Raw genomic sequence first — 72,089 nt, 5'->3', positions numbered from 1 at the left:
ACGGGCATTTTAGAAAAAGAGGCCTTGAATGCTCTTGTGCATTCTGATTCTCTGTTGGGGCTAAATAGCTTATGCATTTTATAGCCAATCTACATGCATCCCTCTGTTATCTCTTGCCTCTCATGCCATGTCTCACAGAGTCTTTTTGGTTCTAACACCTACAAATTGTCTAACAGCAACGTGATTAGCACTCAGTGCTGTGGCCAGATTTACCTTCAGGCGTGCACTGGGTTTCTTGTCCTCTAATCAGTCAGAAAACACCTCCTGGGGTGCGTGAGATGGGAGGAAGGACGTGTCTGGCTTTTCCCGAGACCTCACTAAGGAATGCCAGGTTATGGGAATAAAACTTCATTGCAGTAATGTAGCTGTAGCGTCAGTCACTGGTTCCTCTGGGCTCTTCAAGGAGGCGCTCAATTTTAGGGATTAAAGTAGAACTACCCTTGTCTTAGATTAAGCATGTGCTGAAGAGTGCTGTTGGTGCACAGAGTATTCAGTGCTCTGTAGCACTGAGACTGAAAACAGCAAGATATTTTAATGTATAAATCCAAAGGACTTCAAGGGACCCATTCATATGATTAAAGGTAGGTGCATGCTGAAGTGCTTTGCTGAATGAGAGCATTTTGAAATATCTTTTCATATCTCTTGCACTTGAAAAATCATAAGCATAACTGAGAAGGCCAAGAAATTAAAAAGAAAAAACCCAAAAGAAATATGTAGGGATATCTGGGATCTAGACATAAAATATCTGCAGCACCTATTTTATGCAGCCATGCCATTTCGTGTGTGTATAAACCAGGATTTTTTTATTGTATTTTATGAATTGATTGTAGGCTATGTAATAGAAGCAGAACATAAAAGAATAATCAAAAGAACAAGACACGACTTAGTAAGTCTTCTGAAAGTTTTTTATGGCCTTTGTCAGGAGAACAAACCCCCATCCCTTACTTTCTAACTGTCATTACCCTCACATAAAGATGCAACATTAGAACAAAATCTGTTCAGAAAATTCTTTCACTCCATCCACACAACAACAAAAGCATTAGAATCAGGCATGAAATGAATGCAACGACATTGGTTACAAGCAGCACAAACTGGCTATTGATTTTGATAACTAAAACGGGAAGCTGAAAGGGTGAAAAAATAATTCTTTTCCATGTCCGGAATAAATTTCTGCACCTTGTTTGTATTTACTAGTATTTTACTTGAATAATCCTATAATGATGCAAAGATAAATGGTTAGAGGATGCTGGCAGGTGGATATGCAAAGAGCTAATGTTGAGATGTGGACAGCTTGGGGAGAGTTTTGCTCTAATGCCAATTACCTTGTGTGCATTTGTGGATAAGTCCATTCGGTAGGAAAGAAACCCATCTTCACCACAAAGCCATTTTAGCTTTGCCGGATACAGGAGCAGTTGAATGATTTGTATGATATAGTCAGAATACCCTATGATAAAAATGAGGTATTGATTGAAGGAGATTTTAATTTAGATTAGTTCACTTAAAATGAGTAATAAATTGAAATGAACTCTACAGAGCTTACGTTTAGAATGAATTATCTTGCCACCTCATTGAAACCTTAGGCAAGGAATAATTCTAGTTATGGCCCTAACCCAAATCACCAATTTTAAATAAGAACTGTACAAATAATTTGGACAAGAGAATGATGGATGTGATATCTGATTTGTAAATGAATTCTAGGGAAAGGAAAGGAAAAAGAAGAAAAAATTGTTTTCCTAAAATAAATCAGATGGAAAAATGTAAGTAATTTCAGCACTATGCTTTAATATTAACAGCTCCTCATGTGTCAAATGCTGCATTAATATTTGATAAAATCTTGCATATTGCTACTAGTATTTCTTTCCAAGAATACTTTTTTTCCCTCTTTCCCTCCACCATCTTTCTGGATAGGATTTTTAATGAGTTATTCCTGTACTGAAGCCTTTTACAATAGCTGACAGTTCTGGCTGCTGAGATGTCTTGTGCTGATTTAACCTATTTTGCTTTACATATTGTTTATCCATGCATGTTTACAATTGGCACGCTCACCACCCACACTCCAACTGTTGATGTATATAAGCATACATTCACACACTCCAATATATGATTTCCTCTTGACTCATTTTTAAAGCCTCTGGTTCCTTGGCCATTCTTTTTACTATAGTTCTTTATTTTCTTCATTCATTTCCCTGTATATTGCTGAATTTATTTTTTACATCTGTTAAATTGGGAATACAAGTTCTCAAATAGATAACAGAATTGAACAAAAATGGGGTATACTTTGTTTCTACTTTTTCTGTAATAACAGATTGCTGTTTAATTTCCACCTTATTTATTTTATGCAATATTGTTCCTTGTTGGCATTTTCAATAATACGTTTTCATCTTAGAATTGATGGTCTTTGTTCAAGGCTTATTTTGCTAGACATTCTGAGGATCCTGTTAGGCATCTAAACTCACTCTTACATTTTTTCTAAGTGAATATGGAGTGTCCAGAGAGGATGTCTTGCTTACAATAAGTAGATATTTTGGATTTATCACACAGTAAAGTGTCCATTGAATGGCAACATTCATATTCAAAATTTCAAACAAAGGCATGCAGACGTTTTGCTTTTAAGTGCTACAGAATATCCCGCGTAACAGGTAGGATCTTTGATATCCAAGCTATCACCTACATCAAAACATAGCATTTTTATTTAGATATGCGGAGCTAAGGCCAATATATATATTCCACTGTCCATAGCTCAGCTATTTCAGTCTTTTGCTGCCTGTGCGTGGTCACCCTCAGCTCATGGCTCATCTCCCCTCACGGAGTTGCTCTGCTCTGCTCCCTGAAAATGGGACTGCAAAGTGATTTACTTTAAAACAATACTGATTTCACTCATGCTTTCTCACACTCCCACAGACAAGCACCAGGGTGTATATACAAAGGCAGTCTGTCCCGAATCAAAGATTCATGAATTCAGGTCATCTATCCAGGGTTCCTAGTGGAGGACGGGACACAGTCTGTTGAGTCCTCATCTTGTTTCCTGGTTTGGGAACCACGTGCTGATTTCTGAAAGTGCCTTGCTGTACCCTTTTTGGGCCTGATGGTCTCTCCACCCTGTCCGACTTCTGTGAGGTGTCAGGATTTACTCATTGTCCTTTGTCTCTGACCTGGATGTCCTGAGAAGCTGAGAGGGAATGACCATATTCTCTCTCAGCCTCTCTTTTGCTAAGCTAAACAAGTCAATCTATCTTAGTCTGCCATAAAAAACTAAATGCTAAAATCCCTGAACATAGAATCATAGAATGGTTTGGGTTGGAAGGGACCTTAAAGATCATCTAGTTCCAACCCCCCTGCCATGGGCAGGGACACCTCCCACCAGACCAGGCTGCTCAAAGCCCCATCCAGCCTGGCCTTGAACACTTCCAGGGATGGGGCATCCACAGCTTCTCTGGGCAACCTGTTCCAGCGTCTCACTGCCCTCAGACTAAATAATTTCTTCCTAATATCTAATCTAAATCTTCCCTCTTTCATTTTAAAATCATTGCTCCTTGTCCTATCACTACACTGCCTGATAAAGAGTCCCTCCCCATCTCTCCTGTAGACCCCCTTGAAGTACCAGAAGGCTGCTATAAGGTCTCCCCAGAGACCCCAATCTCTAGGTGTCTTCAAAATATGGTCAGACGTTTCCTTTCATTTCCATTCACACCAGTTGCAACATTTCTGTTACTTTTCTCTGCACGTTCTGCACAGGTTTTTTAGGCACGGAACACTTCCAGTGATAGTCAGATCTAAAAATGTATCTGGTGCCCCTTCTCTTTCCAGAGGAATAAATCAAACGGTACTAGCAAATTTTAGACACTTTAATTTAAGAAGAGATACACTTCCAGAAGCAGAGATAAAAGGGAAATTAATAAATTTTCTCCATGTCATAAAATAAATTCTGGTCTAGACTTAGAATTTATTGTATTTGGCAACAGAAAAATACCTGTCTTACTGTCTGATTCAAAGGCTATTGGGCAGAAAGCAGCAAAAATTATGGATGGGAAAAAAGCCACTAGCTCTTTGGTAGCAGTTTCTGTGCTGCAAATGTAATTATTGGTGTAAAACATCAGCGTAACAAAGAAAGGCACTGGGAAAAAATGTGTGTTCAATTTCAACAAGTTTTAGAATTGAGATCCAGTACAGTTTGGTCCTTTCTATCACCCTAATGTGTCCGTTTGTAGCTTCTGCAACAAATGAGGAGATCCTAAAATTGCTTATTGCTATCAGCCAAATTTAGTTTGTATTATCTCTAGAGAGACACGTGTTTCCCTGAGGAGTTTGTGACCCTACAGGTAAGCTAAATGCGTCCAGGACTGTTCTCCAGCACTGAGGCAAACTGGTGTGCCATAGCCTACATCCGTCAGTCCCAAAATAGGTTAGCCGTGTGCAAGACAGCCCATGGCATGACTGCTTGGCCATGCCAACTTTTGAACCTTGCCTGGGAAATATTTCGGAGGGAAATAACTGGCTTGGGGCAAAATCATGCCAGAGTGTGTTATACGAGTTTAGCACCGTAAATGAATGAGTTGTCATTCCCAGGACCTTTGGCACAGTTTAGTTTTGCGGTATAGACCGAGCCAGCGTGGACTAAGTTCTTTGAAAAAATACAACACATCTCAGCATTCAGAGGCAGAGAAGGGGAAAGACACACACTGCACTGTGTCCAGAGGTATTGTGCCTCAATGGTTTTTCTTTTTTTTTTCTTCTCCATCTCTGCTTCAGTTATATTATCTCCAGAGTGGATATAACAGTATTTAGTCTTCCTTTTAATTTCCTTCCAGGAGATTATGTAGCTATTATTTAGATAATAATTAGATTTTCTCTAATATTAGATCTGATCCAATGTTAGTAGATATAACTTTGATTCTAATAAGAAAATATTTCTATTTCATAGATAGAACCAGCTAATTAGTAGAGAGGATCATAAAGTCAATACATTTGAGTCCCTTCCTCAGATTTGATTAAATGCTAATTGCAGGACTGCCATTTGCTCATGATAGTTAATAGGATATTTAACCTTGCATGTTTCCTAAAACATTAAGCTTTTCTTATTTTGTTGATGATTATTTTCCTTCCAGCCTGATTTTTAGCTACAGGCAGTTACTTTCCATCCTACTGCCTCCATCATTTAACAGGGAAACAAGTGGATCTGAGATTTTTTCAGACCTGTATTTGGCAAATAATTCATTGTCCCAGTGATAGCCTGAAAAGTGTTTCGAGAGTGATGTGGAAACAGGGGCGATGCTTTGCCTGGGGCTGGGGAAAGAACATCTGTTTTCTTTCTGTTTAATTCCTTTTGTCCATTTGCTCTTTTTAAACTTCTGCTCCTCCTAAATCACAAATTGGGGACATTACTGGACTTACTCATCCTCCCATCTCCCAGTGCCTCGAACAGTTCATGGATGCACTTCTTAACAGAACAAATCCTTGTTTCGTGGTAGTTTTCCTCCAAAATTCACAACACCAGCAACAAGGAACGTATAAAGTCCTTGCAATTGCTAGGTTCCCATCGGTGATGGGAGCCACAGGCTCTACGTGTGTAAATGAGATTGGTTATAGAAAAGATCTGTTCACTCTCTTCAAGCAGTGTGAGCTTCCAGATATAAAATAACTAGCGCAGTTGCCAAGTTACCAGGACCAGGTCATGATTCAGCAGACAGCCATATTAGGAAATACCTTTAAAAATAACTACAATTTGAAGGAAGGATATTTTTATCTCTGCTTAATAACAAAACAACTGGTCTGCTTGTTAGTTACCCTGAATGATTTGCTAAAAGACTTCAGCTTCTTGTCAGAATAAAGCAGAACGAGTTACAAAATTACATATGGAGTCAGTCCACAACAGCCATCTGTGAATGAAAGACTGACATCCTATAAAAAGACTCAGGTGTCTGGATAAATCTGGTGGAATCCAGCACCTATTGATTCCCCTGCATCTGCTAAGATTTTTTTGCATGCACATGGATAGACAGCATCATAGATGTTGTGTCTGAAGACTGAGATTTGTTTGTGCAAGAGGCACGAGAGAAAAATAGCAAGCCATTCTGATCATCCTAAAATAAAAGCTAAATATCATTGGCCAAGGATTTATAAATAATACGCCAGTTGAGTGATCACGTACTGGGGAGCAGATCCGCAGCTGCGGCAAAGTTCTGCTCAGCAGCTTCTTGTGCTAGCTGTGCATTGACTCGCTGGAACGCCTGCTGTGCTCAGCTCAGGGATTAATGGCCTTTCGGGATGCCTTCTTGCGTTGGTTTACTGCAGGATCGATGGCGGGTATGGCGACTCCCCTGCAGGCAATGCAGCGGAAGGGCTTGTGGTGCACTTGTATTTTGAGTTACTTGAATTAGTAACTGCCCAGGCTTTGCCAAAGCAGCTCCTCCGCTGTGTGGACGCTGCCTGGTGAGAAGCTGCTGGGCACGGACAAGTACCATCACAGCTGACTGCATCATTTACAAGTGAGGCACTTGGGCAGCTGTGTTCTTCCCATGGCCAGCAGCAAGAGAGGAGCAGTGGAGGAGGCTGAGTGGTGCCCTGTCTCTTGGAACCCTGTCGTCGGAGGAGAGGAAGGAGATGCTGCTCCCCGCCTCGGGAGCCTCACGGCCTGATGGCTGCAGCGTTTGGGGGTTACTGGGGGGAAGTTTGACCACTTGCTTGGGTTGTTCTGGTACTTTCCACTTGGCACCTGATGCTCACCACTTCTGGAGACACAGTACAGGATTAGGTGGTCTGTTTCCCTCTCCCTGTTCTTAGATTTTCATTTACTTATGAATTACCTCTGGGATTTCTATCTGCGTCCGTTGATTTTACATGGCACTGACGTGACTAGCTTAGACTAGATGCCTTAGTTTTAGATAAAGTCAAATTATATGAATTCTTTCTTAAAGTATTAACATTTCCTCTTTGGGAAAAGCAAACATACAAAAGGTTTTCACTCCTTATCCTGCAAGTAAATCTGTAACATCATTGGGACTCAGTATGCGTTTGAAGGTTCATTAGTGCCTTAATAACTAAAATGACACTGAACAATTTTGGCAATTATGATAACACAACTGTGCATGAATAGAATATCTTTCACTGCAGTGTGATGTAAGCTACAATATGCTTGCAAAGTATACCTGCAAATACTTGCTGCTTAGCATTTCTTGTTTCTGAAATGTGTAATTAATTCAATCAGGGACTTCTCTGTTTACTTGAACTAGCTTTGATTTGAACACTAGTTAAGATAGCATTATGCAAATTCATGGCAGATGTGCAGAAAATGATTTCTCAGTTGTTAATAATTTTGTCCTGTCTAATAATTTTTGTCCCTGTCTTTCTAGACAATGTTTCTACAAAAGGCCTATTTCCTTTTAAATATTACGTTTCCTTTCCCAGCCCCCTAGATACATTTGAAAAGAGGGAGAGGATTTGCTTTTAGCTAGTTTTTCTCTAGCTAGAATTTCCTCTTCCCTACCCTTCGAAAAACCTGAAATGCTGGTCTCCCAGCTCCCTTTAAGAGAGTTCCCTGAGATGGAGCCCTCTTTCTCAAGATTTTACATAGAAAAGTGGAAACTCCTGCAATCTGGTTGTCAGATACCTGTGCCGCTTCTGCGGTTACAACAGGGATGTTGCATCATGACAAGAAATGTCATTTTCTATTTAGAGGTAGAACAAAAAGACTAAATCCTGAGTCAGTAATCAAAAAGAGTAGGTCAGAAACTCTTTCAAATGATTAGTTTAGGCAGGCAGTCTCCATGGATTTATACGCAGTTCATACCCATGCTACTTAGTAAAAAATTGCCGTCAATGGGAGTTAATGCTCAACTATTACTATTAATTGGATACTTTCTTTCTTTAGCTATTTTTTTAAATCAATTCCCATAAGTCTAGGTAATGAAATGTCATTCTGCCAAACAAAGCAGTTGTTATACTGCAATGCAGTGGAGGAAAAATAAAACGTGCTGGTGTAAGGAAAATTTGTCTGCCTTCCCCTTCCTCTTCACTCACAATTTTGAATAAACTGCACAACAGTTCTAACAAAATTCCAGGGTTATAATGCAGATATAGTAGCTCCAGAGGTGGTCTCATTCCAGTATTACAAGTATTAATACATGTGAAATAATTGGAAAGCCTGGAAAAAGACAAAAAATCGAACCTGGATGTGAACTTACGTTGCTTCTATTGCATCTCTCGTCTATGCAAACATGTTTGTTTTCATCAAGCTGTTTCCTTGTACACTTACAAAAAAAGCATCTGCAGGATAATCTTTTTCCCTGGCCTATTTTTTGCAAGAGTCCTGAGAAGATTCTTTCTGATGTTTCTCCTTTTTCAACAAAAATAGCTTTCTAGTACAACAGAAACTTTCTTGGAAAAAACATCTGCTTTCCCTCAAAGCCTGTTTTTTGTCAGGAAATGAAATGCACACTCAAACCCCTTTAATCCAGACATCCAAAGTTCATCTGATTTATACTGGCATATATTTACGAAACGTTCATATATGTAGGTTTAAGACTCTGCATAAGCACTCAATATTAACATGTCCCATGGAAGTACCAGCCTCATTCCTGTTTATTCATGACACATGGGAACCAGGCATCTTTCCTTCTGCAGCTTCTGTCACTGTAAACCTCGATCGCTGCTTTCTGCCATATCTTCATGTTATTTTCTTGCTGTCATCTGCAGTCAACAGTCCATCCATCACCGTTGCTTTGATGATTGCCAGAGCCCCTGCATCAAGGCCACACTGTCAGCTTGACATCCTGCGTGTGGAATAACCTTCCCTCTACAGTAGGGGTTCCTAGCAGCCCAAGTGCCAAGGGGACAAGCTGTTCTTTGGAGCTGATAAGCAAGCAGATGAAAAAAACTATTCGCTTTCCTGGTTTTACTGTTTTATTTTTTGTTGTTGTCTGTTTTGATTTGTCTTTTTGGTCATTCTGATTTGTCTCCTATGCTCATGTTGCTGCTTTGACCCAATCTCTTATCAAGGAATACATTTTGAAGGAACAGAACAGGACTTTATTTATTCTGGCAGACCACAGTTAGCAGGAACGCATTGTGCCATCTGTATTAATTCTGATTTCTCAGTAAATACCAGTGAAATGGTGCTGTGAATGTTAACTCTCCTGAATTTTCCTTAGTTTGCATCAAAGCAGTTTTTAAAAGCATGTTTTAAACTGGGAACAGCATATTTGCTTTCATCTTTTCCTGTGAGTGTAACCCCCCCCACACATACATACACCTATATGTATAAAACTATCAAGTTCTATACATGAAGCGAGATAAGGCAAGGCAGATTCAAAGTATGAACGGAGCTGAGGCAGAGGTAACCGTGCTATATCCCATGGCATGGTTTAGCTTTTGATGTGTCTGTGTGCCCTTGCATAGCTGGGAATTCCTCGGTGAAGAAACACCATGAACGTTCTCGCTCTACCACGTCTATACAGCCTGTGACATACAAGCAGGCTCAGGGGGTTTACATTTTAATCAGTCATAGTCAATTAGTACACTTATGTCTTTCATTACATTCTTTGATGAAAAAAAAAAAAAAACCACAGAGAGAATTTTTTTAAGCTAGATTTTGTTATAAAATGTGTCCTTTTTCTTCTCCCCCATGCATACTTATGCTCTTGAGAGTCTTATCTTGAACAGCTTTCTCTTGTATTCAGAGCCTTGTAGTATTAAATTGCCTAATTGGTCAGTCCCACAGCATGGGAATAAAACATCCCACAGCACAGGATCCTGCAAAAGATCTGTTTCAAGAGCATCTTCCCTTGTTGCATATTTGTTGTATTTCTGATTGATGTAGTCCAGGACTGTTAAGGCAACGAAACATTCCTGTTTTGATGTTTGGGGAATGATGTTGCCACAAAGGATTTGCATATTCCCCACTGTAGTGGAGGTTTTGCTGATTGTAGTCAGCATGATGCATGCACAATGAGGAGACTCACTGGTTTTCTTACTTCAGAGGAATCAGATAACATGTATGAAAATCAAGGAAGCTTGAACATCTGCTCAGAGATGATATAAATAAAAGTTATATTGGGATAAGGCTTTGCTTTCTACTTTCTATTATCAAAAATCATTGCATTTTTCACAAGAAATCAGGAGGCAGTCACTCCCCTCAGAGTTACAGTTAATGGGCAGCATCATCACTAGTAGATCAAATAGTGTCATGGTTTGGGCTGGACTGGCCACTAAAACGAATGACAGATGGTCTCTAACTTCTCTCCCAAGTGAGAGAAGAATGGTAGAGGGAGAGAATTATGAGTTGAAAGGAAACTAAACTAATTTAATGAAGTATTAATATTAAAATAATAACAAGAGAAAGATAATAATATTAGTAAGAAAATAATGAAATATATACAACCTGTATTGAGCTCCCAGGGTGACGATCACATCACTGTCAGGCATGGGGGAAGTCCCAGACTCAGCAACGGATGGGAGCTGGATTCCAGGTCTGGAGTCAGGAATGCGCGGATCGGGATCAAAGGCAGATGAACAGACAGTCCTTGCTGGATGCTGGGCGCTGAAGAAAGATGGCTGACCCTTTCATCCCTCAGTTTTTACACTGAGCGTGGGGCAGGTGGGATGGAATACCCTGTTGGTCAGTTTTGGGTCACCTGCCCTGTCCGCTCCTCCCCACAGGTATGACCCCTCTATGCTTTTCCATTTCCGACCCTCCAATTGGGCAAATAATGAAGTTAGCTGACCTTGGTTGTTATAGCAATACGTATAAGCTAGAGCTTCTCTGCATACCGTTCCTTGGCATGAACTATAAACATCAGGCCTTATCTCTGCTAGAAGCCAACACTGTCTGAAAAATATGCCGTTAATGTCAGAGGCTTCAGTTAGTTAAGAGAGGCTTAGCTGAAAAATAAAATTACTGAACAGAAAGTTGGTTCTGTTTTACCTCAAACCAGGACAAACAGTTACTTAGTTTATAGTTTTCCAAGTACAGCTGCAAATGGAAAGGCAAAGTTGTCCAAGTAACAGAAAGTGTTAAAGAAACTAATAAGCAGCTTCTGCACAATCTCAAAGACAGCATTTGACACAGCATAAAGAAGCAAATGTCTCCAGAATCAGAGGAAAAGTATTTTGGAAAGGAGCTTAAATCCAAATGTTGAAAGACATTGAATTATACAAAGTGCTAATGAATACAATTTGATGCAACTATCAGAAAGGAAAATTACATTTAATATCTCCATGGCAGAAAGTGCACCAGAAAATAAAAGGAAAACTGAACTTCATTACTGGAAAAATGAGCAGGCATCATTTCCTGAAGGCAATCGATTCCTGAACTGCCAGTAAGTGGTCTGCCTGTGCCCACGGTGTCCACTCATGTCAGGAATTCATCAGTTCCTCTCAGAAAGTTTATAACTAACTCTGCCATTACTTGGTCAGATGAATTCCAGCTTTGCTAAATATGTGTCATTCAAACATATGAAACTGACCAAAAAAACCCACACCAACCCAGCAGTAAGTTTAAACATGAATATCCAGAATCATAGCTTTCAGTTTTCAGTAAAGATAAATATCAGACTCTCCCAATCCTAATTTTAAGAAGGTGCATCTAATATTGGCTAAATCACCCATTGTTTCATGAGGAAGGTTCCCAAAATAGCTTAGATGCTTTTTTTAGAGACATTCAGAACACTCCCTATGCTATGAAGACAGGCTGAGAGAGTTGGGGCTGTTCAGCCTGGAGAAGAGAAGACTCTGGGGAGACCTTACAGCAGCCTTCCAGTACCTAAAGGGAGCCTACAGGAAGGATGGGGAAGGATTCTTTATCAGGGAGTGTAATAATAGGACACGGGGTAGCGGTTTCAAACTGAAAGAGGGGAGATTTAGATTGGATATTAGGAAGAAATTCTTTCGTGTGGGGGTGGTGAGACACTGGAACAGGTTGCCCAGAGAAGTTGTGGTTGCCCCATCCCTGGAAGTGTTCAAGGCCAGGCTGGATGGGGCTTTGAGCATCCTGGTCTAGTGGGAGATGTCTCTGCCATGGCAGGGGGGGTTGCAACTAGATGATCTTTAAGGTCCTTTCCAACCTGAACCATTCTATGACTCTATGATTCTATGAAAGCGTTACCCAGCCCTGGAGCAGGGATCTACACAGGTGCAAAGGGTGGGAGCAGGAATAGGAGTAATAAGAGGAAGACAACCTTCCCCACCACAGCAGAACCAGTCATTAATCCCAGCCTGGCTTCATGTGTAAGCAACGCTGTGTGACTACCAGAAGAAGGAAACTACAAGAAGAGAAGAGAAATGAAGTCAGAAGAAAAATGGGTATCTCCCATGCAATTGCCTGGACTTTCCTGATTCTTTTTAATATAATTGTTGCATTAAATGCCTCATGGGCCAAGGATAGGCTGCCAACCTGGAAGAGAAATTACCCTCAGAATAACCAAAAGGACAGAAGGGCACCACCTTTTGTCAAAGAAGACTTCAGTATTGCCTGTGCCCAAGCATTCAAAGGTCACGCTGAAGCCCCAAATAATATGAGACTGGCTTGAAACTCACAAGGTTGAGGGAAAGGTTAGGTTTATTATACTTAGTACCTGATTCCTGAGCCTGATATTAAGGAGTCATTCGTGTTACATTTTCAGATTTCCCAACGACCATTAGGGTTGGACCTTGTGGCTGTCTTTTTTTCTTTTTAAAAAAGGAGCTGAGTTCGGCACCTATTTCCAGAGATAAAGCGTAAATTATTGCAAGAATCAATGAGCTACTGACAGTTGTCAGCATCAGGTATACTAAAAAGTGACAGTAATCTGACTTCATCTTTGCAGAAATAAATAATACAAAGTGCAATTTCAGAGCAAGCAGGACTGGGGGCAAGAAGGACTTTTGTCAGATTCATGTTCTCATTTCCCTATGGCGCTCTCCCACTGCCCAGGTGGCTGCATTTCCAAATGCCTGTCTAAAACTTTTTTACTCATCACAGGATTTTTAGGGTAGCTTGAAGAAGAATATTCTCCTTTATCAGCAAGTTTTTCTTGCAGGGTGTCTTTTGCTGAGGAATTTTTGCAATCTAAAAGTTTCTCTGTGTCTTTGGAAGTTATCTTACGGAGGAGGATGTTTTGTTTAACATAAATTCTACCATCGACTAATGCGTTTAGACTTAATTTGGTGTGTAGTAATGCAATAATAATGACAACAGGCTGACGGAGTAATACTTTTTTCTGTCCCCATCATTTGCCAGATATGGGCCAAGGTCTGTTTTCAGTGATGGTGGTCTGTGCACAAAACGCTTTTGCTGAAGTGATGCACTGGTGTGAAAGGAGGCAATTCAGCTCGCTTCCCATTCATCTATTAACCTCTTATTTTTACATTTCTTTGTTTTATTCTTTTTGGATTCTTGTGGCCCTTGTGGAGTCCTGCTGATGTGCCCCAGCAGGAGTTCCACCTAGAGCAGTAACTCCGCGTGGCAGAGGCCGGCACAGCACCGAGGTCCTCCTGCCTGCTGGGAGCAGCACCAGCTGAGCTCCCCTCTGCCTGGCTGCCAAGGACGGGGTCAGTCAAAGAGCAGGGCTGAGACAAAAGGTTCATTAAAGTTTAAATGACCTGGTTATTGTGAAGATATCTTTTATTTGCTCTGACATCTCCACTATCAGCAGGAGTGACAAAGTATTCATCACTTACCTGCTTTCTCTAGGGCCAAGAGAAATGGAAATCTGGAAGGGTTTTGCTGGGGTGTCCAGTCAAGAAGAGGCACAGGGTTTGATGGTGTTATGGCAAATATTAACAAATGGTCAGGGCAAGGGTTGCCAAGAGGAAGCTTAAAGGACACCAAGACACCTTCAATACTGATGTTCCCAAGGTGCCCTTGTTAGGTGGAGGCCTCCAAACAAGAATCCATTTTGGGTCTGCCAGGAGAGAACAAGCTCTCCAAAAGGCAACCTGGTCCTTGATTCTTGCTGAAACCTATGGCTCTGAGGATCAACGCCTGAATTCCCAGCACTAGGAGAAGTTGGAAAAGACTGACTGTAACTGTGACAGTATAAAAGAACATCATTTTTTCATCTTGTTATGATTTCCAAAGTGCTTGGTTACCCCAGTGTTACCTTACTCTCATCCCATTCCTCACCAAGAAGTATTCTGAGGTGCTCCAACACATTCATCAAGCTTTCTGAGGTTGAAATATAAAACTGAGTGTCATCAGGATGCCCTTTAGGCCAAGTCTCCTGTGAACTAAATAGAGCATTTGTAAAAAAGAAATTAATCTGCCTTTCCTTTAAGGCTCAGGGGCTGAAGAATTGTCCTTCCTTGCCCTCAGGCTTTCTCTCTTCAAGGGTTTGCAAGTCAGTAACTACCACATCTCTACTGGCTCCAAAGTTTTTACTAGAACAAAGCAAGGACATCTAAGGGCTAATAGGAGTTTCCTCGTCTCTAGCAAACGATGCTTCTTGCTCTCAGTCACACAAAGCAACTGACAAAAACATGTAGCTTCAGTAGATGGCCATCCAAATGCAGATGTCAGAGAATGGGACTTGTAATGGGCTGCTTTTCTCTTGTTTCTCACTAAGTGCCAGGAGTGAAACTAGAGCTTTGAATCGATCGATATTTTGCCATCACCTTGAGGAAAGTAAAGATTTCACCTGCAGAGTCTGAGTCTTTTCTTCTCTGCTAATGTGTGCAGAGAGGGCAAGGGTAGGCTTCCCAGGGAGCCAAAGTGAAGAAAGGCTTTCCATTAAAAAAAAAAAGACCTTTGTTTTATAAAGCTAAATTTAGTCTCCTGTTTGATACCCTGTCCAAGGAAAGCACAGAGCAGCAACTACTCTCTGTTTAGTGTTGCTAGTTTAGAACTGAAATAATTTTTTTTAGAAGTAAGTGACTTTAGGCAAGGATTTTTATATTGATAACAGAGAACATACTAGTGATTTGGGATGCCTTACAATTAGATCAGACAAAGAATAATCTTGGATCTTGACTGTGGATATATGGTATTATAAGAGTTAAATACTTTAATACCTTTTTAATTCTGTTCTAATAAATAACTAATATTTTGTATTGCATCACAGTTACTGTGTGAGCATTGTAGATGACTTTATTTCTCTTCATTAAGACACTGGTCATATTTGACTGTAACTTATTGCAATCAATAAATGTTTAATGTGCTAACTTCTCAGTCTAATTTTATGTGACACCTTGCTGAGCCAGCAAAAGGAATGGAGGACAGATTGGGATGTGCAGTTATATCTGAGAGGTATTTGTGTACAACAGCCATGGATTTGTGGCACGTTTGCTAGGATTATTAAACTATTTTCACATGAGTAAGTCCTCTAACCACCTGTCCATAAAATGAAGAAAGGGTCATCTTGCAGTTCAAATGCAGAACTTGGTTTCAATAGATCAGGATTTAGTTCCTATCCATGCCATAGATTTCGTCTGTGACCTTGAGCAAATCACTTATTCTCCCTGCCTCTCACTTCTCTGTAAGCTGAAGTAGGGATAATAATTCCTTAAAGGTGAGAATGAATATGTCAGTGTTCATGTGGCACTCACTCTTATTCAGCTCAGGGCCCTACCTCTGTCTTGAGCTAAGATGGAGTTGATCTAATTGTATTTCACCGACAGTTTGTTCCAAAGTTAATTTCTTGCCCTTTTAATGTTTAGACAGAGTCATAGATGGTGACTGAGCGGAGACTGTTCACAAAGTGGTCAGCCTGTAGCCTGATAGATTTGAAGACCTTTGTTCACCTTGTCTTTATTGCAGAGTCCCTTCTGCTCTCCCAAACATTAAATCAGGTTCTGCCTTGATCTCACTCATTTCAGAAGCTGAAGGCTTTCTGGGTGCCGGCATTGCCACATAGCCAGTAGTATGACTTCATCAGTGTAACAAGGCACAGTTGGAAGGGAAGGAAGACCCTGGATAAAGAAGTTGTTGTTTTTCCTTCGATGTAAATTATACATTGATAATGATTTACATAATTCAGCCTGGTCTGCAGCATGCTAGGGGGCACGAGTGTCTGCTTATGTGCGCAGCAGTTAGCTAAGGTAACCAGCAGACACATAACTCAGTTATGTTTTGTTAACAATGAAGATTTAATCACCTTCCAGGGCACTCTGGAAGCAGAAAAATATGTTGTTGAAAAGACTATCAAAAGGCCTTTGTATGATTGTGCTGTGTTATATGTAATCACTAGGATGCACGCAGCACTGCGGTGTGGTTCTTTGCCATTTACAGCTGTTGTGGTCTCATCTGTCTCCCCATTACACAAAGTGATCTTCATGATTTTATGCATCTGGCACAGGACTTTTTTGGTGTCAGTATGTCACAGGGCCCGGAAGAGACCTAGGAAAGTTCATCGCTGTGCCGTTCCCTCCCTTTCTTTTCCCATAGTTGACAAATGGCTCATACAGATTGCTTCTTTTCCCCCCTCCTTCCCTAATGAATGTGTTCCAAGAGTTATTTGGGCAAAATCAGCAAAATTTCTCCATGGCGCCAGGGTCCTAAACCCCCACCACATGATAGCTACATGTTAGAAGCCACAGCAAAGCCCTAGATTTGCCATATGCCACTGCCTATCAGTGATGGTTAGATACAGTGATAAAGCAAATAATATTATATTAAAGAGTTCTGCATTTAAAATCCCAGAAAGCATCCAAGGCAGCAGGAAACATGCTGCTCTGATCCTGTGAACAAAATAATTGGCATCTCCTCTCCATCACAAATGCCAAACCACTCTGGTTACCCATTGGGCCAGCCCTCATGCTACCTGAGGTGCTAGCAATTAAAATCACCATGCTCTGAACTGAAGTGAATTTGCCTTTCTCTTAATGCCAGAAAAAAGAAAAAGGGGGGGAGGGAGGGAAAGAAAGAAAAAAGCAGAAGCCATACTGAATCCTCCAACCAGCCTTTGAATACAAGTACACAGAAAATTCCCAGTAGACATGGGATCAGTGTGGAGAGCACCACTGGAGTTACTGAATATAGCTGGCAAACTGTAAAAAAGAAAAATGGAACTAGTTCAGTCTGTGTTATCTCAGATGAAACCATCTTTTCTATTGCTGAAACAAACTATCTTAAAATGAAAACAAAGATAAAAAAAAGATACATTGGGCAAGAAATGGGCACCATTCTTTTGAGTTCTGTCAAGTGCAATTCATCCTGAAATGGGAACCATGATAGATAATTATTTCTTACTGGCAGCTTAAGTTTTTAAATTAGAATCAAAATCCCATTTTGTTGGGTTCATAAAGGGAAAGAGAGAGCTTAGAGATATCCTGAGGCACTGCTGTGGTCTAGAGTGCCTCACGGGAAGTCTTTAAAAGAGCCCTTAAAATTAAAGAGAAAAATATTTCCATGGAGAGCATTTTTTACATAGACGGGGACAAAGGGCATGTTGAAACTGTTGAAATTTACAGAATGCAGTGTAAAAGAAAAGGTCATGAAAACCAAATATGAAGTAACAAGCACGGTTTACCAAGGGTGAACTAGATGTTTAGTCAGCTCCAACATGTGCCAGGACCCTCGGAGAGGCAGTCCCGACATCCTTCTGTGATTCTGAAGCTGTATCACATAACAGTGACCTTGCTACTTTCATGTAAGCTCTACATTGGTGAAATTGCTAATGGTATTAGTGAGAAAAGTCAAACCAGCATCTTCTGAACAACTACCCTTCAAAATCAGCCTTTGCCTTACAAAAGCAGACACAGTATGCACGCTGCATCAGGCCCCCTCTAGTCCCTTCAGTAAATTTGCGACTGGAAAAGCCTCTGCCCTCATCTGTGAATAGGTTGCTTCAGTTAAGCTTGGAAGAATAGAGATAATGAAGCACTGCGTGCATGTTGTGTCCCCTGAGGGAGAAGGGCTGATGCACATAAGAGGATTAGAGAAACAACTTCAGTGAATTGATGTGGGTTACATTCATCTTTATATTAAACTTTATATTAAGGCCTTAATTTCAGCTTCCAATGAGAATTCATGGGTAAGGTTGGTGTTTCTCGAAAGTCTGTACTCCAAAGTGACAAATACTCATCTTAACCTGTTAAGATCTTAGTGCTAGGATGGGTATGTCCTAATATAAGATTAAAGAGCTCCTGCTGAGATTTCATTATTTTTAATGGCTGATTGCTTTGCTCAAGGTCTTGTTTGTGATTATGATTTCCGACTCCCCAGTACAAGAAAGGCATTTACAGACTGGAGCGAGTCAATGGACAGGCCACCGAGATGGTCAGGGGCTGGAGCACCTGAGGTAGGAAAGGAGGTGTAGGAAGAGTGGTTCAGTCTGGGGTAGAGATGGCTCAGGGAGATCCTTCTGCTGTCTGCAACTGCTAATGAAGACAGAGACAGGCTTTTCTGAGAGATGCACAGGGGCAGGATCAGAGGGCAACAAACCCAATATGAAATTTGGGAAATTCTTCTCTGCTGTCAGGAAAATGTTTGTCATGATGGTGATCAAATATTGGAATAAGTTGTCTGGAGGGACTGTGGAATATCCATCCTTGGAGAGATCTAAAACTCAAACAGAGTTGAGCAACTTACTCTAATTAGGCCTGCATTGAGCAGTAGGTTGGACTAGGTGACCTCCCAAAGTCCCTTCCAACCTAAATTACTCTGTGAGTTTATGAGTCAAGTCAACAAGATGGTTTTGGTTGATTCAATGGCTTGTGGTTCCCACACTTTGAGATACTGCCTTTCTGAAGTGTCAGCAGAGAGGAAATCAGAGGGGAAAGAAGCAAGCCTTGCTCCCAGCTTCTGCTACAATAGATGCCAGCATGACCTGCTTGGATCTTCATAGTCCTGAGCAATACCTGGACAGAAGGAAGGGACTGAATGACAGCACTATTGGTGATTGCTAAAATCAGAATTTGGAGCATAAAAGTTTTGTTTCTGTGCTACGCTCCTTAAGGGTTTTATTTCAAGTGAAAGGATAAGGTCTTTGGAGGTCTTGTAAAATGCTGCGTATTTCAGCTGCAGCTGCTGGTTCAGGCCTTTAGGAGGAGCAGAGAAACTGATTAAGGACGTTTGGTGCAACCATAATAAAATAAAAAATTATAAAACCTCTACTGTGACCAAGCCTACTTCTTCTGAAATCTGAGCAAAATACATCAAGTGAGGTAAATTGGAGTAGATAAGGCCTGGGAGCATTTCACCTGGGTTTTCCTTTAAGAACTAAGCACTACCCTGTTTTTCAGGTTAATCTCTGTGCTTCATCTCGTTCCACACTGGCATGCTTGCAGCAGAAGAAATATTTATATAGCAGAATAATTCACAGCACTCTTTTCCCTCCTATATGAAGTTACTTCTTATTTTGTTCCTTTTCTCCACACTCCCCTTACACATCCTCAGCCCAAATTGTGTTTGTTACATAAGCTGTCAAGTTATCTGTGTAATGTTGTGTTAGGGATTTAGCTAGAGAAACAAATTCCCTTGGTGTGCGAGTAAGATTAGAACAGCATGTGTATGTGATGGATTTGTGGACTGAAAACTCATTCAATTTTAGTTTGATTATGAAGGCAAGGTTAAATGTGAACAATATTAGCAGAAGTACAGGCCTAACTCTTCAAAACCCCATAAACTTTAAAATCTCTGCAAAACTGTGTTTGGTGCAGCAACATTGCATTAAAATTGGCATGTCCTTCCTCCCTAGTTTCTATTTTTTTCCCTTAAGCAACTAAAATTGCTAAATACTTCAGTAATCAGCTTTCCTAGCCCCACTTGTTTTTCTCGAGGTCAAATCTTCACCAGAAGAGTGCTCCCAGGTTCATGTGCACTTTTTGGAAGACAAAACTCTCACTGATGCCACGACTTGGTATACAAATACATGGTATTTCATGGTGTTTTCAGACTCAGAAGTGAGTCAGCTGGAGTGGTCTCCTAGACCTAAATTCCCCATGAGACTGCTGTTGAACTGACTAAGATTAGAGGAAATTGTGGATTTGATTTCACTGTAGAAAGAAGTGCGGAGAGGTCATTTTAAAGAGGGTCTTTCACATAACCAGCATCAATGGCTCCAGTCTGCTGGCTGTTGTACTCTGGGCCCCTCTGTACAAGAGGGACATTGAAGTGCTAGAGCGCGTCCAGAGGAGAGCTACCAGGCTGGTGAGGGGTCTGGAGACCAGGTCATATGAGGAGAGGCTGAGGGAGCTGGGCATGTTTAGCTTGGAGAAGAGAAGGCTGAGGGGAGACCTCATTGCCCTCTACAACTACCTGAAAGGCGGCTGTAGAGAGGTGGGTGTTGGCCTCTTCGCCCAGGTGAATAATGACAGAACCAGAGGAAATGGTCTGAAGCTGCGGCAGGGGAGGTTTAGGTTAGATATTAGGAAGAATGACTTTAGTGAAAGAGTGGTCAGGCACTGGAACAGCCTGCCCAGGGAGGTGGTTGAGTCACCATCCCTAGAGGTGTTTAAGAAATGTCTAGATGTGGCACTTCAGGGCATGCTCTAGTGGCAGAGATTGTAGGTTGTTTGTTGGTGGGTTTTGGGTTTTTTGGGGTTTTTTTTGGTGTGTGTCTGGTTGGACTCGATGATCTCAAAGGTCCTTTCCAACCATGAAGATTCTATGATTCTATTCTATGATTCTATTCTAGTCTATGATTCTGTAAGGTCCTTTCTGCTAGGTATTTACTTCTAAATAGCAGTATGCATTTCTCTATTCAGAGAGCAACACTGCCACTGAAATAGACTGCAAACATCTTTCACATATTCCACCACAAGAAAAGTGAGCAGATCAATGGGGGCTTATGACCTGACGGTGGCCCATTGCCTTTCCTGTGTGTGCTCTTGTTAATGATCAGCAGAATGATGGAAAAGCAATTAGCAAGCAGACGGAGTCTTGAAGTCTTCTCCCTGCAAACCTTCTCCCCTAGGTTTCTGTGGGAACTAGACACACAAACACTGCATTGAGATATTTGGCTGTTGGAATAAAAGCCAACATCATTTGCAGTTGCACTTACAACTACACCAGTCAGAGGAATCAGAGAATTTGGCAAGATCACAGTGAAAGGTTGGATCTATTATAACTGTTTTTGGCTCCTGCGCTTGTGGTGCAAGGAACTGTTTGTAAACTGGAACTGAATGTTGGCAGCCCCAAAATTTCTGCCCGGTATGCTAACTGCTTTGCCTCATTATCTGTATTCTGCGATGGCAGAGATTTCAATCTCCCCTACCAGTCAGAAAGTTCGGTTGTCTGCAGAGAGGGAAAGACATGATGCATATTTCAGTGTAGATGTACCGTTATTTCATGTCATGAAGCACTGTATTTTGAAATACCTCCTGTTGGTCCTGGAGGCTGGGGGCAGGTTCGCATGCCTTGGTACTACAGATTGTGCATAGGTAAAGCAGCTCCGTTAAACACAGTATTTTAGCAGAGAACATATAATTTGCAACTACTACAGCTGTTCTACCAAGTAGGCTAAGTGTTAAGCATCAAGGGAGCAAAGCCTGCACTGAAACAACAGCCTGTCTCATAGCATTGGTGGGTGCAAGAGATGCAAGTTCCTTCAAGTTCTGTTACACACCCGGGAGATGCTAAAAGGAAGAGAAAGCTCTGCCTGATGTCTTAGGTACGGGCAATTGCAAGACAGGCAAAACAGACCTTCCAGATCATCTCTGACTGAACACTAAAAGGTAGCTTGACTCATGGCTTGAACCTTCAGCATCATCAAAAGTGAAGCTAGAAAAACACCATTTTGAGCAACCAAAGATCTAGAACACAACCCTCCCCATCCGTATGGTTTTTCCTGGTTACTTACAAAACCCAGAGCTAGTTCCCGCTATGAACTGGTCAAAGTTTAAGAAATGTTGAAATCTCAACAGATATTCAAGGTGTTAGCATATGAATCATGACAAATTGGTCACGATGAAAAACCATGGCCAAATTGGCCATTTCGGTCTCTTCTTGTCATTCTTATATTCTACTAAGAGTATGAGAATTCAAGGACTCGTCAGCAGAGCCTTTCAACAGCACACCAGGGTTGTTGAATACCTGTGTTTTTGAGTAGTATGACAGAATTCAGAGACACAGGCTACTCTTTGTTTAAGAAATAAGAGAAATATTAGGCTGTGCTTTCTCAGTTTATCGGAGGGTTTCTAAACCCCAGAGAATTACAGGCAGAGGTGTTGCTGGAATGCAGCAGACTTTTCTCCTTTTCATTTGTTTTAATATAAGAAAACAAAGCCACAATTTAAGCTAAAACTGCAAGTAAAAAATATCTCCCCCTTATTTAACCGAAGGTGCCTCCTCTGGTACTAGTAATGTTATAATCCTGTTTATTCTCCAGCGAGTTTAGTTTGTAGGTTCTTTCAGGGAGAAAGAATTTTCTAAAGTAAAACTAAAACTGAGAGGGAAAAATCCACCTTTTTATTCCCTAAACAAAAAAGAGAAAAAGCCCAGACTTCTCCCGTTTTGCAAATCCTCTTTGAAATAACCCAACGAATTCAAAAGGTTTAATGGTTCAAACTGAGAACAAACATATACTTAGTTACTCATTTGAATGAGCATGTAAAACATAGAGCTACAGTGATAAGGAAAGGTTACTGAGGCACTTTGTACTTACAGGAGATTTAGCCTCTGTTTCTTGATGGACTCCTAACCAGCTTTGACTTTTCATTGACTTTCCTCACCTTTAATTTAAGACTGCATTGACTTTTCCTGTCACCTTAATCCATTTCTAGCATTAAATTGCTGCATAGCTAGCTATAATGCTACTCAGTATTGATTATATTCTTTCCTCTCAATAATGTTTTGTTACATAAATTGAAAAATAATCAAAGAAGCTTCCTAGTGCTTTGCTGCTTTTTAGTAGTTAATATTTCCACTGATTTTCTTTAAAAAAATGCTTTCTTCAGTGTTTCATTGCTCACTTAACCCGGGTCAGTGTTTTGGAGAAGGGAAAGCTGCAAATGAGACGTGGTGCAGTGGCTATGTAGAATGTATTTGATTCCTGGGGTTCGGCGTATACGACAGCTGCGTGAGAGGAAATCCTTTACCAGGTCCTAGTCGTGGCTTTCCAAGAAGCCGAAATCTCGTTCCATGGCTGATGCCCAAGTTGTTTCCAAGCTGCGTCACCACAGAAGGAGGGGTGACAGAGAGGAAGGAAAGCTGCCTCGGTCTCAGGACTTCCCAGCTATATAACCCACTAACAGGGAAGCACAGCGCCTCTGGGAATCTGGGGTCTGAGTGCCCTCCGCTAACGACCACCTACGGATGAGCTCCTCAGGGACACAGCGACACTAGAGAAGAGAGACCCGTCCATGTATAAGGTTTACACAGACAGCGCCTGGAAAGCCAGGACTAATTTCCTCCATGCCCTTGCCCTAAAATGGTGGCAATATTTCCTTTTCACGCATCTCTCCCTTGCAAGGAATGTGGGGTTTTATGCCAAGGTGCTCAGTAGGGCGTCACCTCCATTACAATAACCCAGGCCTGATTAAATGGCATTTCTATATTACAGGAGAATTGGAATTACAGAAGTGAAAAGATGAAACAAAATATAGTATTCTACAGGCAAATAGTGTATGGAATAAGGCTGTGTTAGCTGAGGCTTAAAATACTCTGAGGAAATTTAAAAGTTGCTTGAAGAATTACACAAGGAAAGATAAAGTCTTTTTCTCCAGCCCCGGGATTTAAGCTTGTATTTATTGTTCCATGACAGGGTGTCTCTTCTCACCATTTAGTGGATCATAAAAAGAAAACTTCATTTTTCTTGTTTCTAGTAAAAAAAAAGTTACTCGTGCTTGCACTCAGAGATGTGCCTGGCTGGGTAGGTCTTCAGTGCTTTTTTGGTAGAGAAGGGAAGGAACATATCCATGACAAATATATAATGCTTTTTATATTATTTGGATGAAGACAAGTACTACATTCTTTCCTGCCTGTCTCCTTCACTAACCGGGTTGTCACTACACAGGTTCACTCCCTTGCTTGGACATTATACGGGAGATTAACATAGGGCTCATGAAAAGCAAATCTCTTCTCCCATAAGACTGCCTTCTCTCCCAGGGCAAAAAGGCACACCTTCGCCTGTCCTCAAAGTCAGCCTGCGTAAGTGGGCACATCACTAAAAAATAAACTAGAGTGTAAAGAAAATTAAGATGATGTATATAGACTTCTAGCAGCAGCTTTAAAAGAAGGTTTTGGTTTTTTGTTTTGTTTTGGCTTGGTTTTCTCTTTGTGTCTTATGTTTGGGGTCTTTTTTTTTATTTTAGGTTTTCCTTTCTTCTTTCCATAATATTAAAGCAGTTGTTTAATGCAACCCAGTCCCTACAGGCTAAGTGCTGACAGGTATATGACTGTGTGTCTGTTCCTGGGTAGGACGTCAACGCACGCACAGAGGAAGCTGGTTTGTATCACAGCCTCCACCACGGACCTCAAATGTGACCTCAGAAAAATCAGTCTGATTTTCCCCATCGTGTTCCCTCTCCCATCCCTGGTCTGTCCAGTCCTGGTAGAGCAGAGCCTTCTGGGGGCAGAGACCATCTGTTTCCAGAGGAACCTGAGTTTTGCCTGCTACGAACTCTATGTGCTAGGAGAATACAAATTAATGACATTAAACTACTGTTGAAAAGCCTTGTTGACTCACGTCTTTTGTACAATATTGAAGCCTGTATGGTTCTTAAGCCTCTCTGTCACACTTAATACCAGCTTTCAGTCATATCTTTGCAATTGAAACTCAGCGGGGGACTAATGGATCACCAAGTATTTTCTGATAATATACAGCAGAAATGAGTGTGCCTGAACAGTTCTTGAAAACACTCACAGTGGAGAAAGTACTCAGAGAAAGTCAAAACTCTATTCTTTTTAAGAGAACATTTTTTAATGATCCCTGCTTCTGCATTTAATTCTGTAAGTGTAGTTTAAAGGGCAGAGGGAGCTGTTAAATTTCATTTCACATTCACACTCTTCTCCCATTGGCACTCCCGTGGAATTGTTACTGCTGCTCATGCATATTGAGGGAGAATGCACCCTTTTGCAGGCAGAGCCCAGCTCTGCAGCTCATTCCTGGCCATTTCCCAGATGCTTGGCACTGGGATAGCGTTGAAGCACAGAGGATTTCCCATTTATGCCCTTATCATTTTCTTCTTGCTTCCTACAAAGGATCTGCTTTTGCAAAACCCATCTCTATTGCAGAGGAGGGCTGGATGCAATGTCCTCATAAGTTGATCAGCAGTTTCTGCTGCTCCTTCAAAGTGCACCACATCCTTCAAAGCACAGCGCATCCTTCAAAGCACTTCTAACACTTGCCTGTCAGCAAATGAGAAAGCAGGGCAGGAGCCAAAAGTTAAAGATCCAGGTGAGAAGCACACCGGTACCGAGCGTTTTGACATCAGAATCACTGCCTGGACCAGGAGCTAGCCCAGTGCCTCGTGCCTCTTTGTGGATTAGCGGGTTGCACCACGATTAATGAATCCCTGCTCTTTCTCATTTAGACAGGAGCCACACAAACTGTTTCAGTCAGCTTCAGCCTCCAAGAAGAAAATTAGTACAGAATATAACTACCCAGCAGGAAAAGGAAGCCGGTGCTTCACTAAAGCCTGGATGATTGTTCTGCCCATGCCATTCAGGAGGAGTCCCCATAGCTGAGAAGCTCGTAGCTATAGCATGCAAGGAGTCACATGTCATGTGTCACAGTAGGACACGTTTCATTGCACGCCGTGGCACTTCCTATGGTGTGCAGTAAGGAGAGACAGCACGTCATGGCAGAGCATGTGGTAGTGCAGTTTTGGAGATGAAGCTACAGAGCCCTGCTGTTAGAGAAGAGTGAAAACCATGGGGTAAAATGCCTCTGATGCTACCAGGAATATTTCACAATACAACCCTTCTAACTTCTGCTCCTTCACTTCTTTTCATCCTTTTTTTTTTTTTTTAAAATCATAGAATCATAGAATGGTTTGGGTTGGAAGGACCTTAAAGACCATCTAGTTCCAACCCCCCTGCCATGGGCAGGGACACCTCCCACTAGAGCAGGCTGCTGAAAGCCCCATCCAGTCTGGCCTTGAACACTTTCAGGGATGGGGCAGCTACAACTTCCCTGGGCAACCTGTTGCAGTGTCTCACCACCCTCAGAGTTATGAATTTCTTCCTAATATCTAATCTCAATCTACCCTCCTTCAGTTTGAAACTGTTACCCCTTGTCCTATCATTACATTCCCTGATAATCAAAACTCACACCCCAATATTGTACTGAAAAGCAGACATGTTTCTCCTCAACATAACACCTGAGACGGAAAATTCTGAATGTGCACTGGTAACCATGTCAAAAAACCCTCTGTTGTTCTTCCATTCCAGCCACTGTTCTCACTGGGCTGCTCTCCAAATCTTCCTCCGCTGCTGCTCATTCGTGCTAGACGCTGACAGTCTTGACACAGAGTCCAGGCAGAGAGGAGTCAAAGGAGGCAGTTTAAGCAACTGGATGTCTCTAATTCCTTCCTTGCTTAAACTGTGTGTACTCAGGTGGTAAAGGATTTTATTTTTCTTAGCTGAAAGAGATTATCAGCAGGCTTGAGAACATGAAAGAGCACCTTAAGCTGGAGCCAGCTCAGATAGTTTTTTGGCTGTGAAAGTTCTAAATAACGTTAATACAAAGTAAATATATAGTGGTGCTTGACATGGGCCAATAGGTGATGTCTAGAAGGGTTGTTGTTCTTTGTTTTTATTAAGTCTCTGTTATTGTGCTTACAATAGTCAAACAAAAAAAAGATGGTTCGTTATACCATGTTTTCAACAAACATGGAGCAAAAGGCAGTTTCTTTCTGATTAGCTTTTATCTAACTACACAGGTTGAAAAGATACGTGATAAATATCATACTGACATTGAAATTTGAATAGGCAGCCAGTTGAGGAATTGCTGAAAAAAGACAAATGGGGGAAAACAGAAAAGCAGAGACTAGAAGGGGACAATAGTCAAAGGGGATGAAAAAGGAAGGAGAGCACATCTGCTATGGCTGAGGGGAAGGCACTGAGGAAGGGCTGTTGGAGCATGCTAGCTCTTAAAACAGAGGAGAAAACACTCAGAACCAAAATTGTGTGATATAACCTCTTGACATTGGTAAGAATGACATTGCAGACCCACAAGTCCTTGTTGCTTAGGCCACTATTTGCTGCCATGGACAGGACTGGGACATCTTGTTTGTCCTTCCTCTGAAGATGACAAATTACTGACAAGATGTCTCACACTAAGTGGGCAATATAATCCTCGATTGCATATCCAATTCTCATAATCACTTCACATTTCAGACAGGACAACACCGGGTGATGTTGATGACTATAGTTACAGTAAGGGACTATTCCATTGATGCTAATGATAGATTTGTGCCTTAACTGTTTCCAGTTTTAACAATTATAACCATGTTTGTCTTTGGTGGTCATCTCAGGATAATATTGGCACTTAGGCCCTTTTTTAGTGCTGAATGAGGAAAGTTTAGCTTTGCATTTGCCCATTTCATGGTTTCTACTGCAAAAAGTCTTGAGCTTCTACAAACTCCATATCCTCAGGCTCCACTCAATGTGCTAGATTTTGGTTGTAGAAAGTGAAAAAGAGAGTGTGCTTTTTGGGGAATGGAGGACTATATAATTTACAAGCTGCAAAATGACTACATTAAAATGTAGAGGAAGATTAATGTATTTATGTACTTGATGTGCCCAGGTGGCCAAGAAGGCCAACAGCATTCTGGCTTGTATCAGGAACAGCGTGGCCAGCAGGAGCAGGGAAGTGATCGTGCCTCTGTACTCGGCACTGGTGAGGCCTCACCTCGAGTACTGTGTTCAGTTCTGGGCCCCTCTGTACAAGAGGGACATGGAAGTGCTGGAGCGTGTCCAGAGGAGAGCTACCAGGCTGGTGAGGGGTCTGGAGACCAGGTCATATGAGGAGAGGCTGAGGGAGCTGGGCATGTTTAGCTTGGAGAAGAGAAGGCTGAGGGGAGACCTCATTGCCCTCTACAACTACCTGAAAGGAGGCTGTAGAGAGGTGGGTGTTGGCCTCTTCTCCCAGGTGAATAAGGACAGGACCAGAGGAAATGGTCTGAAGTTGCGGCAGGGGAGGTTTGGATTAGATATTCGGAAGAATTACTTTAGTGAAAGAGTGGTCAGGCACTGGAACAGCCTGCCCAGGGAGGTGGTTGAGTCACCATCCCTAGAGGTGTTTAAGAAACGTCTAGATGTGGCACTTCAGGGCATGCTCTAGTGGCAGAGATTGTAGGTTGTTCGGTTGGACTCGATGATCTTAAGGGTCCTTTCCAACCATGAAGATTCTGTGATAAAATTTCAGCGCTAGCCAGTAAAGCCATGTACTTGCCCATGTGAACTGAACTCCACCAAAAAAACAGTCAAATGTGGAAAGCAGACCACTTAACGTGACAAATACTTTTCTGTTTCACAGTAGTTTCAAGCATGATTTAGAGATAGCATTTTTTTGTCAATTTTCTTGTAGTTATTTTGCAGACAATCAAAAGGATGTGAAGTTAATAAAAGCAGAGATGTCTAGAAATTGTCCCTGAATTTCTCAGCCCTGTCCTCTATATATCACGGTAGCATTTCTGCAGAAATCCTCCCCAGCCAGCCAGCCAGTATTCTGAAAACAACCTTGTACCGAGATAATATCCCTGAGGATCGGACTAGACAGGGATGAAGAACAAATATACATCTTTCCTTCATATACATAGTGGGGACATTAAAGATTCAGCTCCTTATAGCAATATTCATAACTACAGGTAAATATTTGCTCTAAATTCATGTTCAATCTGTCATATTTAGGTAAAATTTCCTTAGGTTTTCACAAGCTATTGCATTGCTTTTGCTACAGTGGTCTGCTACAGTAAATTCCACAACAGAAAGAAGAGACAATTGCACTCTCCCTAGCTTTTGCTAAAGATACGTGGTGAAATTCTTTCACCTGAAATACAAGGTGTACTGCTGTTAACAAACCCAAACGTCTCCTCTTCCTCCTTATTCCTGTCCTGCCCTTTACTACTCACATACCCAGGCTACCATTCTGAGGGTCTGATGGATCAACTTTCCCCATCTCCCTTCCATTAAGGGTCATTATTTTGGATTAACTCCTTCTTTCCTCACGTCTCTATATTTCGCTGCTCCTTTTTCCAAAACATAATTAAAGAGTTCTCCACCCTTTTCAATTCATTTGGAAAATAACCTCATCAGTCCTGGTCCTGGCTGCTGAATTTTCTCTTTTCCAGCCCCTCTTACGTTGTTTCCATCCAGCTTTTCCACAGTTCTGCTACTTCTGGTCTTCATCTCCACCTCAGCCTAAATCTCAGAACCGAATCTGTGTCCTATATGGATGCTTCTGTCACCCACTCATTATCTTCTACATTGTCCTTGACCATAAAACCGTTCCCCTAAATTCCTGATTATATCCAGGTCTGTGTCCTCATCGTATTCAAAACATTTTGAAAGACTTTTTTTTTCATATGAAGGCCACACTATTAACCTGTCCTCCCCAACTAATGAAAAGGATGCTCAGGTTACTTAACAAGCACAGGTGAGTTGCCTTTGGTCAGAGGCAACTATGCTAAATTATACCAGCAGAGAAACCGGACAAAATACGAGTTAATTTCTTCATTTAGTCTTTCTTACTGTGCTTTGATTTATCTGTGTCTTATCTTCTGAAGTTTCAGCTGTAAAGGGCAAGAATTGCCTTTATCACTGTACTGAATACCACTGCTATGTTCTCAGCACTTTCAAGCCAGTAAATAATGAGATACTCATGAAATTCTTAGTGGGTGTTGTGTTTTAATACCGTATCTGATTTCAGTGGGAGGTTTACCTGACTAAGATCTTCTGGGATGCCTCCACAAAGCAGAATAATTTCTTGTTCCCCCTACCAGGTAACAAATGCCAGCTTAATACATCAATCTATCATCACATAGTTATGTATTATCCACAGCCAAAAGCCCCTAATAATAAATTCTAATCTCCTTAGGATGATAAAGTAGAAAACTAATGTGAACCTATTGCAAATAAAACTGAATTCCCTAAAAAGCAAGGCCTCTTTATACCTTAATAACACAATGCTCTTTCCAGCTGTCAGCCTGGAAACTCAGTACCACTCGGTATCGCATACTTTATTCTGTTCTAACAAACCTGTTAATAAAATGAGCCCTACAGCTGTGGGAGTGAGGATTGTGGAGTGGGAAAACACTATATCTAGTTCTGCATGGAAAGTGAAGCTGCACTATTATGGCCAAGGGCAGAATTGAAGTTGCTTTTTGAAGAAGCGGTTGAGCATGCATTTTGAAGTGCAACCCTTGTTTTTGCTAACAGGTGAGAATTTAATTTGGTTGATTGGACAAAAATAGAGGCACTGCAACAAGACCTGACCCTCTGTTCCCAGTTTTGCAGTAACCATTGCCAGGTATGCAGAAGAAGAAGATTTAACACATCCTGTTAAGGAATCTGGGAATTAGCTGCTTGAAGGTGAAGCACGTCCCTTCCCCGTACAATGAATGGCTGTGTGATATGCCAAAGGGTTTTTTAATTATCTGATATAACTTCAAGGATGTAGCATTACTGGGTAACAACCCACAGGCCATGCTATGAAAGACACTAGACCTGATGTTCACAGTGGCCCACAGTCTTTCCTTGTCCTAATTATTTTTCCCTTTTCCAGGACACCTGGTCTGTTATATTGTCACGACTCAGTGGTACCTTGTGACACGGACACCCAAAAATCCGCTACAAATGTTTCACCACAACTTACCATGATGTAGTGCAATATGAGCTATGGGTTGTCTTGATAGTAGAGAATACTGCCCAGGTCAGGCAGAAAAGAGTTTGGCTGAGGGATAACTGAAAAACAGATAGGGCTACGTAAAAAACCAAAGAGCTATTTGCCAAATGTCAATGGAGAGAATCCTCTTGTGAACCACGCTGCAGAACAGAGTGCACATCTGATACTTCCCTTAATATGCAGGAGGAGGACTGTCTGCCAAAAGGCCAGGAAAGTGCATGCCAGCCTCTCTTTCTTTCCCAGATCTCTTCATCCCTTTTGCTAATTTAAATTTTCTCTTTTATCCTGAGTAAGCGTTGAGCTTCGCTAACACCAAACTTACATTTCATTACATTTTGTGATAATTGGCCTGCTGGTAATTTGGAGGTTGATTAGCTTTTTGTTACCTGTGATCACAAACAGGCAGTCTTAAATGTTGCTTTAGTGCCAATCTGCCGCTCTAGTCAAGAATAATTAGGATACTTTCTCTTGTAATTGAAAGTAACCGCTGATGGACAGGTAATCTAGCTGATGGATGGACCTAATACATGTTCTCTCCTGGTAGACGGTACCTGCCCACAGAGGCAGGGCTTTTTAGTTCAGTTAATTACCATTTGTTTTTAATCAATTACGTACAACCAGCACATACAGTCTCCGTTGACCTGTGACAGGGGTGATCGTTATTTTGCAGAGCATACGGCTCCCTTTAATCCCTGGGGTCTTGACAGAAGACGCAGTCTCGTTTCTGGTCCTCTCCCGATTCAATCTGAATGGTGACGGAGTGGAAGCTGTAGTGCTCAAACAGGGCTTGAGTAACCTCTCTCAAAATCTTCTGGCTGTCCGCTGTGTCTGCTGTAGATGGCAAGCAGAAAATTATCAAAATGCATATAATATAATACTTGAAAGAAGAGTAAGTGTTTACTGACAGAAACTGTTCACAAACTTCTAACAAGAAGTTTGCTTTGGGAAGTGTTTCTTGTCCTTTTTATCCTCCTTTCAGGAACCTGCATGTCAGCAAAAGTTTGTTCATTCAAATGTGGTCGGAATATGCAATTTTGGCAAGAGCTGAGCTAAGAGTAATCACCAAAGAAATTCAGTTTGGCAGAAAACTGGAGGAAAGCAGGAATACTTAATAAAGATTAGTTCATTGAGTCAGGGAGTAGCAATAGTGCCAAGTGATTTGGGTGGCTGATAGACTCACTCTTTTTGGGAAGCGGGGACTCCATGGAGGACTTTGCTTCTGAACCCATTCTTGGCCGAACACAGGTGAAATTTTTTTCTTAAATAAAACTTAGCATGTACAAAGCAAACAGATAAACAAGAAAATTGATCTGGGTAGTGGACAATTTGTCAATAGGGATAAGGACTAAATTTAAAAAAAATATTTTTAAAGATGAACTGTTCCCCTGAAGTTACCTCTATGCTCCAAACTATGTTTTAAAAGATTGTTTTACAGCTAGAGATGCATTAGGAATGCAGATTTGCCCTGTAAGTTTTTCTTACAGGGATCAACAGTTTTCAAGCTTCTCAAATCCACTCCAAAATCTATTTGATATTGTGAGAAAAATCCAGCCTTGGTCCAATTCTTTTAATTCATTTAAAATATCTTGCAGTTTACTTCTGTGCTGCACAGCCTCTGCAGTTTTCAAGTTCTGGGCTAAGTAGAGGTCCCTGTTGTTTTGGCAACATTTCTGGGAGGAGGATTTGAGACCTTTTTTTGTTGTTGGCGGTGGTATTTCTCCAACAAAATGATGACATTTGTTTTAACAAGCAACAGATATACAGTCAGTTGTATCCCAATCAGGGGAGACTGACCTTTACTAGGCAGCAGCTGAATACTTACTCCCTGTTTACAGAAATTTACTGACCTGTGGCAACATGAGCAGACAGAATAGTTTGATTCATTGTCAGAGACCAAAGATGAAGGTTGTGAACAGACTCCACTTTCTCAACTGCTAAAATTCTTGCTTTCACTGCATCATAAGCAAGTCCTTTTGATGTTCCTTAAAAGGAGAAATTGGTGGAAAAAAAGTTTTTTTAAGAGGTAACAAGGATCATTACATGAAAATGCATCATGAATGGATCTTTATTCAGTTAGATGTATAACTTCTATAAAAATATTCGATACTTTGGAAAGCCTGTCTAGAGTTCACTGTGAAATTTAATCCTGTCCCTTGTTTTATACTTCTCCATGGAAGAATGAAACTGATGCATGTCTTAGGAGATACTCTGAGGGTCCTGTTTACGGAGGGAAGTGAGTTGTTTAGCCAGATGGTGTCATAGCTTTACGCCAACATCTTTTGTGAGCACAGATTTTGTGGCATCACCTGAGCACCTCTGAGGGATTCTGTCCTCAATACATTTACACAATAGAGAAGCATCTGTTTAACAGAGAGGGAAAGACAAACATAAATATTAAAATTGTTTGACTCTGGTATCTTAGATGAGATTAGATCCCAGGTCTAGTTAATGAGTAGTGAGTTTTCCTTCTTAGATGATGGTGGTGATGACCCTCATTCGGAGTGAGGACAATTGTGATGGGGTGAGTTGCGATATGAAATTTGGAGTTAAATCTGAACCTAGATTTGACCAAGGAATTTAACTGCAGATCTTCTCTGGAGAGAGACATGGGAGTTTGGAAATGCACCTCTACGACCACCTGAATAGCTATGCTCATCATGCTTCACTTGGATCAGTAAAATAAAAATATTTTTAATGCCATCATTATGTATGATATGCACAGTATTAGTTAATTTTGTCTTTCATACTGTAACTGATAATTATGTAATTATTAATGACCTCACTGTTGTATGCTTTGTCCTATCCGTTTATTACAAGAATGATACGCTGTATGGAGTACTGACTTAGCAGAATGTGATCCTGACATGTACACGCTCTTTAGAGAAAACCACGGACAGTCAGTGCCTGCGTGGCACAGTCAGTCGCAGGGGCTGTGGGGCTGACATCCCGGGACAGGCTGGATGCGTGGGGTAAGACCCACCTCCAACACCAGCTCCCACATCCAATTTCTCTTTAGAAAATTATGGGCAGAATGTACTACTTCAGAGGTAGGAGAATAGCTTCAGAGACCTCCCCAGAAGGGGAGAGGGTCTGGTCCTGCTGCAGAGGGGAACAGAGCATTGCCCGTTTTGTCATGTCAGCACTGCTTAGGGAAGCTGGAAATCACTGCTCTGAGAAAGAGAGTCCTGAGTTTGATATTTTTCAGAAATCAAGAGATCTGATTTTTTGACAGCCAGGATGCAGCCAGTTGCTGCACTCTGTCTAGGTACACTTCTACACAAATGTCTCTCTATCTCACAATCGCTGAAAGCAAACCAACCCTAGAATGAAGCTTTACTGTAAAACAATATTGGAAATTTTCTTTCTTGAAACAGAAGTAGGTGCAAAGTGAAAGAAAGAAGTAAATAGCCATGTAGACAGTCACACTGAGTAACTCATAGCCATTCAAAACCTACACTTTTCCCTTTAATCCTTACATGCTCATAGCTGAGAAAGAGGTTGCATTGTATTATGCAGTGTAAGGAAGGCAAAAACATGGATCTATGACTGCTCAAGCAATTTGGCCTTGCAAATCAAATGTTCAGGCCCATAGCTGACAGGATTAAAGATTGCTAAGCCTGTTCTTCTTGCTGATGATATGCTGAGAATTGTCTGTTCCCTTGCACTTGAACACCACTGGAAAGCTCCATCAGCTTGCTTTTCTGGACTGGCGTAACTAAAAATCTTTTAAACTTCTGCTTCTTGCACTCAGTCTATTTCACAGACACAGTTCAAAGCACAGTCTTTTTCTTTGGATTTTTTTCTTGGCAAAGACTTGTATTTCACATGGGTAAAGAATTATACAAAGTGAGTAGACATTGCCTTAGCCAAAGGGCTGATAAAAAGCAATGCTACACATACGACAAACAAAAGCAACTTAGTTTTAGGAACACACTGGGAGTTCATTAGCAAAACACCGGTAAACAGATTTTTATGAAAACTGGCATATGTATAAGTCTTCTAGTGCAATGGTAGAAAACAGTTGTGATTAAAATTGTAATTAGGATTAAATTATGATCAGAGTTTTAAGAATATTGGAAATTGATAGAGAAGTGTGCTATTATACTTTTGTTAGCAAGTATAAGCGTTATGGACAAAGAGAGAGAAAAAAACAAAATGTAACTATTGATTCTGGAATCAGGTCCTACCTTCCATTAACACAATCAAAATATCCCTTAAAATGGTGATGGTGGTTGCCAAAACAAAGATGGAAAACACAAATGTGCAGATTGGGTCAGCTATTTTGTATTCTGGCTAGAAAAATATGAACACATCACTTTGTTAATTTCATTATTGTTGGTTATTGCCATTTTTAATCAGTTAATCTCAAAGAATTGTACATTGCATTCATCTAGTACAGAATGAGTGCTGACCTCCTTTGCCAGTTAGGGAGCCTCAGCACAGGGAATGAAGACGAAGAAAGGGAGAGATACTGAAGTATCCTCCTTGCACTTGAAACACCAGGAACCAAGTGTTACATTCTCAATAGCCATTTCAATTCCCAAGAATAAGTATAATTGTCTTTGTCTAAATTACAATGTATATCATTAAGACAGAGAAAATATTTACATAGTACCCAGTGTCACAATGCTATGAAAATAACTGTTATCCTTAATTGCAAGGAAGGCAAGTGAACTAATAAAACTAACCTTAAAGAAGATGATAAGTGCGCTAATTAGCACACTAATACTCTGGAATAGATCTCCAATGGCATGCACAAAGGCTGCCCGCAGACTGGCATTGCTCAGGGCTGCTTTTTCCAGAGGGGCCGACACATGTTCCCTGGCTTGTGCCCCATGGCTGTGCCCATGGCTGTGCCCATGGCTGGTCTGGTGCAGAATCAGGCTAAGTCTGCAAGAGATGTAAAGATATCAGTGGGGTTGTTGCACCTCTGCAAGCAGTGATGTCACACACGTCATCAATCCTCTCACTTCTGAATGATGAATAGTAAAATCAAACACATTAAGTAAAAACGCAGAGCGGCTAAGCAGATAATTCCTAGGTGTCTCAGTGTTTTGCATACAAACAAGAAAGTCTGTGAACAGGGGAATTAATGATGCCTCATTTTCTATAGAGTTCTAGAACGTTCTGACATCTAATAAAAAGTGAGACGGAGATTAATCTTTTCCTGGAGTTTGTGCATTTATAATTTCCCTTCCCAGTGTGGCAGGTACCTGAAGGGAGGAGAGCAACTGCAAACTTCAATGAGAAGCGGGATCTCTCTTCTCTACCTCGTTCTATGTTCTCATGAAACTCATAAACACTTAATATTTTTGAGGCCAATATCTCTCTATCTTTTTTTATTGAAACACAGCAACAGGTTCAAGAGTTATATGGAGTGGAAAACAAAGTAACTTACAGGATGTTGGCGAGCACGGCACAAGCAGAGGTAATGAGCATCACAGTAGCATCAATATCGTAATCAGGGTGTAGCAGCCTCATGCTGGCCAAATACGTCAACACACCAGTCACCAGCCAAACGATTATCATAGACATCAAAGCTCCCAGAATTTCTAGGAATTAAACCAATCTGATTTTAACAAGAGTCATAACAAAAATGCAAGAAATTTTAAGAAGTTGATGGTAAAGGTTCCAGTTTTGTGAGCGTTATAGCCAGGAGAGTTACTTCTTGTGTGTTGGCAGCCTTGATGCTCACAAAGAATGAGCCAAAGCCCCTTCTGGTCATAGCTAATACAACGGCTGCCCAGGGCAGCCCTACGTAAATGGGGGACTAACCCTGTTCCACCTGCTCCTACTTTTGTGTTCGTTCTAGTGTTGAGTTCATGGGGCATTTGGAGAAATTGGAGAGATGAAAAAGATCATTTGGGGAGTTCTGGGAGGAGCAAAAGGAGGTGTAATGGAAAGGAAGGATAAAAGCGCAATTATTTTACACTTTACATAGTTGCCTGGCCCTGCCACTATGGTGTGAGGACCCCAGGAACCAGCCCTCCTTCCCCAACAAGATTATCTTGGTCACGGGAGCAGAGGCCGGAGGGAAGGAGAGAGGTATGGCTCTCCCAAACCCAACGGCAGACGTAAGCACCCTCCAATAGCCTCTCTTGTTTCTGCACACCTCTCGTCACCTCACACTTCAGTGACAGCCCCCAACGAGGTCCTGCCAGCAAAACCTCTCCTTCCTCTCTCCTGCCAATGCCAGAAAATCATTTTTGTACCACCGGCAGTGATGAGGACAAAGCAAGTTATTTTTTCCCTGGGGCAGCAAAATTTAATTTTGTCTCTATTGGCTCTGAGTTGGGCTCAAATAAATCCAGTCCCCAAGGCCACCTTTTATTGCATTCCCATAGGCGAGGTCTGGGGGTGTTCGTATGAACGAGTAGCATGTTTTTAATAGGATGTGGGACTAGTAATTGGCTTGTGACTTGAATGGGTAAATGTGGCACTTTATAAGCACAACTGAGACAATACCAAGGAAAATGAAAGTTCACCGTAAATGGAAAGGCAGTAGGTAGCCAGAAAGACCAAAGCACTTATACAGACCTCCACTGTCAGTTCATGAAAGCATCTGAAACTCAACTTATGATTTTAAATATATATTTATGAGGGCCACACATTTTGCAGCAGTCCGGGCTCCAGATCCTTATCAAAATAACTGTTTTGTCTAAAACTGACACAGAACGAATGAAAGTGCACTGACAAAGAAATCCAGTTTTGCTCGAAAGTAGACAGAGAGAAGCTAACATAAAGCATGGTGTTTATATTTTCTGATAAACCTGGTGTTTATATTTTCTGCAAGTTACAGGTTGAAATCCTGCAAACCTGGCCCAACTGAAGCTGGTTGTTGCTGGCTGTGCTATCACTGCTGTGAAAGGAGCCCACAGCCTTTGCGAACACCTGCATGAATGTCTGTGTGCGTGCGTGCATACACTCCACAGCTGAAAATGTTAGACGTCGTCTTTACCTACATAGGTGAAAACACTTTTCAAGGTTGTATCTTAGCAAAAGTTCAGCTAAGCTTACAGACCAGTTCAGTAGTATGAGATGTTTTACAAGAGATGTTCCCAGTTACATTTCTTCAGAACTGCTAGCAGTACCAGAGCACAGCAAACAACAGGATTGTTTGGGAAACCAAATCCTACCAGAGATAAAGAAATTGAGATTGAAGAGAACTCTCCTACCTGGAAGTAGGTCTGGCTCATACTATCAGTCTCCTTCAGCGTTATGCTTCTAGCACGTTGCTGAAGGTAGCTGCACACCCAAAGGATTGTGTTGAACTGCTGTCTCGACTGATTCTGCAGCCTGGTTCTGGCTTAGAAGACAGGAGGCATTCAGATGGCTCCTGCTAAACCCGAGCCCTGTCATACACAATCTTTGCATGACAAACCCTATCTATAAGTCTGAGAACAGCAGTGAAAAAACAGCTTCCAGTGTCATGGAAGGCTGCAGCTGCAAGACTTCGGTGGTCAACCCACAAGGGCTCTGCCACCCACCTGATTGCCCTCAGCTGCTCTATTAAGGCACCCACCTGCATATTTAACTGGAAATATAGCTGGGAAAATAAGCAAGAAACAGGATAACTATCATGGAATGCAATTAAATAGCCACTGGCATTTGATGTAAGGCTCTCTTTGCTACCGGGATAAAAAGGCAATAAAAGATTGGTTTCGAAGTTTTGCATTGCAATGACAAAAAGACTAAAAAATCTAACACAAACTGAGGGTGAAGTTACATGAGGTTGCTGAACCCGCCTACTATCTCGTCAGCAAGATAGAAGTCTCTCTTTTACTTTCCTTTATTCCCAGGCTAAGAGAGCATAAACACAAGAAGTAATTATGGGTCAACTGATGGAAAGCAGTAGTTTGCTAAGGCTACAAAATTCAGCTGTGTGTTGGCAACATACTGCCAGCCACACTTCAGTCATACTAAACCTCCCCCTCATCCAGCAGCCCATTTCCAGAGAGCTGGCAGAATGTACTGAGGGAGCAATATAAAGACCGGATGAGTATGGCATATGTCTTCTCTGGCACATTCTGAAGCTATAGGCAACCTTAGCCTGCAGGCATTCTGACTCAGAAGCTGCATCTGGACCCTCATATTGAACATCCTTGAAGCTTTTATCATGTGAGTCCTTGGTTCAGGTGCATAGGTGTCTAGAGCCATTTGAGATACACGGACACTTTCATGTGTGACTTGAAACAAGATGTATAGATGACCCATAGCCTTCTAGAGGGGCAGTTGGATACTGTGGAACACATTAGGACATTTGAAATAGCATCGATACCTTACATATGAGCAACTAAATTGAGCCCTAAGATAGCCAACATGGGATTCATTTCCAGACCGAGACAGCTAAATTAAAATGTGTATACGCAGGTGTGAGCTAGGTGACTAAGCTCCCGTTGTGGACAATGGACATCAAATTAATGGTGATTCATACAGCTTCCTGCTCCATTGACTGACTGAGAACACATCCTGGTTTCTTAACTATGTGGGTCTGGTGGCGTTTGAGATTCCCTCGTCTTTTGCTTGGCGTTCTGTGCAGTCTCCTGTGTATCTTGTGCCACAGCTGCCATTACCATGCGTAAGTTTCCCTATAACCCCATGAATGTAGCACTCTATGCCTAGGCAGCTGAATGGAGCCTAGATTTCTGTTGAATATATCAGAAACTTGGACCCTGTCCTTATACATGCTCACTTACGTGCAGACACTGATATTGAGGTGTTTAAGTCTTGAAGAGAATCATACCCCCAGAAAATTTTTTCTCATAGTTAATATTTTGCTGGTCTTTTGTAAAAGCACTTGTGTTTGCTTGTAAGGTTTTTGTTATTAGATGTCATCTCTAAATATATTGATTTTGGTTGAGGACAGAGAACTTTCAAAACCTACCAGTGCTTCCATCTGATAAAAAGTATCAGTAATAAAGAGATATGCAGGGAGAGGATTTAGAAAGCGGTAAATGTTAAAGAATCTCACTTTTCTACAAATATAACATTGTTGTTATATAATACATAAAACATTATATATGTTATCTATATGTTATCATCCTATAAATGGAGAAACCCCCTCATTTTTATAGGTATTGATGCTTTTATAGAAACTTCTGTTTCATAGTAGATTGAGGACTCAGTTCTCCTCACAGTCAAGTCACTGAGAGAAGTTGCTGTTACCGCAGCCAAAGCTACCACCAGCCCAAAACTTTGTTAAATAATGAACTGAAAGACACATTTGTAGATAAAAGATATCTGTGCTCTTTACTTCCTTGAAGCTCAGTGGTTTGCTCTGTTTGTCATGTGTCCTGGGGGCTTTGAGAACATTCATGCACTGTCTCCGTATAGCTGCAGACCTACGTTGGACACCAGCACGTTTTCCAGCGCCTGGCTGTGATGACTCCCCTTTCCCATTCCACATGTTCGTACTGTGACACTTTTTGCTACCTGCTCGGTGCCACCCAAAAGTTAGCTGCTTGGTAGGAGGTTTGGAGGCAAGCCAGAGTGAGAAGAGGCTGATCAGGAAGCTTGTCAGGTCCACCAGGATGTGTGCCGCGTCGGTGATCACTGCCAGGCTCCCGGCGATCTGCCCACCTGTGTGAAACACGCGTCCGTATCACGGCTCCGGTCAGACGTTTGAGTCGACCAGATCAAACTCGAGACCTGCTTTGCTGTGAATCAAAGGGAACATTCAGCTTTCAGTGATCACAGACATGGCTCAAAACTCTTCAAATTAGTTTCATTTGTACCTCGTTCATGCAGTGAAAGCAAGTCATAGAAAGAAATAAGGTCACTTTCTTTATCCTAGAGAGACAGAGAGAGTCCTAAGGACAATAAGAGTTGTGATACATTAGTGCTGTGGCTTTATTACTATTGGATTGGTTTAGTGTGACTATTTTAGTATGAGGTTCCTTGGTGAAAAGCAGTATTAGGGATCACATTTCCAGTATCCTCCCACTATGTCTTCGCAGATCACTGATATTGTTATGTATGTACAAAAACTCAGAGACTTAGCCTATGGGATTCATTTCCTGTTTGTTATAGGAAAATACGTAAGTTCTTCCTGAGTTTTGGATAGCTGGATGCCCAACTGTTTATTTGTCACAGGCAACACTGAAATAAGAATAAAAGGAAAGGTCCCAGTAGAAAAGCTGTGATAAACAACCGGCCATTTCGGTGAGGGCGTAAGAAAAATGTTCTGTTCACAGGACTAATCTATCATTTTGCATCTGTAATGCATGATTTAATTTTGCTTCTAGAGCTGGAAAAATGTGGCTGAATGTCATTTTACTTTGGGGTATTTTGGTTTCATGTGAATTCTGAAAAATACCCAAGCCATTTTAGGCTATCTGAAACCACATTTCTTTTATCCAAATATTATTTTGCCAAATATTATTTTCTTGCCAAATTCTTCTAACCAGGACTCAGGGCTAAAGGGAAATCCAAAGAAACTAAAAGATTGCTCTAAACTACCCCAGCTGCCGGCGGCTGTAGAAGACAAGGATCACGGGCAGGGAGTTGTCCTGCCAACTTCTTATAGCAGGGGAATCGTTTTATCAGAGTGAAAATATAGAGAAATTGAAATGTGAAATAATAGAGCCAAAACATCTAGTTTCTGCACTTGGCAATATGTTCCCATCCTTCTTCAATCATTTAATTAATTTCGGCTCGCCTGTTTCTCCTGACCACAACCCATATGAGAATCAATGAATCCTGAAAAACATCATAAAATGCCTCATTCAAACCTTTGGCAAGGTACCACTGCCAACGGGACATGTAGACGTGTTTCTGGTTTCCTTATAGATGGAAAGTCTTCATGCCAGCAGAATGGACTGTCTGTTTAATTTCCTCCCATATGCAGATTTTAGATTAGAATACCTTTAGAATACCTAATACTGTATGGTTTGTCACTGCAGGAGAATGTATATTGCACATATAGGGCATACATTATTTTTTTCTGTTGCTTCCCTGTGCATCCCGTTTACAGCTGCCTGAAAGTTACTTCCCAAAAGGGAGCAGGCATGAATGCAGAATTTGGGGGCATCTCATTCCTTGCAATAAAATGAAAAATTCAACAGAATGGGGATTTCCCAGAACATGAGCAGGTGTAAATGCACATATACTTTTTGGTCATGACACAGCTCCCAGATCTTCACTGTTTGCGGGGTAATTGTTTCCCAAGTGGGAAGCAATTTTGCATAGCAGAGGGAAACAGGCTTGTCTGACAATGCGCAGATGTTAACAACCAAGGCAACAGCTATCTTTCAGCAAACAAATATGCAGAGCACAAGCTGCCTGCAAAGCCCTATTGCATTTTAGATACCGTATTTCCATGTTCTGCGGGACAGCGTTACAAAAGCTTGCTTCCAGCCTGCCGTCTTTGAAAAATGTTGGCAAATTATTATTTTATGTATTGCTGGCATAACTAATGCCTTGGGTGAGTTTCTGAGATCTCAGTCTGCTTATCTTAGCAACCTGGTCAAGTCTTTATATCCCTTTTTGACATGAGGACACATGCGGGATTTGTCTCTCTTTCTAGTGCCCAAATGGAAATAAAGTACTTTGAAATCCGTATTTGGTCCTTAGGCACTAAAAATCCTTGGAAAGCACTTTTATACCAGGGCTGTACATAGGGTGTCATCGGTTTGACTGATATCTCCAAATCTAGGGGGACTGTGATGGATCTGCATTAGAAGAACAGAAGATAATTGTCTTTCGGAGACAGTTGGTGTATCAGGCTCAGCCAACAGTGCCCCTTTTGGGAGAGCAGTAAGGGCCAGCACAGATGGTTTGAGCAAAACCATCACAGGAAAGGTCTAGGGATTCAAAGAAGCACAACTTTTCAACCTCTTTGCAAGTCATGCAGCTTTGTTTCTTCTGTTTAGCATAATAATGCCCACGGAAGCTGTTTGCCCTTAAGAGGAGAAGGAAGGGGAACATGTTCTTTATTTTCAAGAGTAAAGCCAGTGGAATAGTTATAGGCTTTTACTGGTTGGTATCAATACTTCCAACGAGTGGCCTTTATGACTTACTATTACCCACAATGGATGTTTATAGCTTTGTATACCACAAAGCTGTAGAAATTGTCAGTCACTCAATGGTCAATCACCAGGCGCAGGCTGTCTAGCCTAACGATCAAAAAAATTAAATGTATGGTTCATAATTACAAAAATCTCCATAGACTGCTGTCTGTAACTGCAGTTAATAACTGGTTTGTCAAAGTTTAATGGTCTGAAGCAAAATGGTCTTCAAGCCTGTTACTTAAGCTGTCACTGCAAAAAAGCCATGTGATTCATTAAGCAAAATGAAACATTTAGTTAACATATCATCTGTCCTTCCAATTATCCTCTAGCATTGCCGCATTCACCAAACTTAAGCCTACTGATTATACGGTTTTGCTAATAACGTGTTACTTCTGGCACTGGAAATTGCTGCACGGAGATGAGTGGTACGCACTGGTTTTCGTGGGGGAAATGCACGTGACCTGGACACAAGAAGGCTTCGCGTGGATGAAGCGCGTGGGAGGGGAGAGTTGGAGAAGTCCCTGCTGGGTCTGGCAGCCAAGGAGAGAAGGCAGAAATGCAGCAGCTCTTTCGCTGCCTCCACTTCCCACCTGTGGGGAAGACAAAGCCTTTCTCTTTCATTTTCATGGATTTCGGAGGGCTTCCTGGATGATTTTTGTTACGTCCCCTGGGGCACACGTTGGCAAAAGCCAGTGGCATTCCTCATGCCTTATTTCACCTCACCTTACTGCGGAGAAAGGGAAATTAAAGAGCCAGGAACTATCAGGTAGGTATAAATACCACAGAAGCCATGCAGAGAGCAGATCAGTGGGACAAAAAAGAAAGCTAATGCTCTATGAGCGAGCCAAAAACTTATATTGGATATTGCAGGATGGGTCCAGAAGTGAAAGCTAATTAGACCGGGGAATAATCTTCCATTGATCCAGAGACACACCATCAGGCCAATTTAAAAGATAAACGTGCCCTGGTATAAATACATTGACTTAACTGAAGAAAAGCAGATGGTGAATCTGGCCCTGGATTTCCCTGGATTTTGCAAAGACTGTTGCATTTAATATCGGCTCCTGCTGCTAGCAGCCTTCATCTGCTGAGGTTTCATTGACCTGGATAAACATGCAAAATCTTTTAATCTTTTCCAAAAAATGTAACTCGATTTATTAGAAACCTTTTGTGACATGATGCTAAGATATGCCAGCCACTTTTAGTCGAGCTTAACGACCTGGGAGAACACTTTACACCATTAACCGATCCTTGTATTACTACCCAGATGCAATTTTTAAAAGAATATATGAAAATATTTTGATAATTTGACTTTAAAAAAACCCCACCATCCTTTTAGAGACTGCGGGGAAAGGAGAGTTATTTTATCCCAGGCGGGATAAAATGGGTGCATCACGGGTCCCTGCACTCAGAGTATGTGCAGAAGGGCACGACTACGGCTGTGCTGGGCACCAAACTGAGCTCTCTTTGAGCAAACATACTCCCCTGTAATCTCAGCAATCATGAAGAAGATGCAAATTACTGATGCTACACAGAGCTTCTTCCTGGCTTGGTGCTGCTCCCTTTTTCTGTTCTCATAGGCCCGCGAGTAGCCGTGACAGTGATACTCTGGATTAGCTTCGGTAGCCTCTGCTTCCTGCTGCTGCCTCTCTTCATTTACATTCTTCTGATGCCGACTCGTCCTTCAGGATTGAAAGAAACAGGAGGTTAAAAAAGAAAAACCCTGGTTATTTGGGCGTCTAGCCCCGCAGCCCCAGAAACTATGTAATTAATGCTTTCAAAGGATAAAAGCAGCGTTGGGAACAGCGGAGCAGGTCATAGAAGAGGCTTGCTCGCACAAGCAGGGCTCTGCGGGAGGGAGCTGCACATGAAATGACTGCTGTGGCTGTGTTTCCCAGCTCTTTGGGCTCTCCTACACCATTTAGCAGTTTATGAAGCACAGGATGACTTTCTGAGGCTGTGTGTTTTATGCACACCGTATGATTTTCAAAAAGTTGTACCTCGTACAAACAGTAACAAAATTCAGCATAACATGGAGACAATTCTATGGAAAATTTCAGTTTTCTATTCCCAGCAGCTTTTTTAGGAAGACTATTAAAAAAAAAAAATCTTCTTTTTCTCAAATATAATTGACTGAAGATATTTCTCTCCTCTCTTTGCATGCAGAACTATTTTATCTCCAATTTCCATGTATGTACAAAAATCAGTCTTCCAGCAGGGCCTGAGCTAAGAAACTCTTAGTCCAAAAGTTTCAAAGGCACTTAAAAAAATCAAAGAAATGAATTCTCCATAGTATGCTGACCCTTTGTGGCACTGATTTCACAGAAAGGTGAGAAGTTCAGCAGAAGCAGCTCTTTGAGCATTGCTCCATCACAAAGGTGATTTCCCAGCCAAATCGGCTCTGCGGCACACTCTCGGTACTGTCCTTATCAGGGCTCCCGCGCAAGGAGTATGGGATGGGGTAGAGAGGTCCGGGGCCAAGAACATTGCGTTGTGACTGCAGGAGCTCCTGGATGACCATGACATCTGGTGCTTTGGTCAGAGCAGCCCAGATACTGGGCTCCCAAGGCAGTTTGGTAAGCAAGGGCTTTCCCTCCTCCTTACCTTTCAACTGACAAGAAAACAAATGGCCAAAAACCCACCCCTAAGCCCTGTCCCAGGAGGCTCGACTGAAAACCGTTATGTCTCTCCAGGTACAACATTTGTTGCCACGGCTGCTCCTAATGCTGGTGAAACACCTCTTGCTGTGTACTGAGGCTTGTGGGAGCACGCTGTGGCATCAAAAGGGGAATTCAGCCCAGACGCACACACGTAACATCCATATAACCACGTATAACAGCTATTTGAGGTCTGCGTGTGCAGGACCATAGTCCACAAGCCTATCTGGACATGCAACAAACTCTACTGCTATTTCCAAGACTGTAATTAGCCTGTTCTGGGCCCCTCTGTACAAGAGGGACATGGAAGTGCTGGAGCGGGTCCAGAGGAGAGCTACCAGGCTGGTGAGGGGTCTGGAGACCAGGTCATATGAGGAGAGGCTGAGGGAGCTGGGCATGTTTAGCTTGGAGAAGAGGAGGCTGAGGGGAGACCTCATTGCCCTCTACAACTACCTGAAAGGAGGCTGTAGAGAGGTGGGTGTTGGCCTCTTCTCCCAGGTGAATAAGGACAGGACCAGAGGAAATGGTCTGAAGTTGCGGCAGGGGAGGTTTAGGTTAGATATTAGGAAGAATGACTTTACTGAAAGAGTGGTCAGGCACTGGAACAGCCTGCCCAGGGAGGTGGTTGAGTCACCATCCCTAGAGGTATTTAAGAAACATCTAGATGTGGCACTTCAGGGCATGCTCTAGTGGCAGAGATTGTAGGGGTTTGGGTTTTTTTGTGTGTGTCTGGTTGGACTCGATGATCTCAAAGGTCCTTTCCAACCATGAAGATTCTATGATTCTATGGTGGCATGATGTGGGGTTGGGCTTAGCTGCCCCCAGTTCCCCATTCCCATTCTCCTTTGCTCCTCTTTTCCCCATTCTGACTAAGGACTTTCCTTTGGGACCAGGAAGAGTTGTTTCTTCAGTTGTGGGAAGGAGACCTGTGCTCAGGGAAGTGGATGGATCTTGGCAACTTTCTGTAGCATTTCTGCACTTGTTTATGGAAATGTCAAGATGCCTAAAATCTTGCTGGAAAGAAATTGTGCCAGTGGCTGCCAATCTGCAGTAGTCGATGTCAAGGAAAAAAATTGCACTGAAAACACAAGCTTTTTCCAGCTGTCTTTTTTGGGCAGCCTGAGGGAGCTGCAGATGCTCAGCGGGTCCAAAGTCTTGCCAGGTGCCCCACAGCTCGCACCCCACCGATGGCGAGAAGAAAAGGCAGCTGCAGAGCTGCGGATGTCTTGGCCCCTCATTGTGTTCATCAGCACCGCAGAGGTACTGGCGAAAGGAGAAGGGCTGACCCACCTTGCCAGCCAAACCCTGCAACTGTAGATAATCAGCGTGGATTTGGTTTTGTAAATATTATTGAGATGTTCCAAGGATGCAACGTGTTCCCCTGAGTCAGCTTGTTTCCCAGCCAGGTTAGCATGTGGTCTCTGTTTGCTCAGCGGCGGCGATCAGTTCCCCCTGTACATGAGGAGCTCGTCTGAAAGAGCAACTGGTCAGATTTAACGCCTGATGCCTGGAGACGGTGACTGGTCTTAGTCCTTTTGTCAGTGTTTTCCTTTATTTTTCCCGCAACAACAAATACATGGGAGCTGGGCCGACTGGGGAATGGGCTGCCCATCTGGCAGCCAGGGTCTCCGCTAGCCAGTCCTTCTCCAGTCCTTTGGTTTTACATTCATCAGGCTCCTCGTGTGCACCGTGTCACTGATGTACAATATTTTGCTGATGAATTTTACTCAGAAGGTACCACAAATTGATTCCTTCCAGATGGCTGAGTAAAATACTGTAGTTCTCTCACTGGAGATGAGGGCATGCAAGTTTTTCTTTCTCGTGATCCCTCTCTGGAGTTAACTTCCAATGCTTTTCTGTACTTTTGCATGTAAAATTAATTTCCCTTTAACTCAATTTTCATCAGCTGGCATGGAACGTTAAAATCATCTTAACGACATGAGTCATGATCAGCTCAACAGCCTGTTAGGGCAGGGATGCCAAAATTACCCCTGCAGATTTCTGAGCCACCGAATCCTTTCCTTGCTGTTAACAAAATAGGTCGCTTTGTGATCCCTCTCCCTTTTTTAATCTTCAAGTTTCTCTGTCAGCTAACAGAACCTCAGAGTACCACTGAGGGGTAGGAAAGCACTGTCCACAGATCTTGTTGAACAGATGCAAAAGCAAACAGAGACAGCGTAAACCCACAAATGTCACGTTTTTCTGTCTAAAGGGTACCTAAATAAAAGCGGCCCGGTTGTCAGAGGTGGCGAGCATCCGCTGCTCCCTTTGAACTCACAGAGCAGCATCTGGCCCGATGAGTTCGGAAGACTCCTGCCAGCTCCCCTGCGTAACCATTATTTTTTTCTTCCAAGAGCAGCCTGCCACTAATTAAAAGAATCTAAGAGACAGTTTTATAAATGTGTGAATCAAAAGCTCAAGGTGCAGAGATCAGCTCTGTCAAACCATAAACCCCTTCTGAGTGTGTTAGAGCAAGATGTAGCCTTTGAGCTACGTCTCTGCACCGGCACACTGCAAGCAGAGTCCCAGATTAAAAAATAATCTTTTCTCCATTTCAAATTCTCTTTCCTTTGTAAAAAAGATAGTCGGGGGAATGTCACAGAAAGGCTCCTACTGAGTCATGCCCGGAAGGGGGGAAGGAGAAAATATTAATACATATTGCAGATTCCATACAAATCATTAGCAAGAGCTTTTGATTACAACTTCCTTTTGTTTGTTTTCACTTGATCTGCTGGATGCCTTGATCCACAGGCTGACGGGAATAATTGCCATCCTCCTAGACCATTATGAGATCACCAGTCAAAAGAGCAAAATGTGGAATCGCTGCACTTCCCACAGGAGATCATCTCCTTCACAAGGGAAAAGAGTAATTTTTGGTGCCTGAAAGGATAATGAAAATGCCTTCAGAGAAAAATTTATCAGAGCCATAGTCACGTCCCTTACGCTGGCACCACTCCGATTTCAAGTGATGAACCGATCTTGAATATTTCCAAGTCTTTTAAGACCCTGTTTATAGCCTGGCTGTCCAGATTCTCCTTTTCTTTATCGTGGGCCCAAACCAAAGGCAAATACTTATATATTTGCATACATTTAGATGTCTACTAGATGGGAACCTTTTCTATGGCTATTTTATTTAGTCTCATTTTGAGGGCCTGGCCATGTATGCGTAAATGTATTGTGAATAAATCTCCTTCTGCATAACAGTACATTAACAGCTGCACTGGGTTAGACCAAAGGTGCATGTAGCCGAGTATCCAAATTCTGCTATGAGCGTGAGAGGATACATAAGGACAAAGTACAGGAAAGGAACATGTCCAGAGCGGTACTGCTCTCCAGTTGCACAAACCTGGAGGTTGGGAGGTGGCTGAACCAGAGCTTGTGTCTAATAGCCTTTTACAGATCTTTATTCCAGGAACCTGGCTGACTTGAAAGTGTTGAGTTCCACAGTTTAATTATGATTTGTGTAAAAATAATTCATCCTTTCTTACTCTTAAGCTGTCTGCCTGATATTTTAATTAGTTCTTGTACTGTTAGAAATAAGGAATGACCATTCCCTGTTTACCTTCATCACATCATCCATGATTTTATGTATCATTGTTATATATCTGAACCATCGATTTCCTGAGCTGGTGTCCTAGTTATTTAATTTCTGTTTCATACCTCTTACTATCTCAGTTCTAATTTTCTCTGAGATGAAGTGGGCATAACTGGAGTGGGCACAATGGAGATGGTGTGTGCCCAGTACTGGGAAGACACAGTCCGTTCCACAGGGTCCCCATGTCACCTAACGCAAGCACAAAAGCAAAGGGATGGGTTTTGCCAAGTCCCCTAAGATCCTGCGTGCTCCTGGGACCAGCTGGCAAGCCAGTACAAAGGAGACAATAACCAGAGGGCCCACAGGTAAAACCCTTCAGAAGTCACAAGAAACACCTAAAGTTTTCCTAAGCATTGGCTTCTGCAAAGCACAAGGAGTCGTGAAAAGCCTTTATTTGATGAGGACTCTCTGATCCCAGAAGAGTTTTCATGTCACTTGCAGGAAGGCAGAAAAAGAAGAAAACATTCCCTATGTGCTTGTTGTAGAAAATCAATCTCCACCCGAAGAAATCATCTCCCAGGCTCACTTCAAACTTTTTGCCTACTGGTATGAGCCTGGCCGACAGGAATCAATTACAAACCTAAGGCTTCACTGATAGATAGGTATAACTACAGGTCACGTTAATGCCCTGTGTTAAAAACTTTTACGTGAAGACAAGCCTTAAGGTTTTTACACATCTTTCCCTCTTTCAACATTGCCCTCCCCTTTTTTTCCCTTGTCTCTTGTCTCAGAGACAAAATTAAAACAAAAGCCTTGAGAATAGAAGTCTTCAGTTTCACTTGTGCAATGGAATTTAAAATCCCACCATAATGACATATGAAGAACATGATCAGACATCCAGAAATCCATGCTGGATCAAGCCAAAATCTACTTCACAGTGTAGTTAGTACAATCTAATGCAAATCCACTGATTACTGCAGGGGGGTTGGACTAGATGACTTTTAAAGGTCCTTTCCAACCCAACAGGTTCAGACTGAATATATGGAAAAAAAAATTGACTGTGATAATAATTCAGTATTGGAGCAGATTGCCCAGATAGGTCATGCGGTCTCCACCTTGAGAGGCTTTTTTCAAGACTAGATCAGAGAAAGCCCTGAGCAACCTTGTTTGATCTCTTGGCTGACCCCACTTCGAGCAGGAGGTTGGACCAGAGACCTCCTGAGGTCCCTTCCAATCTGAATTATCCTACAAGCCTACAGCTGACCTTATTCTCAGAGAGCTCATTTAAAGCTCACGCCCTTGTAAGCATTTCAAGTTTGGCATGAGAGATGAGGCATCCAAGGCATCCAAACACACTAGTGACTACAGACGGGCTTGGCACGTACAAAACGCTCTCCCCCACAGCCCTGTGTGCAGGGAACGGGGCCTGCATTCAGACTTCCTACTCACATGGTTAAGATAAAAACAGTTTTGTTCCCTGTGCATTGTAATAACGGCATTTATTAAAAAGAGAGAGGCTGGGGGATGGCAAAGAAATAGGCAATTTGTGTGCAAAATAAATTCTGTTGAAAGCATTAGAGCTATTCATTAAGCCTACACACAGGGAAAGGGAAAAATGTGGTAATTTATACCAAAGGCTAAGATAAGCTTATTGCTACTGATCGGCTTAAGACACCTGAAGCTGTGCACGCAGCCGGTCCGTGCAAGCCCGAGCCCAGCAGGCTGCATCCCCCGGTGGGCTGCATCCCTGGCGGGCTGGCTCCGGCCCCTGGGCTGGAACCCCGGCTCACTGGGCTGCCAGGGGGAGCAGGGTGACGGGTTCCCCCTCACTGCCAGCTCTTCCAATTGGGGGGAGACCCCATCTCTCAGCCTCCCCTTTCTGGTGATTGCAGGACGGGAGTAATTAGGTCATGCAATTAATCAAACTTCACCTGGCAAGAAAAGCTGAGAGGGGCTGCAGCACAAAACCACACAAAAGCCTGGACGTTAAGTCCCCCTTCTCCTGGGGAGCTGGAGTAACTCATCCGTCTCAGGACCTCTGCTATGGAGCCCTCCTGGGACTGGCCTTCAGGCTCTGGGGGCTGTTGGGCATACCTGCAGCAATCAATATCAGCCCAACAACTGCAGTTGTTGCAGAGATTCACCCCAACCAACTTCAATCCTAAATTAAGAAATAATTATCAGAAAGAAATTGACTCCTCCAGACAGTGAGTCAGCTCTTGGATGGGAGGGTGAGCTGCCGGGGGCTACTGCCTTCAGTGCACGTCCTGCCCCTCTTCTCACAGGGGATATTCCCTGCTCCTGGTGATCCAGGGAAACCGAGGGCTTCTTCGCTTCATGCCTTCCTGCAGTGTGTAAAGGCTTAGTCCAGAGAGGTCCTTGGGCCAGAGGTGGCAAGGACCTCAAACCCAACCCCATAAAATTGCAAACTATCAAAAAAGATCTGAGCGTCTTCAGTAACTAAAATGAATTGCAGAATCATATGGGATCTTTTTAGAATATAAATATCACCACAAAAGTCATTTTGGACAGTGCCATGTGTATTTATGGAGCCATGTAATAATATTTAAATAATAACCCAGACACTCAAATAACTAAAATACGATGGCAGTGACCCCAGTATAAGAACATGGAGAGACAGATTTCCATTTGAACTGACAGTGTTTACGCCAAGTTTCTGTCCCACGCATTTTAAGAGAGCCAAGCAATAAATAACCTGAAAACCAATGAGATAATGGAAATGTCAAGAGGTGCTAAGCTGTAACTGAGCAGCTATTTTCTTTTAAAAATACGTGCTGGTCTGAGTCAAGAGGAAGAATGAAAACAAGTTCAACGGCAAAACTATTTTGTGATAGACATTTATACTCATTTTTTAACCCAAGCTACAGCATGTCATATGTTTTCAGAGTGCTTTTCCTCACTCAAGCAAGCATTTAGTCACAGGACCTCTGGCACACGAGGGGTACATGAGCTTCAAGTCTGATAGACTATTCACATGAACAAAGTTTTGCAGGATCAAGTCCTTAACAGCATCGCGTTTCTTTCACACTGAATAGATTATTTAGACATTCAAGCATGAAGGAGGCTTGAATCAAACATGGTGTCAATAGCACTATTATAATTCAGCCTAAAATTGCAGCATAATCCATGAGGTTTTGCATCCTACAATAAATCCACTAAGCTTATAAAATACATAGCAGGAGACACTCGCTTCAACAGTAGATTGGTTCAATCCATCACAGGTGCAGACACATCAGGCTGCTGTCTAGTAAATGCATCAAACATTTAATAGGAAAGTTTGGGAAGGAAAAAAAAAATCAAACAAAACATTTTGAAAGTAGTGAAAGGTATTCCCTGTACGCGCTGTGAAACTCTCGTACCTTGACTTCAGCAGCGCGGCAGCATATTGGAGATCTCGTATTGCTCTCAAAGACAAAGCAATGGCAGTGAATGAAACAGAGCTGTGTTACCTGTCTAGGGCCAAGGAGTACTTCTTGGTGTCCCTCTCACTCACAAGGCAAGCTCTTTCAAGACACTTTTTGGCAGCCATCAGGAGGTCGGTGAGGTTTTGCTTTTTTCCCCCCCCTTAAACTCTCCTTTCTCTGTTGGAAGTGGATGTGGGCAAAAACGTCCTCCCAACTTACGTGGAAGTCTCGGCCAAATGTTTTTAAATGAGAAAGCTTTTAATAATCTCCTCAATAAACACCCTGCGAGAGAAAGCTGCTTTCCGAGCGCCGGTGGCGTCACCAACATGCCAAACAGCAACTTGCTGAGTGCGTCAGATTGGGGGTTTTGGGCCTCCCTCTGGTTTTTTCCTTGCTTTTTTTTTCTGTTTGTTTGTTTTTTCCCCCCTCCATGCTCGCTGCTGTGATATGCTCTTTGCTCAGGCGGCGGGTGCGTGCTCTGCCCCTTGCCGGCTGGGGTTCAAGCCCAGCTCTGCGCACACCCACCCGCTCGCACGGGCGCGCTGAGGGGGAGATGGAAGGTGATTAAAACGGCCCAATTTGCCTGGAAACAGTCAAACCACTGTTTGCCTTTCGCTTGCTCGGCTTTGGAGGAAAGCACACCTCCCTCACCCCGGCTCAGCACAAGCCTCTTTAATCTGAGCGATCGCTCTAAAGACTTATTTCTACCCCTGGCACGTTTGCTCCTAACAGTTTGAAAGAGAAGAGACTGCTTATTATTGCCGTTTGCGACACAGGTTATTGAAATCTTCATTTCACCGGGAAGGACTGCGGGTTGTTTTTTCTGCTTTATTCAGTTTGTTAGTTCTGTCGACAGCCGCAGTCCCTGGAGGGGAGGAGAAGACCTCCAGCCTCACCTCTCACAGCCTGGCCGCAGACAAGCTCCTCGGCGCTAATGGGAAATTTTGTACTGGCCTGTCTGTGTTTTACCGTATTCTTGGCAGAAACAGACTGTGATTGAGATCCCTACCCATGCGCTGCCTTCGCAGGAGAGATTAGAAATAGGCAGTGGGCAAACACTGGGTGCTGCATTTAAATCCTGCAGCTTTTTTTACCATGGGTAGCCCAAGATGTATATGACGAGCTGGGATCTCCCTTCCCTTCCCCCAACTTGCAGAACATGCACCTTGTCTGAGATTCGTGAGAGTGGAGGGGCACGTTTGTACACCATATATATGCAAAAAATTAAATTTTATGCCATCAGAGATCCACATGTTGCCTCCCACATGTCAGCTGTGCAAACACTTCCCTGGAGCCTGTGAGCCAAGGAGCTGATGGTATCTCAAACACGTTTCTGAACAGCCACCGGCAAGCAGCAGAAATACATGATTTTTCCACAATGCGTCATTGCCTCTGCCCCTCTAATGTCCTTTTCTCAAGAACCTTTTCCCGGGTGCTTATACCCACCTACGCACCTTTATAAGCCCCTTTGGTGGAAGAGATAGGTTTTCTGACTCATTCCTGGGACTTCCTAGCTTCTTCTGGACATTAAAAACTTGCTCTTTAACGTTGTTTTTTAAAGTTGCAGCCACTTACTGGGGCATGACACTTAATGCGGATGGCTGGCGAGGGTGGTTTGAGAAGAGACTCAGGTCCAAGGCTGAATAGCATGGACCCAGGCCACGTGCAGAAATCTTACAGAACAGAAGTACCACGCTACTTTCCATCCCAGAAATGCCATTAAGCAGCAATTTTATTCCGCAGCCAAGAGCGAGGGAGGGAGGAAGGATGCGGAAGGCAGCCTTCCCAGCTGTGTGCCCTGAAACCTGACACAGGCTTATAATTCATAGGCAACAAGGGCTTCTGTTGGCTCCCCATCCCATAAATTCTACTGTTATTGCAGTGTCCCTGTGTGCTTCTCAACTCATCTTTTCCTCAGAAATTACCAAACACCAACAACACCCTGTCACAGGCCGGGAATGCCTGAAAAATAAACCCGGGTTATTTCCCGATTTACAATGGATCTCGGTCTTTCTAAGGTGCTAAGCCAAAGTATCAGGTCTGGGCACCCTCAGTTTAAGGAAAATTTAAAATTCACCTCAGAATATTACAGATAAAGCCTTTTTTTGTTTCAAATCACTGGAAGCATGTGACTTCTGCTAGTGAGATAGATGAGTTTCTAGGATTTTGCAAAAGGGTCTCAAGCCCCAGGTGCATGCCAGCAAACAGAGCCATAGATCATTCCCAGCATTTAATCTAGACCTTTGTTTCCTGTTTATTGTTGTCAGTGCTGAGGGTTGTGCTTCTCAGGAGACAGGCTGCAAGGCAGGGTAGAAAGAAATCTCTTCAGAGCTTTCCACAAAGACTTGGGTTTCGTCTTTATGCAGACTCTGAAACTCATTAAGAGAGAGACAGCAGCTGTCTGTGGAATTTCTGCTTCAGAGAAATTATTCAGACCATCTCAATAAATTCATCCCCGGCTTTCAATAATAAAGCAGTTTGTTTCCGAGTCTACATTAAAAATGTCACATATCCAATCATACCCGTTCTAATGACCCTAGTCAAGGACATTTCTCAAAATTTGCATCCAATGCAGACATGTGAGGCAACACGCTGGCTTTCACAAATGAAAGCCCCTCGTCATTATTATCCAAAATCTCCATCAGTAAAAAAAAACCTATATCCTTGATCCCATTTCAACTTTAATCAGCCACACTTTAAAAAATGAAAAAATAAAATCTCTCATCCTGTCATTATGGGAGTAGATACTGACAGCTTAAATGTACAGAGGGAAATTCACTGCATCTATTAATTGCAAGTGCCAGTGAAGTCAGTCAATTTTACCAGGCACGAAACATCTTAGAGATCATCTGCAAAGTTCTTCTCCACCTTTCTCTGGCATCAGCTCGAGTAGCTCTGTACTGCATTGCCTGCAACCTAGGGATCCAGGCATTTATGATTTCTGGGGCTCGATTATTACAGATTTTGCATTTATAGCGAGAATATGTTTTTTCACCCAATGGAGCTCCGGTGCCTTTGACTGGAAGCTCTCCAGTCATCTGTCATTTTGGGATCCAAGGCTGGAGGCAAGACAAATTGAGAGAAAAAGCACTTCCCTCTTCTTGTGAAACTAGTAATACAGTAACCTTTTATAAGTGACTGTCGAAAGGAAAATATCTACCCTGATTTATAGCCAATTTAAAAATCATTAAAAGGATGTTAATGTTCAATATTTTAAAATACTGAATTTTTAAACTTCAATATTTTTATCTTGGGTTTGATCCCAATATTTCAAAAGAATAGAGACTTTTGATAGCCACTGACTATGTGCCTACTGAGGGGTAGAAGTCCTCTGCAATGTCTTAGCTGGGTATTTCAAATTACACAAAGTAGTTGGGGATAAAAAGACTTTTTACTTTCTAGGCCTTTTTCAAAGAAATTCGAGTTTGCATTGGGAGCAGGGATCTAGCAGGAACATAGCAAGGTACCATTTTGTGGTGTACACCATTACGTCCAACAGAAAAAGTCCATGCTCCTACTAAATCAAGTGGGAATTCTTCTATGGAGGCTGCAGACTCAGGTCAGGAGTATCAGACGTCTACTCCCCACCCAGGGAAGTGTCCAAGCTCAGTTTCTCTCCGGCTCCTGGTGAAGCCAATGGTGTGAAACAGCCCCTCCCAAGCCAGGCGTCTCGGGGGGACCTCAAGACCTTGCTATGGATAGGGAGATTGCCCAGGGTGCCCAGGCTGGGCAGGGAGCACACTGTTAAATGCGTGAGAAGATGTGAGTTGAATCTAGACCACAGCATGGGAGTCCTGAAGGACGCCACAGATACGAGCCTTGCACAGCTACAAACTTCCTATGGCCTGTGCCAGCCCTCTTGAAGGTTTTCTTTCTCCAAGGTGTTACGTGAATAAGGGTCTAATTTGTATGGTCACAGAAAAAGTAAGGTTTAGCACTTTTTGTCCTTTTTTATGTTATTTATTAAAACTTTTTTAAAAAAATCTTATTTTCTCAGGGCAAACATTTCGGAAATGCTCTGGATCAGCTTCCCAGCATCTTAGCTCTCATGGTTGAGTCCACATTGTCCAAATAACCCAGGTCTAATTAAGTTCCTTGGAGGGACCAGACCTTCAGAAGCAAGCAATGCCAAGGAATGTTATTTTGATACAGCTGCTTTGCTTTTCTGAGAGTCTGGCAAACTACTTTGGTGTCTGAGTGTCCCAGAAGTCCTATTCAGGAGTAGCACAGAGTCTACCCTTAGAAAAGGCTTTTCATTCTAGGCTGTAGCTTAAAGGGAAAAGACAGTACAGTTGAAAAACAAATGCTAATGACTTCTCAAATGTTATTGTCAAAGAGTGTGTCGGCTTTTGTTATAAAAATATATTATTATCTTCCTCTGAACACTTAGTGTTTTTCTGTCTCTTTTCCATTGCAGTTGCAAAGGGCTTCTGCTTGTTTTTGTTTTTATGATGTCTGAAGTTGGTTGGGGAATTAAGCCTGTAATTGCATTGCTAACAAGTATTTCTTAGATACATTTATTTTTCCCTGGGGAAAGAAACTGTTAGGAAGAGAGTACACATATTTTGGCAGCAAAAGAGACAGCAATGACATTTGGTTCCTAAGTTACTACCTGGATATCATTTTAGTTGTTTTCTTCTACTAATAAAATACAGTAACTTTACTGCATTAGTTCCTTTATTATGCTTACAACATAAACTTCATTGTCATGCTCTTCCTAAGTATATTTGGGTCATGAAGATACATTATAATATACGTATTGAGAGCCAGTTTGTTAAAGACACGAGGAGTTCTGCATAATTTCTCACCAGTGCAAAGCTAATTGTTTTTTTTCTCAGCTACTGCACATATATTTATTTTTCCATTTTGCCATTCCTATAATTGCAGTTTGAATTCAGAAAAAGGACAGAGCAAGCTGGTAAAAGCATGTGCTGGGACATCCTGCGTAAAAGCTTCTCAGCAACCAGGATTTCTCAAGCCTGTGGAATTGCAGTTGGTGTTTAAACAGGGCTCACGTCCTCCTTGCCTGTGCCATGCAGGCACTGGCCATGGCTCAACAACTTCTTCTTCCCTGCAGGGACTTCTAAACTTCTCTTTGCAATAATGTATAATATTACTGGGAGGTAGGAAACCAGGACTCACAATTCAAATGTTCAAGACTTTGAAAAAGTGAGCTGTTTTTGTTTATTCCCTTTCCAGTTTCAGAGTACGTGCGATGTGCTCAGACGGCAGAGCCGGGGGAAACCCAGCGGCGGCGCGGGGGCTCGCGGGGCATATGAGCACGCTTGTGTCATCGCACTGGGACGGTGTGCCTAAAACTTCTCAGTGAAATACAGCCCACATTGCTCTGCCTCCTGCAAATTGTTACCTGGGTAAGATTTTTTCTACAGCCACATATTTTATCTGTCTTTTTTGCTAAATAAAAACTGGAAAGTCCAGTAGAACTCCAGGACTGGGATTTCATAGTGCCACTCTTGCGCTGTTTTATGGCATGCAGCGATGGCGCGTGGCATGTAAAGGATCCAAATGGGTCACACTGGCTGTGTTTCAAGGCAGAAAACACCACAGGACCCTGGATCTGGCATCTCGGGGGCGATCCCCAGGCAGTGCCCACCTGGACACCCAGCTGGGATGAGGGGACATCGACCTTGCAGCGTCGAGCTCAACCTATGGAAATAGTTGAAAGGCTTCGTAGTTTAGGTAAGCAAAACGCACTAGATAAGCTATAATTTTAACGGCATTTTCCACACATGCATATCTCTGAGCTGCCTACCATAAGCCCATTTCCTGCCTGGGTTCTCTGGATACCTTTTATATGGTGCATATATACAGCATCTGGAAATTAAATGAAGAGTTAAATAATGGCTCTCTTGTGTACGGAGCACAGTAAAAATTATGCAGTGAGTTTTTATAACTTTTTTAATATAATAAAGTTAAAGAGACTGAATGCTGGTTTTATGACATGAGATTTCCAGATTGCTCCCAAGTCAGCAACAAGCTATTCATAATCTTTTATTGTAGCATTGTCATGATGACTGTAATCAAGTCCCTGAGCTACCTGATGATACCAGGGGTAGCATGAAGCTGGTAAATACGGATACGTTTGCATTTAATATGACATTTAAAGAGTGTGGGCCTTGCTTTTTCTAATAGTAAAAGCCTGTTGATAAATTTGAATCTATCTTTTAAAAGTATCTGGGTTCTGTAGATATTTTTAGGATACCGATATATGAGCTGATTTGGTAAAATATGAGTTAGTGTTCCTACTATAAAAAAACTTGTTCGCCAGCCTCCCTCTGCACTCGCCCACTGTCTAGAGTCTCAAACACCAATTAAAAATTTGATCTAAGCAAAATCTGGCAGGAAGGCATCTAAGTATAGAGCATGCTGATTACTACAAAGGTTGGTCGCACTCTCCTGATGGGCTTTTTCCTGCTATGGTGGTAGATTGCAGTGTCAGCTGGACCCCAATTCCTGCAGAGCGTTGGGGCTAACCTCATACCAAGGGTGAATCAGAGGGTTTGCTTTGATGTCCTGTTCCCTGTGTTCCTAAGATTTTTGAGGTGCCATCTGTAAAAACAGGCCTTCTGTTGGGGTTTGCACACACCAGTCAATGAAGTGCTTGCTCCAGGTCATCTGTCTGCTAGTGCTACACAGACACCAGCATATCACAGCCAGGGGACTGGCATTTAGAAAGTGTAAATCTTCTCCACTTGCCAAATCAGAGCAACTCTTCCCCCTTTTCAGCCCCATGGCTGGACTGCCCATTCCTGTACAGCCTACACACTCTTTTCTAGCCTCCTCTTAAAAGACTCCAATGATGGATATTCCTCATGCAGTCTATTTCTGTGCTTAATTACTCTTCCTATTAGAAAGCTTTTCCTAATGCCTGACTTAAGCCTCACTGTAATTTAAGCCATTACTTCATAATGGAGAATTAATTCCTTCCCTCTTTACAGCTACCTTTTATGTCTTAGAAGCCGCAGTCGTGCCTCTCTCTTCTTTTCCTTTTAGCAAACGGCCCCCGTTCCTTCGGGCTGTGGTTTTGGACCGTTCTCCCCGGGATTCTCACCAGCGTCTGCATCGTTGCTGAGCTGGGGCCGGGTACATGCTCCAGCTGGGGCCCTGCCAGCCCTGAAAGAAGAAAGATTTCCACTATGTGTCACAGACAAGATCCTGCTTATATATCTCACGGCAATAGATACTTCTCTGGAAACAGCATGACATTGCTGACTTTGGTTCACCTTGTGATTTATTAAGTGCCTTCCCCCACCAGCCAGATCTTCTCCTCTTATACCCCACTTCGGCTATTGCATATTTGAGGAGATGATTATCACTACCTGTGTATAAATACCTTTCACATGGTCTGATTGAATTGCGTCTTCTTTTTTTGTTTTAATCATTTATTCAATTTGTCAAAAGTATTCTGAATTCTAATCCTATTTTTCAGTCCTCCAGGTAACCCTTTCCAGATTGGGGTCATCTGAAAAATTAATAAACATATTCTCTATGCCTCTGTCCATAGCAATAATGAAAATAGTGAATAATGCTGGTGAAGGACAGACCACAGTGAAACCCTGACTTAATGATTTAAAGTACACATTTTGCAATTGATTTAGCATTGAACTCACAGACGTGGATACCTACCTGCATTTCCTGTGATTGCTACGGTGATGCTGTAACACGGTAATATACGGCTGCAAGTCTGGCAGAAGCAATGATAGCACAGTGAAATACTTTGGAAGTTTCCCTTATTTTCTACCAGGACTATAAATGCCTTCCGGAGCCATGCTTTGACCAGAATAACAGATGGTGTCCTGGAAAAATTCCTCAGGATTTCCTTTAACACTTGTGCCCAAGAACATGGGGAAATGCTGGTCTGCCTCTGATATTTTTCTGAAACTTTGCCCTTCACATTTGCCACATGGAAAGACTTAGGTCAAGGCCTTGGGAGTGGATTAAGTGTGGGGATTCGGTGGCTGCAGCTCCGCACCAGTAACCTGCCCGGTAGCGAGCACGTGTTCCTGCTCACGTGGCTCGGCAGGGTCCCCTTTTACATCAGGTTTCCTTCTGCCCTGAAACTCACAGGATCCTTCACCTTTTCTACAGGGCCTATAGATGGGTTTATTTGTTTAAAAAAGAATTATACTTTAAACTGACATTAAAAATCCATTATTTATTTTTACATATCATGAATTAGGCAAAATGAGGGAAAAAAAATCTCTCCTATGCATCTAAAAACTTTTTCTGTTGAAAGAAGTGAAAGAGAAAAAAAAATGAAAAATTGCTATGAAAACCACATTTATTTTGGTTGCAAGGTTATTTTTCTTTGGAAAAAAAATGTTTCAGAAAAAAATTTCAAGTGGTTCTATGCAATGTCATGTCATCTGCCTCTGAAATCCCCCTAATGACCTTTGCTGTGGCAGTTTTCTTGATCAGCCGACAGCATATAATGGCTTAATACATGAACTGAAGCAGTATCAAAATCAAAAAGCAATCATCTTTGGAAGGCAAAATGTCACAAGGAAGGCATCAATCAACAGGAGCGAGTTCAGCTGAGGGCCACCAAGATGCTCGAGGTGGGAGCAGCTGCCCAGGGAGCTGGGCTGGTTCTGCCTGGAGAAGAGAGAGCTTCTTAGGGGGGAACCAAGAGCAGCCCCCAGCGCCCACGAGGAGGTCATCGAGGAGACGGAGCCAGGATCTTCACAGCTGTGCCTGGTGGGAGGATGAGACAGTAAGAATAAAATGGAAAAAAGGGAAATTCAGGTTGGATATAAGGAGGATCTTTGTCCCCATGAGGACAGTTGGGCACTGGAGCAGGTTGCCCAGCAAGGTCAGACCGTCTCCATCCTGGAAGTGTTTCAAGCCCCCTGGGTTTGTACCCCTGGGTATCCCCTGGGTACAACCTTGAGCAACCTGTCTGACCTCTGAGCCGACCCTGCTTTGAGCAGGATGCTGGGCTAGAGACCCCCTGCGGTCCCTTCCAGCATGAATTTTCCGTGATCCTGTGATTCATACACTGACCAGCACAGGCCATAGCCGTGATTTTAACTTCCACTTTGAATGTACTCGCGCCTTTAATTCTGGATCGCGCACGTAGTCACATACGTTATTTAGTGTTTCTCACAGTGTAAATAAGCTGAACAGCATCTATGTCACCCAGTGAGGAGATACTGGTTGTAATGTAGAGAGAGAAATATGCCACGCAGTCTGAGGAAACATCTGCAATTAGAATAATTGCTGTGCTGGAACATGGCATTTATTCAGGAAGAGCCATAGGCAGGTAGAAACAGTCGTAATGTATCATTTGCCTAGCACCAAATTTATGGTAGTTTTACACCGCAGATTTGGCGTTTAAAACTTTCAAGTGCAGTGAAAGATGATTTATCTGATCTATATGGTACAGTTCAAATGTTCTGTGATAAAAATGAGCTATTGATCTCAGGAGATTCTAATTTAGATCAGTTCACTTAAAAAGAGTAATAAACTTGAACAGTCTGGGAAGCTTATGTTTCGAATGACTTATCAAGGAGTTAAAAAATTTAGTAACCTGAGCCAGCAATAACTTTAACAGTAGCCAGAGTGCCAGATTTTACTGAGCCAAACTTTTCTGAACTACTCACACAAGTACAGGGATAACAGCGCTTTCTATTACGCTGATGTCCAGAGAGATGCTCATTTGTAGTAGATCTTACAAAAATAAATAAAAAGTAAAAGACATTCTGGAGAGCTCAAAACATAACCTTAGCAATGATACTGAGTAATGGCTTTTTGGGCATAAAGTAAAGTATGACAAGTTCTGTCCTATTTTCCCATAGATTTTTCCATTACTGACACTTGAGGTTTTGCCAAAGATTTGGGGAGATTTCTAGAAAAAGCTTGATTAATGTTTTATTGCTGAAAAATCTGACTAAATGGGTACTTTGGCTGTCCAGTTCCTCACAACCACAGTTTGGTTTTAACTGCCTAGCCTGTGTAGCTCTGTTTTTTTAATGAAGTTAATGAAATAAGCATGAATTGAGTCGATTAAAACACTATAATGGTGAATACACAAATTGCTGTAAGATTGCACTCAATTTTCAATAACTCAGAACAGGCTGTGTCCCGCGCAATTAGGTGTACTCTCCTATATCCCCATTAACACCCTGGATAACGGAAAAGCATGGATGACCTCAAATGTGAAAATAATGAACAAAGGGGGATTGAAAGCACTTGAGAGGGTTAGAATTTAAAACAATACATTGGAGAAACGATCTGAAGTCGGCAAGATGAAGCGCAGCATAGACAAGTGCAAAAAGTGCTGCACTTGGAAGAGGAACAAATCGAAAAAGGAAAAAGAACTCAGCAGCAGCACAGCAGAAAAGATGGTTGTAGGGAATCGTAATCTAAACATGATATAACTGATGTCATGCTGTTGCCAGAAGGGCAGCTTCTATCCTGTAACATGGACAGTAGTTTTCCTCTCATCAGCACTTCTGAAGTTTGACAAGGAGTGTCATGTCCTGGTTTAGATGTTACATATCCACAGAGATGAAGACCCTCTGCTTGACGTTAAGAAAAGTGGCACTTAGAAAATATATTTTGTTGGTGATGACTGAAATAAAACGGGTTTGACTTAGCTTAGCAGACTGGTGGGAAGGCAGAAGAAAGGTGATATTGCAGAGGTTGTACAGAGGGATGGAGGACAAGATGGACAAGAAGTGGATTAGGATAATTTGCGTCAAAAGAGAAAGCTGGGCAAGAAAACTGTCTAGTTGGAAGAACAGTTAATCAATGGAGCAAATAACCAAGGGCACAAAGCCTCTGTCACTAAAGGTTTTGAGAAATGTTTAAAGCAGATATAAATTTGTCCTTCAAAATGCTCCCTATAAGGGAAGCCTGAGTTCTTAGCTCGTAAGTAGACCCCCAGAAGTAGGTAAGGGGAGCCCCAAGCAAGATGGCAGAGGAGACTGCAGAAGGCGTTACTTAAAGTTACAACAGACTTCTGGGATATGAAGGACCCATGTTTAGTTATCCATGAAAAGACTTGATTCAGTTCTCCCTGTCAGGAGACTGTCTAATCACCACATGATACCTTTAAGATGGCAGAAGATCTTTGTTAAAGACATCCCTTCCAGTAGATTAATAAAATATGCCTTAGCACAAGAGCTGAAGTCCAAAACAGGAGTAAGACACAGGCTCTATTTGCTTTCTACACCAACAGAAGGTTCCTCCAATGGAGGTGAAACCACGTTTCTCTTTTCTGTGTTGAGTGCGTGGGGGACCGCTGCTGTGCGCGTTCCCTCAGTGCCCCAGGAGCACTGTACTGCTAGGACACTCGTTGCATAGATACTCACAGAGCATTTGTTAAAAATAAATAGATTTGGGGAGGTTGTTTCCGTAGGGTAATGCTCCAATCCCTCAAACAGCAGTGTTGGTTACTGTCCAGATGGTGATGGGAGTCTCTGTTGCGAGGGTCCTTGCATCAGCATCTTCAGCTGGACCTGGTGAGACTCCCCAGCCCTCTGCTCACTTGTTATGATCCAGCTGGGCTGTGGTCCTGCTTGGCCACTCCAGCACACGCGTGGTCTGTTTCTATTGATAGTATCAAATTATGCACAAAACATCTAACCATCTTGACAAAAGGCCGCGCTATGTGCCCATTTCTGCTTCTCGCCAAGAACAGTTTCCACTATTTACAAGTATCTTACCTATGTGCAGCCTGGTCAGCTCTGTAGCAGGAACAGCCTGGGTGAGTCCCTTGGATGGCCAGGTTGTCGGCCAGGTTAATCAACACATCTCACACACAAATAGTGCCCGTCTGTCAGTCCATCCAGGCACCACAGGAGCTGCCCAGGGAAATCTCCAGGCCAGTCTCAAACTCAACCTGGAGGGCTCCTGCAGCAGTTGCCCAACAGCTTTGCTGTGCAGGGACTGGGAGCTCAGGCAATCCCCTTGTCACAAGGCAGTCTCTTCTCCTGGGTGGATCCCTTATTTCATATGTGCAGAGAGAGCTCTGCACATGTGGGGCTCTGGGACCAGGAACTAAGTGTGCTGGGTGCACACCCAAGCGTAGCCCTGATCCCCAGCTGCACCGCAGTTACAGCTGTAGGACAACTTGAATTTCAACCTTAGATCTCACTTATAACTGAAATTCCATGGCTTTTGCCCCACACGCATTCACAGAGCAAAGGATACATGCTAAGCTCCAGAATGGAGCCCTGCGCCTGCTGAGCATCCTCTGCACTGGTTATCACCTTTTTAGTTTCCATGGCAGTGCTTTTACTCTTTCCCAAAAGAACGCATCCTCTGTGCTTTCACTACTTGTCATCATATAACTGAAGCTCTTTGTTAAAAGCTTCGCTTGCTGGACCAATTTAGAAGCACATAAGCCTGATGAGATAGCATATTAATAATGACCCGCCTGCATAATCTGTAATAGAGATGTTATAGTTTAAATGACTGTTTCAGGGTTGGTAGATAAGACTTTTCATCTCCTGTATGTGAACGAAACTTCCTGACCCAACAATAACGTCTGTCTGAAATAAGCACAAAGCCCTGCTTGTATTTAAACCTGATACACATTTCCCAGACGGGGGAACTCTACAGTTTACTGCACCCTTGAAGGTCCTTTCTCCATGACTCTTCCTTCATATTTAGTGTAGAGAACACAATAATGGTACAAAATCCAGCTCAAAACATTGCAGCTTCTGCTTTGCAACTCCACCAGCCTCATGAGACCTTTGATACTTCTATTAGCATCACCTGTGAAATTAAGTTAATTGAATTTATTTGCCTACGCATGAAATGGTTTCACATTGTGACTGCTAGTTTCAAAATAAATGGACACACTGTACTTTGGAGGTTTTGCTGGGGAAAAAATAAGATGAAAAATGTTTCAGGGTAGGGGAGAGAAGAAACATGCCTATTATATAAGCAAATACAGAAGTGTCTACTTCAAGGAGGTAACGATACATTTTGGGGTCCGTGGTCACCATCCTCTTCCAGTCCTTGGCTAGACATGGAGTGGAAGCTCTGAATGAAGGAGAGAGGTCTACACTGAGGAAAATTCAAAGAATCAGAGATCGAGTAGCGTTCTGCTTTGCACATAAAATAAGACGTAGTTAATTTCTTAATTATTTTTTCCTAGTTAGACAGCAAACTATATAACGGCTATGACTTTCCTGGAATTAATTTTTCACTTGCAAACAAGGATACAACTCTGCCACTACGGTGTGAACTAAGAGTTTGAGGCCCGATATCACATCACTGAGGACATCAGCGACAGCTCTTCTGGAGAGTTAAAACACCTAAAGGAATTCATTTCATGTGCATCCCCTGGGAAGTGCGGTGAGACTAAGAACTTTTCAAACTGAAATACAGTAGGGCCAGGGTTAGCCCGTGGGGATGAAGTTCTGAGGATTTCAGTTTCTCTAGCTATAAAAGCGGAATAATGGCACTGGTCTTCTCTGGAAAACATTTTGAGATAAAAGGAACCTGATAGCACTGTAGGAGAAAAACCAATTGGGAATCATGAAGTTGCCATACTCAAGTGGATAATCCGTCAATATAAATATCCATTGACTGCTGAAAAGCTGTTTTTAAATAAATGGAAATAATGCATTTTTGCAGTATTTTAAAGGGAAAAAAATCTCCTTTTTACTGAACAGCCTTACTCTTTATATGAGCCTAGGGGATTTCTGCAGCTTTCAGCATCACAGCATCTGAATGAAGGATTATGTTTATAGTCATAAGCACAAAGAGCCCCACGAACGCTATTCTGCTGCACACTCAGGACTTCACGGACACAACCAGAAGAGAGCTCCAAAGCCCGCTGGAAATGACTTCACTCGTTCCAGCTACTTCGGTGGCCTCCAAATCAGACCAGAGAGGCACAGACTGCTTGAGCTGAAGCAGACCCTCTCTTTTGTTTGACCTTCACACTGATTCTGCAGTGCTTTAGGCCTCACATGATGCTAATAATAAAAAATTCGCTATGTAGGATATGTGTAGCACTAGAGCCACAATGCATGGCTGGTAGATGCTTATAGGTCCAGTGAGGAAGGGCAGAGAAACTGGTTAACGACCTACACGAAAGCACTTGAAGGTAATAATGTGCCTGCAGCTACACAGGCATCTGCCTTTCAACCCATCAGGGGTGGTCACAGCAGAAGGACTGGGTAATAAATAGACACAGAGACGGAAACGTTAGACTTCTGAAGCTATATTCATTAGCAGTCACTTCTGTGGATTTTCAGAGTATTTTGGATGCCAGGTTTAAAAACCCAGCATCTTTTCTGCCCTTGTAAAACTGCTAGATTTTTATAAGTGCAAAAATACCAGTGTTGATATTTACATAACAGAAAAAAAACCGTGTTGTTTTCCCCAGCTATCAGATTTTCAGAGGGGAAATAACTCACCCATGGTGAGCCACCAGATTTCCAGATTCAAGGAGAATTTTGACCACTTCACGCATGAAGGGCATGTACAGGAGATCCACGATGACTGGGTGTCTAAATCAGCCCGAATTATTGCAAATGATTCCTAGCGGGAAGGGACCCAAATTCGGTATAGAGTTTACACGAACCATGTTATGCCTGTCCCATCTCCTGCAGTTCCCACCTGCTTGCGTTTGTGAGCTGTATCAACGTCACTCTCTGTTACTTGCTTTGCCGTATTTTGTCAGATGGCATTTCCACTGTGCCTTGCTTTCTCGTTGGGGACCAAATTTTACTCCTACTAAAATAATGCTATTCGCTTGACACCAGTGCAGGAACACAGGTGCAAGAGGAAACCGGCTGTGTTTATCCTCCCGCTGCTGCTGACTATTTAGACCTAGTAAAGGAACTTGGGAAAAGACTAGGCAGTCTATCAGCTATTAACTTATAGACTATTTCACACTTCATAGGACTTTTCTCTGCTTTCAGAACTGTGTTGCTCAAAAAGCCTTGTCAAATTTTACTGACTTTTATAGCTTGTGCTCATGCTGCCTGCATGAGTATGGATTTCCAATATCTCTTTTACATTCTTATAGTTTTTACAATTATGCTTGTCTTCTATCATCATGTGAAACAGCAAGATGTCAATTTTGTTTTATCCTAATTGCTGCTAAAGACTTATTGATGTGAGCAGTTGCTTTCTGTCTCTTATTGCCTTGGAGCTGTTTATATACGGGTCTTTAATGCAATATCAGGAGAAATATTTCTTGGTAAGAAAGTTGGGCTCTGGTATAATTTTCTTGATCCTACTTCAGTGCAGATCTATTGAATACTTCACGAGACGGTGGAGTTCAGAATACTTAGAATTACTACAGGCAAGATTGTAAAGGTATGGAAGCACCTGAAAATGTACATAGCTGACTAATGACAGTAAAAAATGCCCAAGCATCTAAGCTAAACTGAAATCAGTGGCAATGATTTATGAAACAGATAGCAAATTAAAATAGAAAGTGTCAGAGTACAAACGAGATCCAAGTTCATTGTAGACTTTTAATTCTAATACTTAAATGTATGACTGATAAAAAATGGGAATTACTGTCCCAAGAGACAGCAAAATAAGGACAATTTTTAAAACAAGAGATTTCAGAATGATAGTAATTGGATTTGTGCAGGCAACACTTTTACCACCCTGAAAAGATGATATTTCAGACATTTTTCACGTTCTCTAAAGCAACAGTATAAAGACGCCGAAACACTTTTTCCTGAATGACCAGACAGATCCATTCCCTCAGTGTGTTTGTGTTCATAAGCGTGTCAGTACTGAATGTCCTAAAAAACACGTTACACAAGCAATATACGCTACTCCACGCTTACGACACTCACGGTTGGAATTCAATGTTAATGACAGCATTATAAATGAGACCAGCATAAAACGGGACCCAATTTCATGACCACACATGGCTCCTGTTGCACTGCACAGCTCCGCTGACTTTACAGAATTCTCCATCAGATCAGATAAGGCGCGAACTGGGTCTGTGGTATCTAACGCCATTCTCATTCAGGTCACTGACTTGGTGATTTCTAGAAGGCTGTTATCTTTCGCAGAAGCGAGTTGCTCAGTAGCAGCTCTACAGACGTGTCCACAGCTTCTCACTACTTGCCCACAGTCTTGCTGCTGGTGCAATTAGCTGTGCGGGAGGTCCTGATTGATTGCAGAATGATGTTTTGGAAAGCTATGATCAGTATTCTGGAGGACACAGCACATCACCACAGAAAACACCATTTAGGCTGTCATAGGATGAACAAATGCAGAAAGTAAAGGAAGAATCTGGGGCACTCGGAATAAGGCTTGGCTGTCCATGTGTACCAGGGAACATTTTGGGTTCTTGTTCTAGACCGCAGAATAATCTGTGATAATTATCTTGATGAATGCAAAGATGACGGGTCAGACAGGGCACAACTTTCTGCTATTAAAAGGAAGAGTGTGTTTCCTGGTTCCAGGACTGTAGTCCTTAGGAAGGAGCTGTTTAGTGATATTCCATGTTATTGGTATGGCACTGGCTTGGAAAACTGTGCCCAAACAGTTATCTGTGCTTCTAAAGAACAGTGCTAAATGTAGGCATTAAACAAGCTAACCTCAGTCAGTGGTTAAGAAAGAAAGTGGGGGTTTGACATGCAGTTAGCACTTCTTTTGTCATTTTTGCAAACTATTCAATTTTATACCTATTTGTGTTAGTCTCTGGAATTCAGCATCCCACAAAACAAATGCAGAATTTATCTTTAATGCAGAATTTATATTTCAGTAAATTCCAGTTTCATTTTTCATTTCTGGATGATTTTTTTTTACTTTCATATTTCATTAAATACAAATTCTGATAACAGCTGTTTTTTCCAAGTTATGCTTAATGTTCTAATGCTGGTTTAAACAAGGACAGTAGTGGCATCTGTCAAAGAGATGCTGCCAATAAAATTCTACGTATTTTGTGCAACAGAGACTATAAAGAACATCTCTTACTATAATGTCATTCAGAAACACGGTTGTAAGAGAGGCTCATATCTTCCTGTTTGCTCTCACCTTGAGATTTATCATAATGGAATTTCATGTCAGAAGACAATTCAAGGTTGTTTTCTTCTAAGCATCTCGCGCAAAATTGCATTGAGCGCAGGAGGCAGTTGTTTTTATCAGCGTAAGATACTGGAAGGTGAATTTTGGAAGCATTTCAAATATTCTACCGTTCAATATTGTCCCTTTCTGTCAAGCATATGGTAGATATTCTTGATTGAAACAGAAGGGCACAATCAAGTTCAGATTATTTTTAATGCAGAGATTGGTGCTTAAGCCAATCGTGTTAAAAGTACAGGACAGCTCTGAAAAAACCTGTACTCACTTCTGGACTACAGCTGCTCGCTGATCTGTAAGTCTGGGAATTTCCATAGAAGAGGCACTGTTTAATCTCAGACAGTGGAAGGTAAAAAGAGAAAGTTGCGCTTTCGTAGTCACCTTTGTTATAGATGTAGCACCCACTGAAACATTCAGGGGGATGCCGGTCCAGGTTAGGATTAGTGTCAGTTGTTGAAATCTAGACAAAGGCGTACAACACTGAGGTTTCCCCCTTCCACAAGTTCTGCCCTCTGTTTCTGAATTTATCCTTTGTTATAACAAAGAGTTCATGGGTCAACCTCAGTTTGGGATGAAGACACCGCAAATTAGGTGTCCATATGTGAGCTTGGTGCCCAAGCCACTGCTATAGTCAGTGGAGGTTAGGGCGGCCCAGCTGCCAACCTGATGAGTGCTGAATCTCTCTACTGACTCCCTCTATGTCCCTTTATCTATTACTAATCAGGGTTCTACTCAATTAGTAAACATAGGCATCCAGTGCCGTTTGAGATGAGCTAAGATGTCTGCACAGAGCTGGCAGATACAGCACAGGACCTACAAGGAGACGTGTGCTCTTCTGGACTTGCAGCTGAAGGCCAACTGAGCATCTCAACAAATTCACAAGGGCATCTCGAAAAGCACTAGGCACCTGTCTTTAGGCACTTGAAGCAAGCCCTTACATTTAGACACCTTTAAATTAAGGTGTCTCAGTCTTAAGCTGAATGCCTGTACTGCAGAGAAAAGATTTTTGAATCTGAGTTACCTTTAGTCACTGAAGAAGTCTGCAAGAAACACCTGTTCCTCAGAGGGAGGCAGGGACTCCTTCTGTAGCACCAGATTATGAGGGGGATCTTTATGGATACTAAATCTTTCTGTGTGGAAAGCATTGATGTTAAGCTTAAGTGGCTAAAGAAATCCAGTTACAGAACTGCGGAATTACAGTGGCAATATACAGTTTCATCTGCTCATGCAAAGATTGACTGTTTCTGTTAAATCAGGGATTAGATAAAATACCAATGTCACAGTTATTTTAAACAGCCTTAAGACTTTTTTAAAAAATTAGATAAGTCAATAAGTGGGAAACCAAGTTTCCAGACCACCTTTAGCAGAATACTGTTAGCATAATAATTAACAGCTAACAATCTACATACGCTTAGTGAACAAAGGTTTACTGGAGCAAGACGGATAAAAATAGGAAATGTCTATTCAAATTCCAAGCAACCATGAGCTCTCTTTTCCCATAGGAACTGAAAGATAATTAGCATCTCTGAAAATACATACACTGATTTTGACGGCTGCATATGGATTTAGGTACTTCACTTCAGCCTAAACTGAATATTTTGTCAACTTTAGTGGTTTCCATAAAATATAGTACTATGGAAATAGAAGAAAGCCATGTCTGGGATTCCTGGAAATGGCAAGATAGATAATTACTCAGATTAATAAACATTTTGGCAGTACAATTCAGTGCTTAACCTCTAATGGGTCATGGCTCAGATAGACAAGGAGATGCACTAGATTTATTGAGTTGTTATACCATTCTTACTACTTTACCATTATCTTCACGTTTTTAGATTGACTTCTGCTCTTTGAGCTGTGTTGTAAATCTTGGTAAGTCCCCAACGACAGAGGAGTCCCCAGTTTCGGCCTGGTTGTGGATACAGACTTCACCCAGGCTCTTTTCTCCTCCAGAGCCGAGAAATTGCAGTCAACCAGCTCTCCATTGGCATGGGTCATTGAGGTTGTCTTGCCCCAAGCCAGAAATCATATTAGTGGCTTCAGTTTTCTCTATCAGCAAAAGAAAGGAGAAGGCAGCAGCTGCTTCCTTTACTTAACTTGCTGCTCAATTTCTTTCCCAGAAGCAGCCACAGCCTGAAGGAGTAGGTCACCCTGACCAGTTCTCCCTCACCTAGTGCAGGAAGAACAGCTGAAGAAAAAGTCTCCCCACACTTTCTTCCCAGTTTTTGTGGTAGGAGTATTGCAGTATCTCTGGTAGGGTACTGCAGTATCTCAACAGTCATCTGTCTCAGTGTATGAATGAATTTCCAGAAGAAATGGCCTCTCTCCTCTGAGCCTCCCATGCAAGCATGTTTCTCCTTAATGTAGTGGTTAGCCAAGGTGTGCATTTGCGCAATGTGTGCTTAAAACACTCTGGTTTGGTAAACAGCAAACCTCCAGTGGGAGCCATGGTTGCTCTGGGAATCAGGAAAAGCAAGGTCATGCAAAGCTCACTGCCCTTTCTTCTGTCTCCAGAAGATGGAGAGTAGCCAAAGAGATGAAAAACATGTTGTGTAGGAATGTGCAGCGCATTTTCAGGGGACGTTCACAGGTCCCCTGGCCATGGCATGACTGACGTGAGTTTCACGCGCCCACATTGTGGAGCTCTTTTGTAGTCTGAGGAACACTGTCTGCCCTCCGTCGTACGTATTGATGGGGACCTGGTGAACCGGCTTCATGCTCCTTCTTAGCTCTGA

At 42.2% G+C, this 72,089-nt stretch overlaps 1 protein-coding gene across 1 annotated transcript; it reads right to left on the bottom strand.

Moving 5' to 3' along the window:
* Positions 1 to 31,380: 31,380 nt before the first annotated feature.
* Positions 31,381 to 52,445, bottom strand: SLC30A8 (solute carrier family 30 member 8). Its single transcript, XM_074573664.1, has 8 exons — positions 52,366 to 52,445; positions 44,181 to 44,385; positions 40,128 to 40,266; positions 36,094 to 36,247; positions 35,384 to 35,585; positions 34,883 to 34,988; positions 32,543 to 32,677; positions 31,381 to 31,526 (listed from the first exon to the last, which is right to left on the bottom strand). The coding sequence occupies exons 1-8, from the start codon at positions 52,443 to 52,445 to the stop codon at positions 31,381 to 31,383; spliced, it is 1,167 nt and encodes a 388-aa protein (XP_074429765.1).
* Between the last annotated feature and the right edge of the window lie 19,644 nt (positions 52,446 to 72,089).

This window comes from Larus michahellis, chromosome 2 (genome assembly GCF_964199755.1).
Source record: "Larus michahellis chromosome 2, bLarMic1.1, whole genome shotgun sequence".
Classification (NCBI taxonomy): domain Eukaryota; kingdom Metazoa; phylum Chordata; class Aves; order Charadriiformes; family Laridae; genus Larus; species Larus michahellis.
This window is presented reverse-complemented; position numbering and strand designations above follow the sequence as displayed.

Coding starts and splice junctions, on each gene's coding strand:
- SLC30A8 (XM_074573664.1), bottom strand. CDS start 52,445: ATGGCTGCCAAAAAGTGTCTTGAAAGAGCTTGCCTTGTGAGTGAGAGG. Junction 35,586..36,093: donor GCCGTGCTCGCCAACATCCT/GTAAGTTACTTT, acceptor CATCTCTTGCAG/ACTTAGCCTGATTCTGCACC. Junction 32,678..34,882: donor TTTGATTGTGTTAATGGAAG/GTAGGACCTGAT, acceptor TCTCCTTTTAAG/GAACATCAAAAGGACTTGCT.